Here is a 71503-nt window from a genome sequence, read left to right on the forward strand (position 1 = left end):
AAATCTCCATTGCTTTCCTGAAGGCCAACAGAGTTGGGGTCATCCATATCTCCGGGGAAGGCTGTCCCATGAGGGAAACACCATGACATGCTTCCAAGGCCCCACCCAGTGACACTGCTTCATCAGAGGGACCCCAAGCATGCCCACCTTGCCAGATGCAGTAGGGTGGGCAGAAACCATTGGGGATAGGTGGTCCCACAAGCAACTTGGCCGCATGCCATGTAGGACTTCAAGGTGTCAACCAGCACCTTGAATTGTACCCGGAAGCCTTCCAGGTCAATATAAATGGCAGCATAACGTTTTCAAAAGCCATGCCAAAATAAATAAGTACCTCTTGAAAGAAGGTAATCATTTTTGGAAGTTCCTGGATGTTTTTTTTAAATACTCCAGAGACTTTAAGAAGTTTCAGCTCATCATTTTACTGTTATTATTTTACCTGAACAGGAAAGTTGAAATATTTAATCTGTGTGAATTCCAGTGTCAACTGAACAAAGGCAGAGATCAGGATGCTTCCTCATCATACCAATTTGATGTGATGAAACATCAACAGTACAGTGTATTGAAGGGGACTGTTTGATCCAGGTTGATTTGGGCAAGTCAAAGATCTTCTGTGCATTTGAAGATCAATTTTATGAATCACATTGGAAGATCAAATGGGCCCAATTCATTAAATTGTTAGTCCAGGTCGAACTGGAGCATCAAAACACATTGCTAGCATCCTAGTGTGCCTCCAGAAGCACAAAGGAGATTTGACCAAGTTAGTGGCTGAGTTAAGCATGCTATGGGAAAAGAACAGCAAAAGAGTATACCATATTGTAAAAGCCCATTTGCACACCTATGAGGTCATTCACTCCTCCCCCATTCTTGCCATCCTCCTATTTCTCAGTAGATGGATCTTAATCAGGTGGATGTCACACTTATGACTGTGAGGTTATCTGGTTATTCTGTTTTCTGAACTGTACCCATCTGATGAACTAGATTGGCCCAATTCACACAGCCTTAAAACTTAAGATATATCAGATCGAATCAAATTATCCATTCAGTCGTACCCGACCCTCGGCGATTCCATAAGCCAGCTCTCTCCGTGATTTCCGATCTTGTACAGCTTCTTTCAGTTGCTTTATATTTTGGCCTGTGTCTGCTCTGATTACATCCAACCAGCGTGTTCTTTGGCGTCCTCATCGTCTTTTGCCACCGACCGTTGCAAGCATAACGTAAGATATATCAGCGTTCACTTAATGGAATGACACTGCCCATTTCAGACACACTTCAACATCTGTATAAAACACATTGAGAAATATGGATCTTGAGGGGGGACTATTCAGCAGATTAATTTAAATACCTTTTTCTGTAGTTGTTTAAAAATCATACGTTATTGGGGGGGATTCACATGGGGGGAACTAAAATAAGTCAAGATGGTGACCATGACTGTGTGATTCCTCTTCTGTTTTTAGTTTTCATCACTTCCAACAGATTTGGCTAGATTTCAGATGTTTCTTCTCTCAAATAGCAAACCTAGTTTCCCAGGAATTCCTTCCATTCCATGGAGGGTGTCATTCATTAAATTAAACCATGGCTTATTTAACAAGCCACAATTGGCTGGTTTTACAAGGCATGCTAAGCCAAATCAAACAAACCACATGAGGCCACATTTTAACGTCGCATGATAGCCTACCATTTCTAAAGCCTGGTTGACAACACATCAATGCAAAATCCTCTGCAATGCTGCACATCAACCACTAGGTGGCCTCATCGGCATAGACAAACGAGAGACCGGAGCTACTTACACAGCTTCACGTGGAGAGACGTCACACTCAGGTCCAGCTGGGCATAAACCAGAGGTCCTTGGATGCAACAGTAAAAGAAGCAGCTTCTTCCAGCCTGCATACCTCTGCAGAGACTAGGGGCAGAGGATGATTGAAGAAGACAATTCAAAGGTACCTCTGAACCTTGTTTCTCAACCTTGGCAACTTTAAGATGTATGGACTTCAACTCCCAGACTTCCCCAGCCAGCATGCTATCTCTGAATATTAACTAGGTACTTTTGAAATATGCAGGCATTTTCTTTAAAATATGCAAATACTATGAAAGGTTTAATGGAGGAGGTTAAACTGACTTCCTTCTCTCCCACTAACACTGCCCTTTGAGATACTTACCCTGAATGCAGTGCGAAATGTTTAAGCTAGCTTTATCCCTCACATGTGACTCTAGCCAAGTCTGGGTTCCTCAAGAAATTACGTTTAAAGAAACCATGGCTTAGCTTAAGCTGCAAATCATGTGCCCAGGCCTGAGGGCCTGAGTGTGTGCAGGCACCCGTTTCTTGGTTGCGCTAGTGATTATGGAGTAAGGTATTTTGTTGGCTGCTGTATTTTTTAATTTTTATATCGTTGTAATTGTTTTTATTTTATTTTAATTCTATTTACCACCCAGAGTCACTTGTTGAGATGGGTGCCTATACAAACTGAATAAATGAATAAATCGTGCTAGGCGTAGCAATGGCTCTCAAAGCTATTCCTTATCTAGGGAAACTTGCTTATCTAGGATTTGAGCAGATGGATTCACACAGCAGACTAAAAGATTGACCATAGCCTACAAACCACAATTTAAAAACAATAACAACAGCAGCCACATGAGGCTTAGTGCAATGTGTAAAGCCAGCCACTGGGTGCAGAGGTTCTAGATCAAGTACTGTAGATGTAAAATCATTCCCTTCTTCTTTAATGGTGGCGTACCGTGGTTTGTGAATAAACCAGAATCCATTGGATTCACCTCCTGTGCTATTCCATGGTCCATAATGGTTTGGTTAACACAGCAAGTTAAGCTAAACCTCCATCACATTTTAGTTTTGTGTGTTGTAGGAACCTGAACATTGGAGGCAGGCTTATAGTTGAGTAACAGCCCCTTGTTTCTTTCAGCAGGGCAGCAAAGCCATATTTTGAATTTCAGAAGGGGGCGTGCTAGTTCTGCCTTAATTTGTAATTTAAATTCTTTCTCATGTATTAATTGGAAATCTCCACAAGAGTCTCTTTGTGGACTGGAAGTTGGGTGGCACTAAATAAATAGGAATCCAGCTGCTGGGAACCTACTTGGGCAGAATGATCCTTCCATAAAAACGTGGTGGTTCCCTTCTTCTTGCATTTGGGATATATGCACAAAATGGCATACTCTAAAAAGGCCTCAGTAAGTTTTCCTTTTCACATGATCAGCAGCTCTGGAAATCTGCCCAACTTTTTGTTCTTTCCCTTCGCTCAGGACAACCTGTCTCTGCTGGAGCTCAAGATCATCTGGACCTATGATGGATTCCACAGACCAGCCTCTGGCTCTGTTAGATGACTTTGCTCTATGCAGCTAAGACTTTGGAATTGCCAGGGCCAGGTTGGCCTCCAGAAATCGCATTTGGTTTCATTGCTCTCTTCCAGCTTGGATCTCAGTATCATAACAGATGGACATAAATGGACAATCTAGGCAGAAATTTTAAACGAAATAAAGGAGTGCTTTTAAATTCAGTAGAAACGGCCAAGTGGTTATGCAGATGCAAAAAAATCTGGAACACGGGGATATTTTCTTCCACTTGTTGCAGGGGTGGGGGAGGGGCACAGGGAATTGTTTGGCCCCTTTAGGCACTATTAGCTTTCAACCCACAGCTATGCACCCTTCCCTTTCGCAGATAGAAAAGTTGCTGGGGACCCGTGTTAACAGCTCTCCCCGGGAACTGTAAATTGTCTTGCTGTAAAGCCTGTTGGCCAATCCCATTCAGACATTTTCAAAATGTGTTTGGTATGGCTTGGCTTGGCTTGGCTTTGCATGGTGTGTGAAGCCCTCGTGGATTGTAACTATGACCTATGGCTTGGTTCAACCCAGCCAGTGGTGGTCATTCAATAAACCCTGTTGAATCAAACTGTAATTTAGCATGCTTTAACCTGGCTAGAAGGTAGTATGAGTTCCTCCACTTTCTCCTGAGGATTTGAAACAGCATCTGCCGCTTGGAACCATTCTGGATTTACAGAAATGTGAAATGTGAATGTTTTGGATTTGAAATTGCCGTCAGTGGATGAGGAGGCTGCTGAACCAAGAGAATTGTTACTATTTGATGTATGTAATGAGGGATGGGGTAAGAGTGAATGTGTATTTAGCTTGTGTTAATTCTGATGACCTTCTTTCTTCTCAAGATCTCATACCAGAAACAACCAGAGCCACCATGAAGCTCCATGGATTACTGTGTCCAGGCAGAGATGAAAGGAACATCGATAGTAATCTTTGACTGCACATTAAGATGTCCTTGGCCACCCCACTTAATCCTCCTTCCCACGCAGCAATGCCCTGCAGGCAAACAGTCGCAGCTCCACCCCACGGGAACCAAATTCTCTCCTGTCCTATCTCTGTGTCTGGTTGCACTGATGTACCCTCTCCTGAAGGAACAGCCACGCCTGGCCTTTGGACACAGCCAGACCGAAGGAATATTTATCGTGGAGCCCAAAGAAAAGATACTCTGGCAGAAAGGAAGGGCAGCTCACCCCTCTCTCAGAACGTGCAAAACGGGAGTCTTGACTTCTTGGGTGATCCAGAGGATCCTTCTCCAGTTGACTCAGTGAAACACCTCCAGTGGGTTTAGCCAATTATTTATTTATTTATCTGGTTTGCACAGCCGTCCATCTCAGACCAGTGACTCTGGGCAGCTAACAATAATCAAAACTATCAGACAGTAAAAACAAGACAAAAAATTAAATATAAATAAATATATATACAGCCGAGAGATCTTAAAAACTATTAGGGTTAGCACAACCATGAAACGGGGCCCTTCAGACACTTGGGGCCCCAGGCCCGGGCACAAAGCCAGGTCTTCAAGACCTTCTGAAAAGCCAAAAGGGTCGGGGCCGTCCTAATTGCAGAGTGGCCCAAGCAGTGGGTCTACCAAAGCTGAGGGATTCCTGGGCAGTGCCACCTCTGGGCAGACCCCCCTCCCCATGTTCCATTATGGTGCACTTTTTCCAACCCTCCCCTCCTCCTACAAGAGTGAAGAACCATGGCTACAGGGCCCCAAATATTTGCCTAGCGATCTATTTGAGCGGTCCCATTGTCCTCATCAAAAACCCGGGAATCCTATTATGTGATTGATCTTACTATACAAAATTAAAGTACCTCCTGAACTGTGCTCAGCTCCTGATGACCACATGGACATGTTCGCAGAGAAATGGTTTGCTGTTCCCTTCATCCAAGATGTGGTTGGGAGTTTTTTCACTTCCAGTCTAACCTGTAGCCCTGGAGACTCTCATCCAACTGCTAACTAGACTGGACCCTGCTTAGCTTCCAAGCCTGGGGGGGAAAAAAAGGCTATGTGCTGCCACCTGCTGAGTAGAAGACACTATAGATCAAATCTGCCCATCTTCCGCCACTTAGCACTTTGGAGCCCTAGGCCAAAAGCATTGTTCAGAAATCGAATCTGGAGTCTTCAATATGCCCAGCAGACTCTCAAGAAGCTAGTCCTAGTATTCTGCCTTATCCTAGAGAGGATAATGTGCTGAATAAAAGACCTTTGACATTTCCACCCAGTGTGCTACCTAGCTTTGATCTCTCCATCTTTTGGGAATATTAAAAAATACTCTCCTTTATAGCTGTTGTAAATATCTCTCAAATTAAACAGTCAAGGATAGCTTTTGGGCTATTGTCAAGTAATAGCACAGTTTGCAACCGCGTTTTAAGGTGTTGCGAGAGATAACAGAAATAAAGCCATCCAAGAGCATCTCTTGAGTGCCATCTGCTGGTCTGTGGCCTATTGCAGGGGATGAGAATGAGTGTCTCCACAGTGCAAAATCCATCGACCTTCAGGGCAAACGTAAGGCCTGCTCAGAGAGCCTGGCCTGCTTGTAGCTGACACCAAAAAGAAGAAATAGCCTCTGATGGGTTTGTAACCAGAGTTCAAATGATGAAATCAGAAGTTGAAGCTGGCTTGTTTTCCAGACAAAAGGCTTGCAGATGATCATCAAATTCTGTCTCATCTGCTAGTCCGTAGTGGTTGATCAAGGCTGCTTTTCAGCTTACATTCTTGTCCAATCTTATTCCTCAGCAGCCTACATTTCAGAGGTCTGCTTCTGCACATGGAAGTTCCATTTAGCTATTGACACATAATCACTGGTAGTCCTTCCCCATGATTTCCCTTAATCTTCTTTTAAAACCATCTAATTCTATAGGAACAGTCATTATCCCATCCTCTAGTGCTTGAGGAAGGAAATCCAAGGGGTCTGTAGTTTTTCTTTGTTTTTTTAACTGGGATCCTATATGGGATCCATAGCTGAATTCCCCTTATCCAGAAAAGCCTATGGCACTTAAAGAATTAACATGTCAAAGCAAAGAGTTTTTTTCTGAACTTCTTCCTGAAATGTTAGATTTCTGTATGCAGGGAAGGTGCAGCTGTTCCCTTTTTGTGCAACCAACCAGTTGAGTCAAGGAAGAAAAAATAGCATGTGCTATTGTTGAATCCTAAGGATACCATGTTTGTGCTGGGTTTGATTAGAAAGTGGGGTAGCTCTGGGGTGGCCGAAGTTGCCAAATGGTCAGAAGGAATTCACTAGCTCTTCTCCTATACTGGTTGATGCCATTGCTGAATGCATGGATTGATGCAAGGGGTTGTGAGAAGAACCTTGGGAGACAGGAGGAAGAGCCGCAGCCAGGGCAGTGATATCTCAGCCCAGAATGGGGGTGGAGAAAGTGTCTCAGAAGGAACCCTCTCTCGTTCTCTGGAACGTAAGGCAGGGAGGAGAGGAATACTTTCAGACTTGCAAGATTCTGCTACTGTAACCTTACAATAAAGGTAATATTAGTACTCATGTTTTAAATTTCCTGTCTGGACTACCTTGAAGAGCCAACAATTGGATCCTAAGGATACCATGCTTAGGCTGGGCTTGGTTAGAAGGATGGGTTAGCTCTGGGGTGGCCGAAGTTGCCAAATGGTCAGAAGGAATTTACTAGCTCTTCTCTTATACCAGTTGATGCCACTTGAGCGGCAAAAGGAAAGTGGTTTTAAGCCTTTTTGGTAAATGTCTGCAGATTGGACACAGGAGCAGAAAGTAAGAAACAAAGTCAGCAGTCATACCAAGGAAGAATAATAGATCCAGTTCCCAAACGAGGGGAGGGCTTCTCTTCAATACAGCTATGGAATCCAAGGCCGAACAGTCATGTATCCCTTATGCTTTAATGCTGATTCCTGTCCTAAGGAAGGGGATGGACTGATGGCCTCACTGGCTTCTTCCAGCCCTAGGGTGGAGGTCACACATCACCTTTACCCAGGTCAGGTCAAGAACTAGCGGTTGCATTCACACAGCATACTGAGCTTAATTAGCGTCAAGCTGAGTTCGCCTGTTGTAGCTTAGCAGGGCATGCACACTCCTGGCTAGCTTAGAATCCTGGGTATTGTGAGAATCTAGAAAATGGGTTCATTCAGGAACCAGCTTAAGCAGGTCACGTGAACGCTGCCGATGATTCGCCCCAAGGGACTGAGAACAGTGCAGCCTATGGAAAGAGAAGACTCGCTTTCTCACATTTTTTTTTCATCATCTTTTTCCCTTTTTTCTTTACTGGATCTCTAGGATGTTTTGCTTTTTTCAAACTTCCAGACTGAATGTTCCTTCAAATATTCCTTCTTTTTTAAATTCCTTTCCCCTCCCTCCCCTACAAAGATTTGGTCCTCTTTATCCAAGGAAAACCCCATTTTTCTGCTCCTAGGCCAGGCTCCAATTTCAGCTTGTTAGCTTCAACTGGAACTGGATTTCTTTGAACTCGCCTTGAATTAATGTCTCCATGGCAATGGGTCAGCAGTTTTGTCTCTCCCCTGAGCTGCTCTTTGCCTTCCCCCACCCAAGAGATTTGGTATGGGTGGGTGGAGAGGAGAAGAGGGGGCAGGGGGAAGGGGGAAGGGCGCTGCACCTTGAACAAATTAAACTCTGGCCGAGAAAAACGTGCTTCTGATCATGGACAAAGGTTGGTGTTTCAGGCTGGTGAACCCTCAGAAGCAATTCGACTGCAGTCGGTCTAAATTGTTCTCTGATTGCAGAAGCTTCTTGGGAAACTAATTGTCAAGTGTACTATTCATGACTGCATCATGGTAGAACTTAGGGAGAAAGATGACGGGCCATCTGTAGCATCAACAAAGGTGACGTGCCAACTTAAACACTAACCAAGAGACTATGGCCTCCCAGCACAAAGTTAACATGTTTAGCTAAAGGGTGCTGGCATGAAATGGAACAGGCAAGACTCTGACCCACAAAATTCAACAAGCATGACATTCAGTGTGCATGATGGAAATCAACCCAACCATTTCAAACCCCATGTCCTCCTTTGTCCATAGGTTTGGTTTCTGGCTTTATACTCCTTGGAATGGGATGGAGACAACAGGAAAATTAGAATTTGCAGTTTGAGCCACAGGTTGATTCCTGATTTTTTAAAAACTACCAAGAGAATATAGAAATGGATTTCCTATCTCCTTACAATTGAGCTGTTCAGATTTATCTTATCCAAGGTCATAAAAGCCCATGGTATAACACTCCTTTCTAGCGGAAGAACATCAATATTTTTACCCCCAAATCTCTCTTGAACAGCGTCCTTAAAACTTTACTTCAGGTAACTCATAAAGATTCCACCAACATTTTATCTTCAGTTGCACCCTGCAATTAACCAGGTTTTATGAACTTAAAGCTTCTTCAAAGTGCAAGCAGGAAATGAGTGTCAGGCAAAGGTATCTAATTCAGCTACGCTTCTGGAACTCCAGCAGAACAAGCAGGAAGGTCGTAGCAGGATTGTGATTCCCCCTTTTTTGAAGTAATGCACATGACTATCAAAATTGCCCATGGAAGTTGGATTCTCAGGTAGCTGGCTCAGGTCGACTCAGCCTCCCACCCTTCCGAGGTCGGTAAAAGGAGCACCCAGCTTGCTGGGGAAGGCATTGGCAAACTACCCTGCTATAGTCTGCCAAGAAAATGTTGCAAAAGCGGCATCCCCCCCAAGGGTCAGACATGGCTCGGTGCTTGCACAGGGGACCTTTCACCTTTCACCTTTCACCTAAATTGCTCCCAGCTTTGAGGGGTTTCTAGATACAAAATAGCCATGTAATGCTGAGATGGGAACCTATGGGTCTCCAGAGGTTGTAGGACTCCCACTCTCTGCATCCCCAGCCAGGACACTCAGTGGCCACAAATGAGGGGCACTCTTGTCCAGCAAGAACTGGGGGGCTGGTGCTTTTCAGATGACTTCATACAGGGAACCCTGAATGTGTAGGCAAAGGACAAAGTCGTGGCTGACGCCTCCAAGGTTGATGAGATCTGTGAATAGCCTCTCTCCATGCAGGCTGCAACTTTTTGAGGATAAGGGTTTTCCATCCAGCACTTATGCAGAAGGGGGTTGCCTGCAACTGACACATCTTTGATACCCCGTGGTCCAGGCGAAACCACCATCATCTGGGTTCATACAACCTGCTCAGTTGCAAATGTTGGTTTACAGTTCGGAAAGGTTAGGCTCACATTGCTCACGAAACCCCAACCAACCGCAGAGTGGGCAAATGTGAATGAGGCCGCTGTGTTCATTTCAGCTGCATCTCCTTGGCCCTGGTTGGACGTGGAGATCACGTTTTCTCTCCATCCAATCCCAGTCCGCGACCACATTCATTACCCGGCATGTGCTCTTATAAGAGGTTGGATTCTTGCTCCTTCAGACAGTTTCTTCCCTGCTTTTGCTAATCACTGCAGCCTTTTTAAAAATGCCAGTGCTTCCCCCCACCTCCCCAGACTCTGAAGTAAATAATCTTCAAATAAAGGACTGGTTCATTCCCTTTCATGCATTTCTCCCACTCCTCTGACCATCCGCAACAATATGTGGCCTCTTTTTTTCCCAGCCTGATGTTCTCTGTAACCAGACCTGTAGATTCAGGGAGGAGGGGAGGGAAAGCCTGTACTTTGGCACGCCAGGCCCTGCCCTGGAACTCTGTCAGATCTTGTGATTTTCCTAGAAGTTGTAAACCTCCAGCCTTGAACGTTCTCCCGTCTTCTTTCAGCCTATTGTTTCTGCAAGAGTCCTGGATTCCCTCGTTGGGCTAACCCATGGTTAGTTTACTACATCACGGCTGGCTTAAAAATAATTGCTTATTGAATGAGCCCCATGATAGGAGCTCGAAGCCTGTAGGAGGAAGCTGTACTGTTCCTTCCAGTGGTAAGCTGCAGATCTCCTAAACTTGGGAAGGACCAGAATAAATTGGGCTCCATTTCAATGCAATAAATTCACTAAACATGACCATTCCCCACATTTAATAATTTTCTTCTTCTTGTGGTCTTTATGACAGTTTGATGGCAACTTTTGGAAGACATCCAGGTGGGAGGCAGGCCTCATGTGACTCTGTAGCCCCCTTCAGAAACTGTAATTTACAAACTACAGTGGAAGCTTCCCTGCATTGTATAAGCCAAAGCCAGTCATTCCCAGCTTGGCTCAGTGTAATGTAGGAACCCAGCCTTCTTCATCAAGATGGTGACCAGAGGGCTGTCCTTAAAGGACAAGCATGCTTTGGTTAGAAGGAGAGAGCCCTCAAGAGGCTACATTGCTGGGGTCCACCTAGACCAGTGTTTCTCAACCCTGGCCGCTTTAAGCTGGGTGGACTTCAAGGCTGATGGGGAATTCTGGTCTTCAAGGCTGGCTGGGGAATTCTGGGAGTTGAAGTCCACCCAACTTAAAGCGGCCAAGGTTGAGAAACACTGCCCTAGGCCAACTAAGCAGTCATCTCAAAGGGCACCAAGTAAGGCACCAAATTTCAAGAAAATCATCAAAGGAAAAAAACTTAGTTGGGTGCAGGCATCAAAAATGTGGGTGCCAGTGGCTGGCAGCTAGTCCAGCTAGCCACTGTTTCCAACACCTCTTGGATTAGAGTGAAGATCTCTCTCCCCGCTTCAGAACCCGTTTTTTAGTTTTGTGGGAAGGAGAAATATTGTGTCTGGAAGTGGCTGGATCACCAGGTTCTTTGGATCACCCACCTTTGGACAGAGAATTTCCTGCCCTGTGGAAAACATGCCTCCTGATGCAATTTCATGGTGAAAACTGCACAAGTCCAATGGAATGCAATCAGGGCCACTGAGCTGGCAAGGCCAGAAGACATCCCTTCCAATGGAAGCCACAACTGACTCTGTTTCACCTGCCCATTTGTCTTCCAGAACAGCTGTTTTATTCTGACACCATCTCCCTCCCCCCTTCCTGTTCCCCAGCATCTTTGCAGCTGGATCGAGCCAGCCACTTTCATTCCTGGTTAATGAGAAACTCCTGGACTTTGCCTCTTGAACTGCAGTCCCAACGCGACTGCGTAGCAAGGCCGCAGGAGAGAGAAATCGAGCTGAAACCGAAGCTACCCAAACAGAGCAGTGGCTCAGTCCCACAGCTTAATCTGAACATTCCTGGCCAGGGCTGAGTTGGGTCCTAGAGTATCACCACAGCTGATCCCCCAATGTACAGAAGCCTCTTTTGACGGCAGGGAACCTGTGGTTTTCCAGTTGTTGCAGAACTACAATTCTCAGCAACCCCTTCTCCCTTGTGGCTGGGGTAGATGGGAGTTGTAGTTCAGGTACATCTGGACAGCCACAGGATCTTTTGACTTTGCTCAACCAACATACCATCCTTTCTTTGTTCCTGTGCCATGGAGATATCCAGGTGACAGCATTGCCAATTTATGGAGATGTGTTTTCAGTAGTATCCTTCCATTGTTAATGATCTGTTTATTTTGCTGACTGTTGTGACTTTTTTTAAAATTCAGGTAAAAATAAAGCTTAGCTTTGATAAGATGGTATTCAGCCATTCAAGGGGCTCCTATACCTTTAATTAAGCCTTTCCCCAGCACAGATCCACCCCCTTTTATTGTTTCCTGTAAAGCTGGAGAATTGATGAACAATTATCTTAAACTGACCTTTACATATCCTTTTCCGGTCACCTTAATACCTGGCATTATTTGGTATTAAAATGGAAAAGGCAGAAATGCAGTATTAACGGACATGAAAACGTTGTTTCCTTATGTGAGAAATAGACAAGAAGAAACATTTAATCTAAACAAGTCCAGGATCAGTTGAGGGGGTATGTTTTACTGACATTCCCAGCTCAACAAACGAAAAGCAATAAAATGCATTGGGGCGGAGGGCTGGAAAGTAAAAAGGGGAGCTACTTTGGGCTCATCCATCAGCCAGGAAATAAGAGCCCTGAATGGCAATTCCCTTTTCCTTCCAGAAAGAGCCTTTCTTGTAATAGACACCATCCTGGTTCCATTCACCTTCCCTTCCAACTGCTTGATTTTTTCCCATTGTGTCTATTGGATTATATGCTAATATGAAAAGCATACGTGCTTCATTTCTGTTGAATAATAGCAATAGCAATAAAAGTCATTAATGAGCAGGAACACTTTAACTCATATTAGAAAGGATCTCTGCTAGTTGAAAAATAGAATACTATATTAAATAGGCTGACCATATTTCATTGAGACAAAAACGGGACATTGGGATGGCAAAACGGGGCAGGGCTGAGCAACAGGCAGGAACTTCTGTTTTCTCAGGCTGGAAATCGTCAGATTCCTTCGTTTGCGAGAGGCAAGGCTGCGCTGGAGAGTCTGGTGAACGGTTGTCCCCAACAAGCCGTTCCTCCTCTGGCCGTGCTTTTACATTCTTTTCTTCACACGATTTCAAGGCAGGAGCCAATCAGCTCGCCCTCTGATCACCACCTATCAGCTGATCCTGTTTTTTTCTTTTTAGGTTTCCCGCTGGATTGAGCTCTGCAGCTTTTTTCCTGCCATTTCTGCTGAGCTCCCCCACCTTCCACTCAAAGTCAGACTGCATTCTGACAGGTTCGCAGGAACTTTCACATTTTTAAGTAAGGTTTTTAAGAAAATGGGACAAAATGGACATTTATATTAAAACGACGGGACGGTCTGGAAATGTTAAAAAACGTGACTGTCCCATTCAAAACGGGACATATGGTCAGCCTAATATTAAATGTCTGTGTGGATCCGTCATTCTAATTCCAGGATTACTTAACTGTGGTTTGGATTTGGTCAGCAGCCCCATATACATCTTCGGAATGGCCCTTTTATTAAAGATGCCATCTTGCTTTCTCAGCAAATGCCCATTAATGAACCTTGTGTCAGGACCAGCCACCCACCCACCCCTCTGAATCTGAAGCAAAATGGGCCATGAGAGAAGAATGTGACACTTTTAATGGGAAAGGGTAACATTAACCCCAGATGAACAGTTGTGTGTTCTGCCAGCCAGGGCTTGAAGGTGGCTTCTGAGTTACCAAGTAGGAGCAATGTAAGTTTTTGCTATGGAGAACAGAAAAAGAAAAGATACTGATTTCAGGCAGGCAGGCAGCAACGTCTTGGGAAACTGGTGCAGAAAACTAGGAAGGTTCACTCCCCTTCTGTATTATGAACCCTGGGAAAAACAGAGAGAGAAAAATATTGTTGCAAATGTTGTTATTCCTGGCTTTCTGCTCAGCAGGGTGGGAGCAGGAGATGGGGAGAACCTGGCTGGTGGGGCTTCCCTGCCCTGGCTGATATTTTATCAGTCCCTGGATAGGCGACTTGGCACCAAGGCCAAGCAAATGGCAGTGAAGAGGCCTCCGGGCGCCAGCAATGAACTGCCACATCAGCAGCAGCAGCGAGGGCCACGAGCCATCAAGCTGTCCAGTGACTGTAATGGGGAGAGCGCGTGGTTTGCTGGCTGAATTCCAGCATCTGTCCTTGGGCTAGGATACAGGAATGAAGAGAAGGCTGCTGTTGTTGTGGGGAAAAGCATCTGCCATTAACTCAGAATGTGCCCCTGGCAAATTAGCCGGCTGTGGGAAGATGTCCAAAGCTAGCCAGGAAGAGCAGTCGCACACAACTTGCCTGCAGATGCTTGCCTTTGATTTGATCTGATTTGGTTTGTGTGATTGCTGCCCTGCTAGGGTCTTGGAAGCTCTCGGCACAGTTTATAACCTGGAGCGGGACGGGCTGGAGGGGAAGATGCGAACTTAGATCTGGGAAAGCAGACTCTGCAGCTGGAACTGAATCAGACAAGGCCCGCCCACTCACGGCAGCTTAACCCTGCCACCGCTCAGCTGAGAACACTCCACACAGCAATCTGGCTGGATTGGCTCGGCAGGGAAGACCACAATGGCCACCAGGTCTCGGTGGAGAGGGAGGGAGGGAGGAAGGGGGAGGGAGGAAAACGAAGGAAGGAAGGGGGAGGGAGGAAAAGGAAGGCAGGAAGGCAGGAAGGAAGGAAGGGGGAGGGAAGAAAAGGAAGGAAGGAAGGAAGGAAGGAAGGAAGGAAGGAAGGAAGGAAGGAAGGAAGGAAGGAAGGAAGGAAGGAAGGAAGATGCTCAACCATCTCTCTGTTAGGACCCTAGCAACTGCTGCTTTCTAACAACATGCTAACTTTTGTTATCTTTTTGTGGCTTAGCATGTTGAGGGTTTAGTTCTGTGCTTCTCTATTGGCTCGTAAGGCACCGAAAGACCTTCCAGAATTCTTCCACCCTAAACTGTTTAGAAACATTTAAGCTGCTGTTTCTAACCAGATGTCTACAAGCTGACCCAACAGCCCGCAAATGTCCAACTGGTTGCAAAGGCCTTTTCCAGACAGCAGAGCAGTGAGATGCTTGAGCCAGGATCAAGAACAGAAATGCATCCCATTGCCCTCATTAAGAAGCCATAACCTCTCCTGAGCAAGCAGAAAAAGTTATAACAGATGTCGACAGTTGGTGTTAGTCTTGGCTACCGGCTCTTGATTTGCGGATTGCCTGATTCGGCACCGGCATCTAATCTACCCCACAGTGCGTTTGGGAAGAGCAAACTCCCAAGTTCGCTACTGAATCTTCATAAATCCCACAGAAAGGGGAGGGTGGAAGTTTGCCCTCCATGATTAAAAATAAAAAGGAGTGTGACTAAACCAATTTGCACTCCACTGAAAGAACTGGGGCTCTACCACCTCAATTCAGACATGTCACTAGCTATGTCCTCCTGTTTTAGCTGGTTTTTCCCCCAGCAGGTTTTCTACAATCTCTGGGGAGCTGTGCCTGGCTTTCTAGGGCTGGCCTGCAGGCCCCATTTGCTCTTCTGAACACTGTTCACTGAATCCTTCCATTGTTTCCAGTGCATCACTCCAGCTCAAAGACTAGTGTACATTGTAAACGTCATTTCATTTTTAATAGGCACCAATTTTCCCAGCTGAGCTGGTAAGCTGGAAAGTAGGATCCCACGAAAAGTTAGATCCTTATCACCCACAACGGTAGCCATTAGAAAGTTTCTACTTGTCCTAGATGTGGCTATAAAAGAGGGGGAGTGTCTGTGATTGCCTAAAATGCAATTCTTTCCCTAGACCTGTCTGCCTCGGCTAATGCAATACTTGGCAAATGATTTACAACTCAAGTTTTTACAGCTTGCTTAACCAGGTCAGTGAAAGACTTCGCAGAAGCAGGCTTAAATCGATTTTTCTCTGTGTGTTTGTGTGTGTGTGTGTGTGTGCATGCACACATGTGACTAAATATGAACTGAGCCCCATTTGGTTGGCTGAGGGCCGACTGTCTTGTTCAAACTCCGAAGCTGGGTTAGTTCAGCAGCAGTTTGTGTGGATGCAGAATGCAGCTGAAGTCATGGGTGGTGATGTTCAACGTGGCCATTCTGTGATCCAAGGCACCCCCCTTACAGCCCCACCAACCAGTCATAAACATGTAGTGTTTAACCTCCAGAGAGTCTCCGATTGGCTGGAATTTAGCCGTATCTCCCAGGAGTAAAATGCACTATTTCTCTATTGTATGTAGTCTGTGTCTTCTGAAGATTTTTTTTCTCTCGCTTTCCCCTACTTTATCTTTATTTTGCCCTTCAGGGCAGCTACAGAAGGATGAAAGCATCTGCCGCAGAATCAATGAACCCAACTGTGTCTCCTCAAAGGCTGGGGAGGGTTTTACCTTGTTGGATGCAGGAGCAGAGGAAGGAGACGCCCTCAGCTCCAGTGACAGCCAACCGCGTTGGCTGCTGCTAGTTAGATCCAGATGCTGAGACAGGGAGTCCCCAAGCACAATACAGCAGAGATCATCAGCCACATGTTCTTCAGCACAGCAGCTATTGGATGTCATGTGCTGTCTGTAGGTGGCCTGTTGGAGAGAGCATGTGAAAGGCACAGAAGGAGAAATTCTCCAGGCTGCTTTTAATCATCTCGACCAGGGGTTCTCAACCTTGGCAACTTTAAAACGTGGGGACTTCAACTCCCAGAATTCCCCAGCCAGCCATGCTGGCTGGGGAATTCTGGGAGTTGAAGTCCATACCTCTTCCAGTGGCCAAGGCTGAGAAACACCGCTCGCATAATATGTGAACTCAGTCCCTGACCCAGGTCTTAATTCTTTCTACTCTTACACTCTGCGTGCAGTTTGTTACGAGGAGAGGCCCTGAGACCTGAACTTTTCCTGAAATTACCTGTTTTCCAAGTAACTTTTTTTATTTTATTTTATCAGAAAAAGTCTATCAAGGAGAGAAAGGTCGCAAGAAATCTTGTGATCTACACCATTACCCTCCTGTTTTGGCAAATACCTGGGAGGGGGGAGGGCAGCACGTGTTGTCCACAGTAGGTGCTCAGCCACTGATCCACAGCCCTCCTGCATTCAGACCCCTACCCTTCCTCCCACCCCCATGAAACTTCCTTCTTGGACAAGAAACGCATTCCGCAGAAAAAAAGGCTTGGCTTCTCCTGTCCCCTGCTGGGTTTTGTTCTTTTTCCTCCGTCTTCTTGGAACAACATCAAGGATGAGCCAGACCAGGAGCACAACCCCAGGGCTTCATTTGGGGAAGGAAAACCACAACCCAGCACAAAAGTGAGATGGGGGCTGTCCAGATGGTCTGTACAACACCTCCCATCATCCATCCAGTGCCCTGATGATACCTTCTATTAGTGGTAACCAAGTTTGGAAAGGTTGTCAAGAAAGAAGAGCTTTTTGTCCCCAGGAGCATCCATTTTTCTGTTCTGAAGCTCCCCAGATTCACAAGCCCTGATTGGAAGCAGCCAGTCCAGATCCGAGGCTGGAAGAGTCTTCCCACCGGTGGCCCGGCACCATCCAGATTGCACCCAATTCCACCAGGCTTTTCCCATTGGAATATAGCAGATTGCCCTCTTTTTTGAGCAAAACCGGCCTGGTTGATGTTTGCAAACTTGTTCTGCTTCTTATTATCTTCGTCCTGTGGGGAAACAAATCGACCATTTCTTGTTTGTTTCCCATAAATAAGTGGGAATCTCATTTCTCCCTAAAGACGGGAGTGGACCGAGGATGGTTTTCATTAAGGAGGAAGGGGTCCTTTCTTCCTGGAAACGGAGGGCGTTCTTGCTCGGCTCGCTTCGAAGTTTGCCGGAGTTCACGCAACCCTCGAGCCTTCCCCAGCAGGGGCTGCCTTCGCACGACAGACCAGCACCCAGAGCGAGCAGCCACCGGCGTGTCGTCCGAAGGCAGCCGGGAAGCGCATTTCTGGGGAAGGCGCCCAGCACACGAACTCCACGGAGGCTGGGCGCCACGTGGGAAGCCGTCCTCCCCTCCCCGCTCCCCTCCCCTCGCCCCCCTCCCTCCCTCCCTCCTCCCCGGCGGCGAGGGCGGGTATTCTGCAGCCGGGCCCCCCTGCCGCCCCGCGCCGGCCCTGCGGAGGGCGGCGGAGCGGGGGCGCCGCCGCTTGAAGCAGCTCCCTGCGGGCTGCGAGAGAGAAGGAAGTGGCGGGGCGGAGGAGCCAAAGGCGAGCGCGGCGAGCGGCGCCCCGAGAGGCGACCGGGCTGGCGCGCGGATCCCCGGAGCCTCGAGCGGGAGGCGGGTCCCCGCCGCGGCCCGGGCGGGTCCGAAGAGCCGGCGCGGGCGGGCGGGCGGCTGGCTGGGACCGCCCTCCCGACCAGTCCCGCCGGCAGCCGCTGTCCCGCCGGCCGCGGAGCGCGGCAAGCAACTTCGGGAAAGTTTGTGCCCGGGGCTGAGCCCCCTCCCAGCCTGCCGAGCCGCCTCCTGCGCCGGCCGGGGATGCCCGCTCGGGGGGGCCGGGACGGCCGCCCGCCCGCCGCGCTCCTCTGCGCGCTGCTCTTCCTGAGCGGGGCGGCGGGGGCGCCCTCGGAGCTGCGGGTGCGCGTCCGGCTCCCGGACGGGCAGGTGACGGAGGAGAGCCTGCAGGCGGACAGCGACGCGGACTGCGTCAGCCTGGAGCTCCGCAAGAGCGACGGGACGCTCGTCACCCTCACCGCCGACTTCAAGCAGGTGCGGGGGCGCTGGCGGGGTGAGGGGGGGGACCGAGGGGGAGATGATTGGATGGGTCCCAGTTCAAGAAACGGGGAGCGAAGAAGGGCCGAGTGGGGAGGAGGGGGTTAACTTCCCTCCCACTGAGCCCCCCCAATCGCCAGTAAGAGTTTTACTCCCCGGTAAGGAAAAAGCAGCGTTTATCAGCTCAACTTTCATCCAGGAAGAGGGATCTGGGCAGTGTCTTCTTCTCCTGCGTGTGATGCTCCCAACATCCCTGTGAGGTAGGCTAGGTGGACAGAGAATAGCTGGGTGCACACCTGGGGCTACAGAGGCACCTGCTGTCTTCCATTTGGGCTTGAGGTGCTCTGAACTTTTGTTTTAGGAACTTGTCTTTCCGGAAGCAAAGTCCCTGGCTTTGCCCGCTGCAGGAATACCACCCACTCTGGTTCATTTGGTCCCATAACGCAGCTTGTGGACAGTCAGTGACTTGCAAGGAGGACTTCGAAGTCTGGGGTCTGGGATATGTCAGTTACAGGCTCTGTCTGCTTGACTCTTCCAATGGGAACTTCCAGGCATTGGAGGGAGGGGGAGAAGGGGGGGTCACTTTCCTTCAGAAGGCAAGGTTTCTCTGATGCTGTTTGCACATCTTGGCAGCGAGGCCCAGTGGAAATTCGCAGTTGTGTGTATCTTTCCATGCTCTGCTGTTTTTATCGCCCCACGCTTGCCAGCTAGCCCTTCCATCCTTTTTTCCTTCTTTCCACACAATACCCACTGAGGATGCGACTAGCTGATGGGTAGGTCCCACCTCCATGCCCGCTGCCCTCCTCCCCAAAGTAAGAATGACAGCCTCAGGGGGTTCTTCCAGTATTGCATTGGTGCATCTTCAACTTCCAGATCTGCTCAGATCACAGTGTTTGTCTGTGCAGTCGGTTTCATGCGCATGTCTCCCAGACTTAAAAAGTTTCATGTTTTTTCAGGCAAAAAAAACCCCCCACATTTCTCCCATGTCTGCCCTAATCCTGCTGAAAGTTGGGACATCAGGCAGTTACAAGTTGGGAGTAGCCTGAAGGGATATGCCTAATTAACTTGAGTCACATATTGCATTACTGCAACCAGAAGCAAAGGTAGCTGGGCTGGACCATGAGAATAACAAAAACCCAAACCATAATTGGGCAAGAGGCTTATTCAGCCCAACCGCAAATCTGCAAGCTTCTGCTGGTTCCTTAATGAAGCAGTGTCATCTCTCAGGACCACAGCGGCGTCCTTTGTCTATCACAGTGCCAGTCCCCTGGAACGAGGTCCCACCAAGGTCTAGGGGGCTCCTGCCCTGATGGCATTCTGGAAGGCCTTAAAGACCTGGCTGTTCTTCCCACTTTGCAAGGGTGTACAGAGACCCTGGTTGGATGTATTTGTATATGGTTTCCGCCCCCCCCCCCTCCCTTTCTGTTCTTGGCTGGATTTGCCATCTTCTTATCTATTTTATGTTCTAGTTTTATCTTGTTTTGCTATTTCGTGAGCCACCCAGAGTCAGTGTGGATCTGGGCAGCCCCCGAATTAAATAAATGAAAGGGGGGAATGAAAGCATGAGGCCTGAGGTTGGGGGCCATGTGATTCATTTGGGAAATGCCCATCGGTTCCCAGATAGCTACAGTACCTCTTGCTGCAAGGGTGTCCGGACGTTGTGGTCCAAGATGATTGCTGCAGCAGTGCAATGGAAGCTTTGTCTGTCTTTTTGTATGCATCCTGTGGGTGATCTTTGAAACTCATTGCCACATGATGTGAGGATCGTCTCTGGCTTCATTTCCTTTAAAAAGGAGGTCAGGCCCATTTGATTGGGATGCAGCAGCTAGAGACAGCTGTGATCTTGATTTCTTGCTGATGGACTTTCTGGAGAAGCCAGGCGGGGAGTATTCTGGGGTTATAAAGAGGATACACATCTCAAAAGCCCCTTGTGTGGCTTACAGATGATCTCTGCTTAATGAAGAGAACAGGACAATGTTATGGCTGCCATGAACAACTGCCACCTCACCCAGGCTGCTTCTGCCACCTTGAAGCCACTGAAAAACTCCCCAAAGCCTTGGGCTTCCTGTACAGGATACCATTAGCATCTTCTTAAGTGGCCACTGTCCATATCAGTGTTTCTGAACCTGGGTGCCTTTAAGATGTGTGGACTTCAACTCCCAGAATTCCCCAGCTAGCCTTGCTGGCTGGGGACTTCTGGGAGTTGAAGTCCACACATCTTAAAGCCACCCAGGTTCAGAAACACTGGTCTATATCCATATGGGCATCAATGTATTTTTGTGCAATGTGATAGAATATTCCAAAAGGGACCATTGGCCCTTGATCTCTTCCCAGGGAGAGACAGAAGCCTGCAGGGACTGTGGGAAGAACAGCAGAGTCTGTGTTTATAGAAGCTTCTGAACTGTGTTTTCTGGAATGAGACATATTTATTTATTTATCAAATTTGTCACCGCCCATCTCCTCTGACCGGAGGGACTCTGGGCGGTTTACAGCACAGAATAAATATACAATAAAAACTCAAATAAAAACACAGTAAAATTCCAATAAAATTCCATTAAAAACTAAAACAATTTCTTAACTACCCCAGCTCATAAAATCCAGATGGCTATGATCTCTTCAATGTAGGAGGGGCACTTCAGGGCACCAGCCAACTCCAAGTATGTCAATTCTCCTTCCTGCCCCAAGCCTGGTGGCAGAGCCAGGTCTTCAACTTCCTCCGGAAGGCTAAAAACGATGGGGCTAATCTTACCTCCGGGGGCAAGATGTTCCAAAGGGCGGGTGCTACTGCCGAGAAGGCCCGCCTCCTGGACCCCGCCAGATGGAATTCTCTTGCAGACGGGGTCCGCAGCATGCCCTCTCTGCATGAGCGGGTGGGACGGGCTGATGATACGGGGAAGAGGCTGTCCCTCAGGTAACCCGGTCCCATGCCATGTAGGGCTTTGAAGGTGATAACCAACACCTTGAATTGGACCCGGAAGCAAACTGGTATCCAGTGCAGCTCGCGGAGCAAAGTGTGCCCTTCTAGGGGTGCCAAAAATAGCCCGCGCAGCCGCATTCTGGACCAGCTGAAGCTTCCGGATACTCTTCAAGGGTAGCCCCGTGTAGAGCGCATTGCAGTAGTCTATATGGGAGATAACAAGGGCATGAGTGACCGTCCGAAGGGCTTCCCGATCCAGGAAAGGGCGCAACTGATGCACAACATGAAACTGTGCAAAGGCCCTTCCGGCCACAGCTGCCACCTGCTCTTCAAGCAGGAGCCGTGAGTCCATGAGGACCCCCCGGTCTGTCTGGGGCAGTGCAACCCCATCCAGAACTAAAGATGACAAAGTCCCGGATACGGAAGAACCCTTAACCCACAGCCACTCCATCTTACCGGGGTTCAGCCAAAGCCTGTTGTTCCCCATCCAGACCCCTACAGCCCCCAGGCACCGAGAGAGGGCAGTCACAGCATCACTTACTTCAGCCGGGATGGAGATATACAATTGAGTATCATCGGCATACTGATGATACCTCATCCTGTGTTGACAGATGATCTCACCCAGCGGTTTCATGTAGATGTTAAATAGGAGAGGAGAGAGGACCAAGCCCTGCAGCACCCCACAAAGGAGAGGTCGAGGGTCGGATCTCTCCCCCCCTATCACCACCGACTGGGACCGGCCCTGGAGGACGGAGGTGAACCAGCGCAAAACTATGCCGCCCACCCCCAACTCCCTGAGCCGACCCAAAAGGATACTATGGTCAATGGTACCGAAAGCCGCTGAGAGGTCAAGAAGAGCCAGGATGGATGCACTACCCCCATCCCGCTCCCACCAGAGATCATCCATAAGTGCAACCAATGCCGTTTCTGTCCCATATCCTGACCTGAAACCTGACTGAAAGGGGTCTAGATAATCCGTTTCCTCCAGAATCCTCTGGAGTTGTAATGCCACCACTTTCTCAACCACTTTCCCCAAAAAGGGGAGGTGGGAGACTGGACAAAAATTATCCAGTACAGTAGGGTCCAATGATGGTTTCTTGAGGAGAGGTTGTACCAGTGCTTCCTTAAAGGCAGCTGGAAACACCCCCTCCCTCAAGGATGTATTAACCATCGCCTGGACCCAACCACATGTCACCTCCCGAGCTGCTTTCACCAGCCAGGAGGGACATGGATCTAATTGGCATTTACTGTCTGGAGGATCCTGTCCACTTCCTCGGGTCCAACAGGATCAAACCGTTCCCAGATAATATGGTAAGTACGATCCCTTGGTATCTCCACAGACCCTGCCTCACGCTTGGAGTCTAGCGTAGAGTGGATCCGAGCGATTTTTTCTTGCAGATGCTCCGACAACTCCTCTGCACGGCCCTGCAGGTGGGTCACTGCACCCACCTTCCCCAAAAGGGATTGAGTGATTTTAAATAGGGCCATTGGGCAGCATTCTGCAGACGCAATAAGAGCGGAGAAGTATTGACGCTTCGCCGCTTTTATCACCACCAGGTAGGCCTTAATAGCAGCTCTAACCAGTGTTCGGTTGGATTCGGTCTTTGTCTTCCTCCAGCGGCGCTCTAGATGCCTCTTAGTCCTCTTCAAAACCCTCAGCTCCTCCGTAAACCACAGGGAGCATCGAGTGTAATGAGGCAAGAGAGGCCGCACAGGCGCAATCCTGTCCAAGGCCCCGGCCGCCTCCCTATTCCAGGCTGCAGCCAGGGCCTCCGCTGGACCATGCAGCAGATCCCCGGGTATAACCCCCAGCTCCCTCTGAAACCCAGCCGGGTCCATCAGTCGCCGGGGGCGGACCAATCGAATGGGTCCAGCCTCCCTGCGGAGAGGGGCAGCACGAGAGAATCTCAAGGCTACCAGAGCGTGATCTGACCATGACAACGGGGATAGCTGTAACTCTCCCCTCAGGTCCCATTGCTACTGCTCCGACAAGAAAACTAAATCCGGGGTGAGGCCACTGCTTTGAGTCGGGTCCCGAATAATCTGAGTCAGGCCCATGGCTGCCACGGTAGCCATGAATTCCCGGGCTGCCTCAGAGGCCCACCCCAGGGAAGGCAGGTTGAAGTCCCCCAGAACCATAAGCCCGGGGAACTCCACTGCCAACCCTGAGACGGCCTCCAGCAGCTCAGGCAGGGAGGTTGCCACGCAGCAGGGAGGCTGGTACAGCAGCAACACTCCCAACTGCTCTTGTGCACCCAACTTGAAAAACAGGGTCCCACAACCGGCCACGTGTGGGGCAGGACCCCTGAAGGCCACCAGAGACTCCCGGATGACAACTGCCACCCCTCCCCCCCTGCCCTGGAGTCTCGGCTGGTGCCATGCCGTAAACCCGGCCAGGCACATTTCCGAAAGGGGCACCCCCCTTCGGGGCCCAGCCAGGTTTCAGTAATACATGCCAGGTCTGCCCCCTCCTCAGTGGTCAAGTCACTTACGAGGGGGGCTTTGTTGTTAACTGACCTGGCATTAAAAAGCAACAGCTGGGAACCAGGGCCCCTGTGTGTCTGCTGACCAGGGCCTGGGTCTGAGCGCAGAGGGCCGGAACACACCACCGGCAACAAACACCGGGGGCGTCTTCCCCGAAGATGGCCTGCTCTCTGGCTCCCGCTATAACGTCCTACCCGTCACCACCTCAATAGTATGGCCCGCCCTGCAGCCCCCAGAGCCTCCAAATCCACCTAGCCCCACTCCAGCACTTCCGGAGTCTCCCGCTTGGAGTAGGGGTCCCTCCATCCACTCACACACCCTCACACCTACACAGTTACCCACAGGGCAATGGCAAGCCCTCTGGAGCACCAGCTTGCGCTCTCGGCGCCATCTGGGCCCAGCCATCACCCACCCACGCATTCTTCAGTCCCAATGCTCCCTTGGGCTCCCTCTCTCACCGGTCGGCCAGGGGCATCTCATTCGTTCCCCCTCCCTCCTGCCTCCCACTCAGGGGGTGAGTGCTCTCCCACACCGTCAGACGCCTCCTGACTCCCCCCCCCCTCGTCTCTCACCCCAGGAGGGAGTCCTCATTCACACTGGAGGGGCCCCAACAGCTCTCCACCGCTTCCGGCAGGTAGGGAGGGGATGGCCCAGATCTCCTTGCCCAGCTCCCTCCACGTCCCCGGGCCTGCAACGCCAAGGCCTATAGCCCTAGGCCTATCTCGGGCTCTCCCTGGTCAGCCAGTCAGTTCGCCGTCTAGCTGGTAGTCGACCTGCTCCACCAAACCGGGCCTCCAGGCTCGTTCCGCCGGTTCGCTGTGCTGCTGGGCTGCTGCACCGCTCACCCGCTCTGCCAGGCTGGGCCTCCAAGGTGGGTCTGCAGGTCTGCCTCGCCACTGGTCTGCTGCGCCGCCGAACTGCTCTGCTGGGCTGGCCCTCCAAAGTCAGGCCGTCGCACCACTGAGCCGTCGGTCTGCCGTGACACCAAACCGCCCCACCAGGCTGGTCCACCGAGGCCGGTGAGCTGGCCCGCAATGCCGTCGATTCACTGCGCCATCAGGCCACTCCCCTGTGCCTCCAGGCCACCGCAGGCCACCATCCAGCGTCCCCAGGGGTTGCCCCGCTGACACCCCTCACGCCATTTGAGCCTCTCCCGAGTCCCATGCGCCGCCAATCTGCTGTGCCGCCAAACCTCCGGGACTCGCCTCGTCACTTCACGCCTCCGGGGCTCACCCAGGTCCGCTGTCCCTCACCGCTCCATCCAGGAGGCTCCGTCCAACCCCAACCCATCAGGTATGAGGGCCAGGGAGTCTAGAAATCCCCCTCCAAAACCCCCCCGATCAGGTGAAAGCCGGGGGTGAGGGACCCAGGAGTCTTCCCCTTAGAGCAGCATACAAGACGGAGAAGCAGTTGCGTGCAAGTCTCTGCAAAGCCATTCCTCAGCAACCCGATGGGAGGGAGATGCGCGGCTGGACACCAGAAAGGCCTTTTTCATGTTCTGGAGAAGAAGAGAAGAAACAGTTGGCCATCTTTCTGAACTTGGACTTGCCCCGAATCTGATACAAAAGATTTAACTGTTCTCCGGCGTGCAGCAGAGTTGGGGAGGGCTGGGGAAAAGAGACATGCAAGCTGGACAAGAAACAAAGACCAAACGTGTGGATTCCTTCCCTGGTTGCCTGTATGGCTCCTGTCTAACTTGGTATAAGGAAAAGCAGGAGAAGAGAATAAGGGAGTAGATGCAGGAAGAAAAGGAATTTCAAGCTGGACACGCTAACAGGATCCTACCACCCTGGCCCGCAAGTCCCACCACTCCTTGTATGAGCAGAAGGTCCAGGCTTTATCACTGAGTTAAGAAAAGTCCTTAAAGAGGGAGGGCCTTGCACCCACCCCGTTGCAAGCCCTTTCCAGGGTCAGAGGTCCCCCTGGGGACGATATCCGTGCAAACCAGCACATTCTCCAGGCTTTCATCTGTCTGAGAACAGCACATTTGGGAGAGACTGCAGGCCTCTGCTTATCAACACGGACCATTTTTCCCAACCTTTATGCTGAGGAGTTATCTTTGGTGATTCTGTCTGATGAGCTGGCCAAGATCGTTGGAAGCAACAACCCTGCAACTTTCCCATTCCCCACTGAGCATGAGGCAGTCTCTGGCTTGGAGTCACCCCACCTTCCAAAACATATGGATGGAAAGGCCAGAGATAGTTACAGGGGAGGAGAAAAGTTATCCTGGGCTCAGCTAAGTCCTGTTCCATGAGTTATTGCTGGTTAGGAACACCCAGCCACTGACAGTGATAGATATGAAATAATACTTCCTGCCACGAAGAAAAACATGGAGTAAATTACAGGCAGATAGAGCAAAGGTCACCCAGGAAAGTTCTGTAATCTTGTCTAGAAACATTGGGTGCATCGACCTCTGCTCTTGGAAAGGGTCATCTGGAGGTGTTACTCTGTTGTGGAGATGTGACATCTGCCTAGTTTTCAGTATCCAGCTTGGGAAGTGGACTTCTGCAACCTACGGTGTTGCTGGCTAGGAATTCTTGGAGCTGTCGTTTCTCCATCTTGGTACCTTCTGGAGAGGGTGAAAGATGCCTTAATGCAAGCCCTCCAAAACTTCTCCCCACACCCTGCCCAGCTGTGTGATATGACCCCATCCTCAATCTTCTCCCCCCACCCCCAACTGAGTGTGATCTTTCGCCACCTAAAGTTTGCCCACCCGCTCTTGGTACAGAAGTCTCTCCTAGGCTAAATGGTTTGACACTTGGACCCCAAGACCCAAGTCTTTGGTCTAATCCAGGGTTTCTCAATCAGGGTTCTGTGCCACCCTCGGGTTCCATGAGAGGTCACTAGGAGTTCCCTGGGAGACCACGATTTATTTTAAAAAATTATTTCAAATTCAGGCAAATTCACATTAAAGAGGTCAGTTTCATTCTTTATTTTTAGTGTAAGAACACTGTTCGTGCATACATACAGGCCTACCCATGAAACGAATGTAATAATTTTACAATAATAATAAATATAATAAAATATAATATTAATAATAATAATAATAATAATATAACTTCTGACCTATAATTGAGCCTGAATGTGCAGGGGTTCCCGAGGCCTGAAACGTATTTCAAGGGTCAAAAGGCTGAGAAAGGCTGGTCTAATCCAAAAAGTTTTTCTCATGATCTTTTCCCAACTACTTTCTTTGCACTCGTTGAATGAATATAGAAGAGAGCATTGGTGGAAAAAGTATATTGTTATTAACTGCTTTCACCATTGCCCTGTGGTTCCCACATTAAATCAGAGATGAAACATCTTCCAGTTTGCAGGCATTTGGAGAGTATTGAGTTATGGGGTGGAAAAGGTGAAGTCTCCTTCGAGCTGAACTCTGCCTAAGGAAGCACATGGCTGGCCTTTTCCTTCTTCTCCTTGTTCTTCAGTCTCGCATGGACATGTTCTATAATAACTCTTTGGCACTGAATTTTTCCCTTTACTTGTTTATGGCCAGAAGTGGATTACAACTAAGTACAAACTGCCTGGGAACATGCACATTAAGGTGAGGGTGAGCTCAGATCTGACATTTGGATTCCCTTTTTTGGACTTAACCAAGAGGCCACTTCTCTCTTTTGGAACCAAGGACAAAAGACCTTAGGTGATGTTTCTCCTCCAGAAGTGGAGGAGGATCTTGCTAAGATCTTGCTAAGTAGCAAAATGTGGAGAGAGTTCTATTAGGGAGAATCTATATCAGGGTAGCCTGTAATGTCCCCCGGCTTTTCCCCTCTCCCCCCACTTTCTTTCTCTCTCTCCCTCCCTTTTTTTTACAGACAGGGGAGGGGTCTTGAATGTCAACCCAAAGGTTTTCTCATTTTCTTTTCTGTTACCTGCAAAGCATCTTCTAAAGTAGGAGTGGGCAAACTTTTGGAAGGAAGGACGGACGGACGGACCCAATTCTTGATGAGGCGATCTTTAGAAAAATGCACATTCCATTTGTGCCTCCTGTGATGCACTGGTGAACACTGCAGGAGAATTTAGGTGACTATTCATTCATCCCTCCACATGCCCAGTGATTAATTTCTAAGAGGAAAGGTACAAAGGGGATGGTGAAATTTGCCCCAGAGCAGATGGTCCCCATGACTGCAGTGCCAATTAAGGTAAAGACTACATCAAAAAGATGAGGCCCACCAGAAATTGGCCATTGTAAAAGGAGGGCCTTGTTAATCTATGGTAGACAAAAATCAGAAGGAATCTGGTAGCACCTTTCCTGACTAACCCATTTTATTAAAGGACATAAGCTGCACCTGCTACCCTCCTAAAGTGTTGGATTCCAATTCATAGTATCTCTAGCACGTCCATACTAGCTAGGAATTCTGGGAATTGAAGTCCAACACATCATCATTCTTGAGACAGGTTGTTGTGGATAGAAGTTATGGCGTTCCCAACTGCCCCAGACAGCATTCCCAATAGTGAGAGATGGTATGGATGTCCAGAAGATCTGGTGGGCCACAGGTTTCCCTACCACTTCTGTAAGGTATTTATTCAAGCAGGAACAAACCCCCCAAAATCTTGACTTTCAGCAGAGACCAAAAAGGGAAGGGTCCTTGTGGAAGGACTGGGGAAGGTCTAGCATTTCCAGATGTTTCATATTTCCATTTCTGACCCCGCCCCACTTCGCGCACACAACCACTCTGCTGAATTCCACAGCACTGATGCTACAGCGTCAAAGCTCCTTTGATTTTGGCCTGACACATTCTCAGAACAGGCGGGGAAAGCAGCTCAGGGCTGAGAGAGATCTGCAGAGGCCCTGCAAGATGATGAGAAGGGTATGTGCTGGAGAGAAGGAAGATGTTCAGAGCATAGAAAATACTCTTTCTAACATTGTTCAACCACGTTAAGGACCGCGTGCTCTTACAGCGACTGCACTGTTGGGAACCTGCGGCCCCATTAAAATCATTAGTGCTTTTGGCATTATCACTTTTCTTTTCTCTTTTTTCCTGGAAGAATTGATATGAATATAAAAGAAAGGGGCTTTTCAGGAGAGCCATACAGACAGAGGAAGTTTCCCAGTTAAACTGCTGTTCGAAACAGGCGTCCAGCCAGTTGGAAAATGCAGCAGTCAGTTAGCAATTCTTATCTCTATCACTAAAGCCATGTTTATTTGCTCGCTGCCCATGCGTGGGGCCCCTCCTTGGACTGGGGCAGTTGACGCCAGGTCCTCTTACCAAATAATGGAAAGCGGTAGTGGAGGGACTGGGTCTGGATGGAAGAGAGCAAACACTCGGCTTTTAGAAAACTCTGCATCCAAGCTCCAGGTAAAAACACAGGAAGCAGGTTCCCTCTGGTCAGGACTGAGATGAATCCCTTGACATTGTGCTAGGCAGATGTGTTGAGACTACAACTCCTTTCGCTTCCAGCTAGCAATGCAGGCTAGGGGAACCAGTCCGTCCCTTGATTGGCATGTATGCATACACACACACATGCACACACCCCTCCTTGAAAATACAAGCAGGCAAAGGGTATCGCGTTGGCATTTCCCAGCCCCATAAAACAAGGGAGGCCAGTGGATGTTAAATGGGACTTTGCTCTTTTTACGTGGGTGGGTGCGCTGTGTCTGAGCTGAAGAATGGAAAGTGAAAGAATGTTTGAAACGTCCGCGGCATCCTGGGATTTTTGATCTCTGTTTACATTGCATTGGCTCGTAACTCTCCATTCATCTGGAGGAGAGTGACATCCCCCACCCCACTCCAGTACACCCCAGCTCAAGTGCCAGGAAATGCAGAAACTGTCTCTTGAGTGGTAGTTAAAATTCCAAAGTGCGGGGTCACACTTTGCTGCATTTTTTAGGCTAAGGCCTCTGCTGGGATTAATACTTGGCCGTCATGGAACAGTTTGGATTGTTCCATACACGCTGTAGATGTTATCCAAGGTCCCTTGTGATGATCCCCTGAAGCACATACTGTAAGTGGAGGGATGGAGGTTTGTTACAGGGAAGCCCAAGATAATAGCCCTTCTCCAAGTTTTGACTTCAGCTCTAGGAATTCCCAGTTGGCTTGGGTTTTTCACCATGCTAGCTGGAAATACCAAGGGCTGACATCAGGACACCAGAGGACACAGCTGGACAAGGATGGTGAGAATAAAGTGCTTTGAACACTCTGGAAGGTTGCAGAAATGATGCATTCCTTTCAACAAATCATGGTTAAAACAAGCCTGGGTGAGTGTATGAATTGACACCATGCTCAGATATTGTGTTTATTATTAGAGGAATTTTCTACAGTAGCTGATGAGGACACCATTGGAAGAGCTGAAGCACTAGGTTAGGGACAGATCATCATGGACAAAACCTGTCTGTGTGATCGCTAAGAGTCGACAATGACTTGCTGGCACATCATCGCCATCATGATCATCTTTAGTTCTTGGACAGATTAAAGGTGATGATGTAGCATTCATATTTGGTAAAGAGCTTATTAAGGGTCTGCAGCTTGGTGCTTTCCAGATATTTTGAATGACAGCTCCCGGATCACTGACCATGGGCCATGCCCACTGGGAATTACCAGAGCAGTCTTCCATCACAACTGTGGTTGTTTATTGCCGACTTCAATACTGTAGTGTGCTTAATACTTAAGAAGATGCTGAGTGTAGAAACTTTTTACATGCAGAGTTGTCCACCTCCGAGTATCTCGCACTGAGAACAGACAGTGGATGCAGAGCTTGTGAGTTTCCTGGAGATCTGGGGCTGGCAGTTGTTGGAAACAGTGTATTGTTCTTTGTTCTGGCACTTCCACTGGGTGGCTGTCAATAGAACATCAGTTTTTCACAGCTCAGCTTCAAGGGCAGGTCCCTGTAGGGTTGATCAGGTTTGGGCAACAGTACAGAAAAGTTGTAACAATGAATAAATCCAGGAATAGCAGCATGGTGATGGATGTGGCGATGCCAAGTGACAGCAACATCAGGAGGAAGGAGGATGAGAAGCTGGAGAAGGCCCAGGGCCTGAAGGAGGAACTAGAGAGGATGTGGAAAGGGAAGGCCAAAGAGGTCCCAGTGGTGGTGGGAGCCCTCGGGGCTGTGACCCCCAAGCTGGGCGAGTGGCTCCAACAGATCCCAGGAGCAACCTCAGAGCTCTCTCTGTCCAGAAGAGTACAATGCTAGGAACAGCTAAGATCCCACGCAGGACCCTCAAATTCCCAGGCCTCTGGTAGAGGACCTGAGGTTAAGGAAGACACACACCACCCATAGGGGTGAGAAGGGATTTTTCTGAATTTTTAATATATGTCCATGCAAGTATTAATCAGATCACTCCCTGCTTACCTGTTCTGATATCAACCAAGTTTGTTGCATGCTTTTTGTTTCCCCTTGCACAACGGCATTCCCCTCGTCCCAAAAGAAAGATGACAGTACCAAGCCAATTGGGTGCTTTCAAAGACTTATTTTAAAAACTATTCTGGAGTTGATGTTACCAGGTTCCTGCCATTTTCTAAAGAGAGGGAGGACTTCTAAACATTCGCCTAGGAGAGAAATTAGTCTGAAGTTGTAAAGCCAGCTCTCTGCAGGGATATCTCAGCAACGTTAAACATTAGCGAATTTATCACATGGCTATTAAGGTCTAGGTTTCCATATGCCCTCTGTGAACACAGGCAGAGCCGCACTTCAGAAAACGTGGCTTTTGTTACTCTGGAGTGCTCCCCCCCAGCTCTATAGAGGGGTTGCATTTTAATTAAGCACATCTCTTTAAGGAGGTGGGAAAACGGTTGCCCGTTTGGAAGATGGGATGTTCTGGTGAACCTGAAAGCCGAAGAGATGTCGCTGATTGGGATAATGGCCATATGGGGGCTTTCATGCAAAACAACACCTACATATAAACGAGAATTTAATCTGGAATTTCTAGGCATCATTCTGTAAGTAGCCCGTAGCATGGAGTTTGTACTGCTATATTGCCCACATTCAATACACTTTGTTCTTTCTCCCTGAAACCTTGAATGGAAGTTTTCTCTAAGTTTTCTTAATCTTGCTGACCTCCCTGGGGGTAAACCTGGGGTCACACCTGGGGTGGGAATGTCCTCTGCATCTCTGTTTTTGCCCACCCTTTTCTACTGAAACAGCATCTCTTTCTCTCCTTTTCTGCCCTCCCTTCTTCTTCCTCCTGGTTGCTCTTCAGGGGGACCTGATAGGAGCTCACCCTGAGAGGAGTAGAAGGCATTTCCTGCGCTTGTTAGTGCAGGGTTCCTCAACCGGGGTTCCGTGGCACCCTTGGGTTCTGCGAGAGGTCCCTAGGGGTTCCCTGGGAGATCATGATTTATTTAAAAAACTATTTCAAATTCGGGGAACTTCACATTAAAGAGGTACGGTTCATTCTTTATTTTTAGTTTAAGAACACTGTTAGTGCATCTATACAGGGCTACCCATGAAACAAATGTAATCATTTTGGAACTTCTGGCCTGTATCTGAACCTGAAGGTGCAGGGGTTCCCCAAGGCCTGAGAAATATTTCAAGGGTTCCTCCAGGGTCAAAAAGCGGAGAAAGGCTGACCCACATGCGTGCATGCACATAGTGCTAAGCTGCAAGACCTGGGTGTCAAAAAATAGATACCGAGTTGTGCAATCTTCAATTTGCTCTCCTCCCTCACTTGCCTAGAGTGCGCTCTGAGGCAGAACCTGGATTCCTGCAAGGTGTGAAACTGAGCTGCTTGGTGCTGTGGTGGTGACGGTTGTTTTTCCCTTTGCAAACTTGTAAATGGCAAGGTGATGACTTTAAATAAATTCCAGAACTGACCTTGTGTTCAAGGCAACATCACCCACTGCTAAGTTTGGAAACATTAGACACTAATTCCATTCCCCGCCTACATCGTTTGTGTCCCAGAACTACTCATCAGAGCAAGATTTCCCAATAGATGATAATGCTGAACGTCCCTGAACAAGCAGTTGCCATCAGCTGGAACATCTGCGGAGGTGCTGGTGTCACGCTGAGGCTTGTTGCTCTGTTGGAAAATTTCACGGAAATCCCTGGGTCCTTCCCTTGGCCAAGACCTTACGCTGTGCTAAATCTTCTGTCCCGCTTCTGTTTTGCTTTTGTCCTGGCAGCAGGAATTGCAGGAAGAGATTTCAGGGGAAAGGCCCTTTCTTGGAAACGCTAAAAAAAAAAACATCCACACAAATCAACCTAGTAAACTGCCATAAGAAATCATGCCAGAATTGCTTCCATTGGAGGCCCAAAGGGAATATGGAAGGTATGGGTCAACCTGATCCATTTCCAGGGTAGAATTGTGCTAGAATTGATTTCATTCTTTTTGTTCGTTTGTTTTAGAAAAAGACAGGTTTCTTAGTTTAACTTGCTGAAGCTGGAGAAAGCTAGCTGGAAAGGTAAAAGTAAGGAAACTCACAAGAAAACCTAGTTCCTTATTTTAGCAAATATTCCAAGCAGAAGGTTGTGTGTTTGTGTGTGTGTGTGTGCGTGTGTGTGTGTGAAGTTAGTAAGCTTTAAAGCCCCACTGAAAAACTAGGAGGCAGGTTCAGCCCTTGTGCAAATTTAATTTTAAAGGGCTGAGAAGAAGAGACAATGGCCTTCTTTTTTTTGTGCATTTGCATAAAACTCCTGACTTTCTCAGTAAGCCAGAAAGCCTGTAAACAATAATGGAAAGGCTTACTGAAATTAAAAACAACAGGAAATAGGATTCCTGGTGTCACAAAAATGTGTATGACGTGAATGGTTTCAGGCAGAGAAATCAGCCCTTTTTTTTCCCCTGCTAGTTCTCCTTCAATATGATGATATTTTAAAAAATTTCTATCAAAGGAAAGAAAAGAATTTTGGAGATCTCTTGAAATGATGACATAGGCAAGGGATTTGTGAAAGTGGCCTGTTTTTCATTGGACAGATCAATTTTTTACAAGCCTGTAGCCTCCCTGGTTTCTGCTTCCATTCAGTCCCAAAGGAAAAGCACAAAGGCAACTCCCTCAGGGTGTGTGTGTGTGTGTTGGTGGGGTAGGGTACGTGAGATATTCTTCAGGGATAATGCCACCATCAGCAATTAAGAGAAGTTCTGCCTTTGAGAAGTTATAAAAAAAATGTATAACCTCCTTCCCCTGGAGAAATTTGGAGGAATCACCCACTCACTTCCTTTGCCTGTAAATTTGGTAAAATGTTTTGAAAAGCTGTTTCTGCCCAGTTCTAGGGGCAGTGCACTCCCAGCAGCCCGGTGCATCAAACCAGGGCCACTGAACACCCCAAGGGGTTTGAAGCAAAATCTCGGGGAGCCAGAAACCAGCACCCCGTTCCCAGGATTTTGGTACCTCTTCTATCACAGAGAATGCGGATGCAACTTCATTGAATGTGGGAATAATCTAGTGGAAGATCCCTCTGCATGGAAAGTGAGCCCACAGTTGGTGGCATTAAGAAGATGGGGGTGGCTGTGCTGAACCCAGTTGGGGGGCAGGATTCTTCTCCAAGGGGGGCAGATCTTGCACAGAGAGTGCTATTCTGCCTGCATCGAAATCCCCTGAGCCAGCAGAGTCCTCTTGGTTTACGTAAACATCTGCCTTTAAAATAACCACCCAGAGTCCCCTGAAGGGAGGAGATGGGCGGGGACAAATTGGATAAATAAATAAAATAAAATGTCAGATTTTTAAAATCTTTAAAACTTTAAAATCAGCTTAAAAGAGGCCCAAGTTTTCGCAGCAGCACCGAAGCCTCATCCAAGCTTGGGGTTCACAGTGAAAAAGGGGCAGGGGCTAAAAGCAGGGGCTGGGCAGCATCCGGATCTTTGCAAACAAGGTCCCCAAATGGCCAATATGTGTTGCAGGAATGACTGCACTGCTGGTTCCCCGTGTCATTTTTCCTCTAGGGAAATGCTTAAGGCACCAGAAATTGTTTTTGAGTTGTTTGAGAAACACAACCTGTGCCAAGATGATGGTTCTACCATTCCCCTCTTGTTCTTTCTGAATGCTCTGGGGTGGCAGACTGAGGGGTCACCAGACACACAGACCCCTCTGCCTTCCCTCTCCCCTCCCAAGGGAAGAACTAGAAGGAGACCGTGCTGCAGGAGAACAACCCCAAATGTTCACGCGGAAAGCATTCGGGATGCAGCTAGAAATTGGGAGAAGGCCGAACCCTGAGCCCACAAAACCGCCCAGGCAGCTATTTCAGTGAAAAACAAAATGCAATCCAGAATAAGCTACAGGTAGAGCATCAGAGGTAGAAAAGATGGGCACCTTGAAAGGATTTTAGTTCATTTAAGAACAGGGAGAGCTGGATCAACTTCTAGCAGGCCTGGTGCTCAGTCCGCCCTCTCCCTCCATGGTGTGCTTTCCAAATGGGAATGCTGGAGGTTGGAGTCCAGTGCTACCTAGAGCACCAGAGCCTTTCTCTGTCCAAGTAGGAGTCCAAGCCCTGAGCCCATCCAGGTGGCAGATCTGGTCCGAGATGACGATGCCGTGTGGCAAATGGAGGAAATGGATCTTTACAGAACCAGGGATTTCTCCACTGTCTATGCTGGGCCATGTACAGTATTTCAGAAAATGCAGCCCTACCCAGGGACACCTGCATGCAAAGCAGGAGCTTGGTTATGGCATGCATTTGCCACGGAACATGTCGCTGTCTCTGCACCTTCGCAGTCTGTCACACCGGGCAACCACTGTTTCTCTCTGTTCCTGGGTATAAAAGCTACATTTTGAGTGGTCTTCTCCATCACTGTTCAGACTCCTTCCATCCTTCCTTCTTGATCATTGTGATACTCCTTGCCTCTCGCTCACCTCCTTTCGACAAGATGCTGGCAGCCGCCCACATGCCAAGGGCTTCTCCGCACCCTTCCTGTCCACTCCAGGCACAGCAGAAATGCCTGCAGTCTATAAATCTCTCCACGCGCAGAGAAATCTGTAAATATTTCAAATTGGGTTGGCAAGGCTACAGGTCCCCCCACTTTTGTCAGTGCAAAGAAAGCAGACTCACAGGGGTGGGGAAGGAGGAGTGTCCTGGGGGGAGAGGAAATCGCCCATTGGCCAAAAAGGAGAGCTTCACTTCCTTGTATGTTAGGGATCCAAAGAGACACGGCTTATGGATCCCTGTCCTTTTAAGGCAAGAATTGTTTCGGCAATCATTAGGGACACTCAAGCTGGGTGGAAGAGAGACAATGTCTTCCCTCCTCATTCTTCGGCTTCTTGGAAGGCTCAGACTGCACTGGTTCAGCTACAAGAGATTAGCAAGGGCTTTCCATGCACACTCTGGATCCCACTTTGGGTGCAATCTTCCCAAGCTTTCTTCAAAGAGATCTTTCAGATGAGAGAGACATGAGAAATGCCAGAAACATGTTTGTTTGTTTGTTTTCCCCTTGAGTCCTCTTTGAAGAATTAGTTAGGTGCCATTGGGTCAGATGTGACCCTTGGCAACTGTATGGACAATGTTAATTGTTTCCACCGGTCCCCACCAGTAGTCCATAACTCTTCCAAGGACATTCCCGTGATTTCCTTGATCTCAACAATTTACCTTGTCCTAAATTTCCCCTTCTTCTATTTTCCTCAGCCTTGCCAGAATGGTTGGCTTTTCTAGCTGTTTTTCTAGTCCATCATCTGTCCCATCCCATGTCCAAAGTATCTGAGTTCACACCCATTCCCATCTATGAATACAAGATTCTGGAAAGAGGCTGACCCCCGCAAAACTATATTACACTAAAAAGAGGTCTCTCTCTCTCTCTCTCCTCCATCACCCCCTACAAACATCTTTGAGCTACTCATTTTTATCCCCCACTAATGGACAAAATGGGATATGAGTGTACAACAGATGCAGACTCTCTTGAGTTGAGCAACTCCTGGTGACTCCGTGGACAGGTCCATGTATTTTTCTTAGTGACAACACAGAGGTGGTCTACTCCCTTCTTCCAAGATATTTTTTCACGTTCCCAAACTAACTTGCAGCTGTAGGATTTCCTGGTGATCTCCTCTCCAAGTGCTAAATACCCACTTAGCTTAGCTTTTTAACACGAGCCAAGATCAAACAGATGTTTCCACTTGGTCTTTTTGGTTGACTTCCCTATTTTTTTAAGTATGGCTGCTCTTCATGTCTCATTTTTATACTGTTTGATTAGGAAACAGCATTTCTTGAGTGTATGTCTGTGTGTTAAAAAAAAGGACCACTTGCCTATCAGAAATACCCACTCAGAGCAGGCGGGGGGACATTGGCTATGATGTGGTTGCATTCTCAGTTTGAGCAACCATGAGCCTGAACATCTGCTGGGGGTAAGGAGAAGCAGAGAAAGTTGGTCTGTATTGCACATTCACTGCACTTCATCCCTCCTGACACATGTCAGATGAAATTAGGTTGCTGTGAATTCGTTCCAGTCGACTGGAGGGTCCGTTGTGAAAACAGGACCTTTTTTTCCCCCAGGTTTGGGGTTAGCTCATCCCAGCAAAAAATGTTTTAGCAGGCTTTGATTCCAAAATGTGCAGTTTGATTGAGATCACAAATCTGTGCAAAAAGAGGTGGATGTGGATGTGTGTCTGTGTGTGCACCAAAATTTACAGCATATTGCAGAATACAACTTTCTCGGTGCAGTCTGGATTTTCACAGTTCCCCTGGCCCATTTTTTCTAGGCTGGGGACTATCTCAAGAAAGCTGTCATTCTAGTGCTATTGTTCTTTAGTGATATACTGCTATCTCTACGGATTGTGTTTTACTGAGGCTACAGGGGGGTGGTGTGCGGGAGAAAATATAAGAAAGAAAGGTTGAGAAGAAAATGCAGTTATTTTGATTTATTCCACATACAAATGTGGGGAGTGAGAGTCGGTATCTCTCTTTGATGTCTTCATTCTTTAATCCTCATTCACACATCTCAAAACCAAGCTTGAATTTATGCAGCTGAACTTGCTAAACTTCTCCTTTCTTGTCCTGGTCTTTTCTCTGTCCTCATACCTGGACCTGCCTTTTCTCTTTTGTTTCTTTTGCTTGCATGAAACGAATAGAATAATTTTGGAACTCCTGGCCTACATTTGAGACTGAATGTGCAGGGGTTCCCCGAGGCCTGAGAAATATTTCAAGGGTTCCTCCAGGGACAAAAGGTGGAGAAAGGCTGGTGCCTTGTGAATAGGAACAAAAGCAGCGAGGTATCCTGAGACCACATTACAGATGTTTCCTTGGAGGGTGGGGTGGAAAAGGCAGAGCTAGCACTGTCTGTTGAACTTTGCTTGATGGCATCCATGCCTGCAGTAGCCCAGGAGATCGGTTCGCAGACAAGGTTGGCAGTGACTGGACATGGTTTCTCGCCTTCGCTGGAGATACAAGAATTGAACTGGGGCCAAGCTCCAAATTTCCACGGCAGCATGTAAGGCAACCTTTCCCACCTGAAGCCTTTTACACAACTTGGATTTCAGGTGCCACAGGCTCTAGCAGCAAAGTGTAGAAACGTGACAAGGATAAGTTGTCCTAGGTACTAGGGACAGTGCAAGAGCTTGCAAGTGTAGGACTTGATGGTCACCCATGTTGCCTTTCAGCTTAGCTTGCAAGAGAAGCCGTGTGTGTATCTGTTGGAAAGTGTGCTTGGAAGCTCTTGGCCCCCTGCGTCTTCATAAATGCAGCCAGCCGGATCCCAGTTATTAGCTGTCCAGATGTTTCCTCTTTTGTGTGGCTCATCGGTCCAATTCATGGGAACGGAGGCAGTGACTCAGCCATGGGACATGTATGCCTGGAATGGAACGTTCATCCCCAGGAAGGATCTAGTCAAAGTTTAGAAGGGTTGCTAGACTCTGAATTGATGGCTTTCTCGCTTGTGCTCTTTAAGTCAAGTGCCTGGAATTCGGCAGAATTCTTGAGGGACAACAGCTGGGAAAGGCCATGTCATAACACAAAACAAGGGCACTGATTCAAGATGGTGTCTCATGTACATTACCAACAGCAGCTGTCCCACTCGTCCAATCACTTTGCCCCCACTTTCAGTCCAATCCTGACCAAGTTGACACATGCTTTAGAGTTGTAGCTTTATTGTAGTTCTAAAATTAATCCATCCAGCTCCATCAGCTATATCTCCCCTTGTTCTTCAGTATCTGGGTAAATTCACTGCAGGTGGGTGTCTCTTGGACTAACCTATTTTGCAGGGTTGTTGTGCAATTCTTCACAAGATATAGTTAATTTGGGGAGGGGGGGAAATGCCCATGGTGTGCATGAGGATCCCATTATATTTGTCCTCAGCATACAAAGAGTGTATGTGTTTGAAAGCCATTTGGAGCAGAGGCTTCCTGTCTATCTGCCCTGCATGACTTTATTTCTTTAAGCATGAATGCATTTATTTGCAAAGAAATTCAAGCAAAAAGAGAGAGATCCCTGACCCCAAGAATTTCCAGATTATGTACCCTATTGGAATAAATAAAAAAGTCAGCGTGGGGAAGGAGGGAAGAGTTTTATAGCCGTGATGAACAGAAGTATCTCCCTGTCCTCCCTCCATCCTCCTGTCCTCCCCTCCATGTCCTCCTGTCCTCCCCTCGTCCTCCCCTCCATGTCCTCCCATCCTCCCCTGCCTGTCCTCCCGTCCTCCGCTCCATGTCCTCCTGCCCTCTCTCCGTCCTCCCATCCTCCCCTCCATGTCCTCCTATCCTCCCTCTGTCCTCCCCTGCCTGTCCTCCCATCCTCCTCCCGTCCCCCTGTCCTCCCCTGCCTGTCCTCCCGTCCTCCTCCCGCCCTCCCATCCTCCCCTGCCTGTCCTCCCATCCTCCCTCCATCCTCCCTGTCCTCCCTCCCTGTCCTCCCTTCCCTCCCTTCCATTTAACAGTAACTTGTCCTGCTGCTGTATCAGCTACTTCCTGTCACAGCTGGATGTACACTTCTCTTGGACAGGAAGTCCAAGAAAAAAAAATCAGTTGCTAAGTTCATATTAGGCTCTAGTTAGATGCCAGGAAAATAGATTAATAAACGGGCTTCTTGGAGAGGACTGCCACCTGGTACTCTTAAATGCTACATAATGGCCCAGATTTCAGCTGTAGCTCCACCACCATGATGGGAAGACGTGGGGGCAGGTAGACGTTTGATGCATTCAGGTTTCCTTGTCTGCTGAATCACGAGACCCACCCTTTTTTTCTCATAGGAAGTGAAGATATTCCGAGCCCTGATCCTTGGGGAACTGGAAAGGGGCCAGAGCCAATTCCAAGCCCTTTGCTTTGTCACCAGGCTGCATCGCAATGAAATCATCCCCAGCGAGTCCATGGCCAAGCTAAGACAGGTAAGGTGGAAGCAGGTTCACCAGTGTTGCAACTTCACTCACAAGTCTGTTTTCCTTGTTGCTATTTAGATTTATTAGTCAGCGTTCTACAGAAGCAAAGACATGCCAAGATGTCTCCCAGGCCTGGCTGTTGTGTCGGTTTCCTATTTAATTATGGATGACAAATTTGTCTGGTTATTAACATCTGTGGTGAGAATATATAAGAATGGGGCACTTCAGCAGATCCCAGAGCAAATGTCCAACTAACGCTCACCTTTTCTTTTTAGAAAAAAGTTTAAGTTGACTGTGGATGTTCCTTTTACTATTCTTTTACTATTTAAAATACATCTTGTGCTTCCAGCAGTGGAGAATCCTTGGGCAGGCAATGGCCTTGTTTGCCAAACTTCCTGGAATGACTGTGTGTTCTTGCAAAGTTGCATCATCCCATAGTCTTTCCAGGAAATGCTGCAATGGAGAAACAGCCTCTGTAAAGAACCCCACCCTATGAAGAGGGTATCCTAGGGGACATTTGTCCTATGGGACATTTGAAAGAATCTTAGCTATCTCATGCTTTTTAAAAGGAATGTTCATCCCCATTCCTCCGTAAATGGTTTGGCCATTTTTTTCCTCCTGATTTTTTTATTTAAAAGTCCTGCAAAATTGATGGTGAAATGAATTGCGCTTGAACTGATCCAAAATTCTGTAGTCAAGATAGGACCCCAATCGCTAGTCATCTGGCGACAGAAAAAATATAAAGAGAGAACATGCATAAGTGAATCTCTGTTAATTATCTAGATCAGAGTTATGGACAACTCAAAGCAGCCGTTGAGTTTAAAATCGACATCAGGAATGGAAATGCTGACTTTCCTCCATTTTTCTCCTGGCCAGAAAAACCCACAGACTGTGCGGCAGGCTGAGGAGGTGCGTGCCCTCGAGCACCTCAGTATGGATGTGGCCGTCAACTTCAGCAAAGGGGCCCAGCTTAGCTCCCACATCTACAACATCTGTTCGGAGGCCAAGGAGACCATTTACACTCGGGAAGAGGATGTGAAGTTCTGGATGGAAAAAGGTAGGAAGTACTGAAGCCATCAGAAGAAGGAATTGTGGTCTCTGCAGACTTCCATCTCATAATGCCCCCAATGCTGGGATAGTGCTAGCTGATAATCAAATACCGATGTCCTCACTTTACCTTTTGAGGCACATACTGCTTTGTAGGTATGGAAAAATGGGATAGTCCCCATCCAAAGTCTGAAAAGCAACAGATACTTCAAACCTTCAATTACTAACTCAGATTTTTGCTCCTACCTAGTTTAGCTTGCTCCTGTCCAGCAACTTAATTCCTGGGCAATCCATGTTATCTCACTTCTACATTATTCTTTCAGAAGTCCCAATGAGGTTCATAGCACTTTTTGAAGATCCCCAGTGGGGAGATTCCAGCCCTGAGAAACTTAGAGTTGAGAAGAGAGAAATGTTCCATCCTTTCAGAGCATTCTGACTCTGAAAGGAAATATTTTGACCTCAAAGTGGCTTTTCTGGAATTGGCCAAGAATTTTTTCAAGGCCAAGAGTGCTTGAAACAACTCACATCAGAATGTTTTGTGGATTTAAGTAATTTTCATTTATTTAAATTGAAGTAAAATCTAACTAATCTAAATTTAAGTCATATCTTACAGCCCCCTTCCTGAGATTTCAGCGCCTTCCACCCATCCTTTCAGGGTTCCAGAAGGCTGTGAAGACCTGGCTCTTCCCCCAAGCATTGGGTTAGGAGGGGGTTGAGTCAGGAGGACCATAGTATGGGTGGTCTGGCATCTGGTGGGAAGTGTCTATTTTTATCTTCTGGTTTTCTTGGTTGTTTTGAGCTGCCTAAGATCACTATGTGAGATAGGCAGCCATATCAGTTCAAAACCAAACACACTTTTATCCAAAACATACCCATTTCTTTGTCCTTGACAAAGAGCACCTCTCAGCCGCCAAAAAGGTTGTGTGTTTGTGATCTACGTTTCCATGGTGTGGGAAAAGAAGACAATGGAAGGTTTGACAGATAGGGGTGAATGTCAGCTGAGGGGTTGGAATGGAAGGGCTAATCCAAAGCTTTCATGGAAATAGGTACGGTAAGCTTTCACTAAGGATTAGCTGTGCAAACTATTCCATTACGGAACAGTCTGACTGCAAAACAGGCCTTACTGAATGTTTTGCTAGCAGTCCAACCTTGAAGCAGATCTTGAGTCCATTTTGAGGCTGAACCACTCCAGAATACTATCGCTGGCCCATTTCAAGGCTGGAACAGCCTAATTTTGGAGTCAGATGCTCTGCAATTAGATGTTTTCTTTTGCCCACAATTAGTAAGGATTTGGAGTAGGAGAAGAGAGGTACTCCACTGAAGGTACTGTGCCAGCTTCTGCAGAGAAGGTCAGAGTTGTTAAAGAGAAAAGGAGGGCATCTGGTAGAAGATGGCAAAGGAGGAAGAACTTAACTAGGGAAGTGACCTTTTTCCTCCTATGTCTGTCTCTCCTGCAGGGGTGGATGGCTCCATGTTTGAGGTCTTGCCTCAGTCTGCAGACCTGCCTGATCTGCAACGTTGCCGGCTCTGCCCAGATCGCTGGAAGCCTTGCATCTGCAGCTATGCCTTGAGCATCGAGTGGTACCCCTGCATGCTCAAGTACTGCAAGAGCCGAGATGCAGCTGGAAAGGCCACCTCCTACAAGTGTGGCATCCGCAGCTGCCAGAAGGCCTATAGTTTTGATTACTATGTGCCACAGAAGCAGCTCTGCCTGTGGGATGAAGAGACTTAGCAGGACACCTGGGTAGCCATCTTTTTCTGGACTGTGAGCCCTTGACTTCTACCTTCCTTCCTGGAGCTCTGGGCAGTGCTAACAAGATGGCCACCTGGAACTGCAAAGAGGAAGGGGCAGGGCACGAAGGGAGACCCCTGTGGGATGCCTCCTGAACATCGTTTGGAGTGAGTCTCTCCATGTGCTCCTGTAGCCAGCACCTTCAGATTTATGGGCAGAGACTACATTCAGCTTGCGATGTTGTCCAAAGAAAGATGAGGAACATCAGAATGAGGTCTTGACTTTTGAGGCTTCTTGACAGCCATGAGATTTGTGCCTACTTCTTATAATAAAGACATGGAGACGAGAGGATAGATGTCCTTCTTTGACAACCTCCCAGAAGGGATTAGACACCAGGTAGCTAGCAGGATGCCTTTGTGGATAGAGGATCTTCTGGACAAAGCTCATGAGCTTCCAATATGTTCTACCATTGCTACCTGGAGCAACCAGCAGGAGGAGACAAAAAACCATGATGGTGTTGGACTCTAGAAGGACATCACACCAACAGCCTGGATATTCTCCACATCATTTTATGCAAGAATAAGAGATTATTTGAGAATGGGGTGGGGTTGCTGTTTTCCTACAAACAATTATCAATTACAACAATGCCCTGTGCCCCCAGTGACCAATATGAATAGTGCCATCCCTGGCCAGCTTTGACGATGGCAGTTTGCCAAGATGCATCTGACATATATGCTGCATAATCAGCTGGGTGGGTCCTAAAGGAATGATGCCCAGTCCAGCCGCTTGGTCTTGCTTGGCTCCCTAATGCTGGAGGTGGTAGAGAACTCTGGTTCCTCAAGGGTGCAGATCACCTTTTTCCTTATCACTCTGCCTTAATAAGAGATTGTGCCAACCTTGCTTCTGTTCTTCCAGGGACTGAAGATTGCAGACAATCAGACACATTACGGAGGATTCCTAAGGCCTGAGTACTTTCTGAGCTGTACGCCCCAGTGCCTTCCTTTGCTCCTTCTTAGAAATTAAATGTCTAGCCGTTTCTGATTCTGAACCTCCTCTCCCACAAAATTGTGACTGGACAAAACAATGCAGTGTGTGTGTGTATGTGTGTGTGAGAATTAAAGCAAGGGGAGCAATGATATGTCAAAATACGGGTGTCCTGATGCTGGAGAAGAGGTAGCAGAAGAAGTTTGGGCTACAGAAATGGATGAGATGCCCAGATATGAAGTGGAAAAGCAGCAGAAGAGTGATGTTGCCTACAGTCAGTTCATGCGTGGCTATTTGTCCCTGCCCTGCTCAGTTAAGACTAGAAACAGCATCCTTTGAAGACCCATAGAAAAAGCAGTTGTGCAAATGCACACAAACACACTGTAGGACCTGTGCTAAAAGCCTTGTGTGTGTGTGTGTGTTTTTCCCATCCCAACCAGCAACATGCTTCCATTTCTGCCATCAACAAACTGCAGAAAGATGATGGCAATCTGGGACATCAGGGTCATGTTCCTACAACATTAGGCTGACCATACGTCCCATTTTGAACGGGACAGTCCTGTTCTGTTAACATTTCCAGACTGTCCTGTCGTTTTAATATAAATGTCTATTTTGTCCCATTTGCTTAAAAACCTTACTTAAAAATGTGAAAGTTCCTGCGAACCTGTCAGAAGGCAGTCTGACTTTGAGTGGAAGGAGGGGGAGCTCAGCAGAAACAGCGGGAAAAAAGCCGCAGAGCTCAACCCAGCAGGAAACCTAAAAAGAAAAAAACAGGATCAGCTGATAGGCGGTGATCAGAGGGTGAGCCAATTGGCTCCTGCCTTGAAAGGGCGGGAAGAAAAGAACGTAAAAGCACGGCCAGAGGAGGAACGGCTTGTCGGGGACAACCGTTCACTAGACTCTCCAGCCCAGCCTTGCCTCTCGCAAACAAAGGAATCCGAAGATTCCCAGCCCGAGAAAACCAGAGACGTTCCTGCCCGCCGATCCAGCCCATCGCCCAGCCTGCCCCATTTTGCCATCCCAATGTCCCATTTTTGTCTCAAGGAAATATGGTCAGCCTATCCAACATAGTAAACTAAGCTTGGGTCTTTTGTGAGTCAGTGTATTGTGGGAACGCAGCCAAGCATGTTGCATTAAGCAAACACTGAGGTTAAGCCATCGCATTGGCTTCATTGTTCCTTGAGGGGGACATAGGCAGTGCTAGATAGATAGCTCCTTATTCAGTCGATGACCAGCAAATTTAAAAGAGCAATAACAGAGTGAAACAAATTGATTCAGCAGTGTACTAAAAGATAAATCACATAACGATGTTACATTCACTCCTCTATTACCGTATTGATAACATTAATTACCCAAGTAATAACAAATTTTAAAATTAAAACTTTAATATAAATACCCCCTAGCAGCTTATTCATTAAGAAATATCAATCCAAAAGTGATACTAGGGGTAAAAGCAAGGAATTCTTAAAGCAATTACTTCTTTACCTGTTCTCCAGGATTTAAAACCCACTATTACCAGTGCAGTAGCCAAATTGTGTGTTGCCGCAATGAAAATAAGACACAGCCGGTGTGTTTTGCTGACCTGGGGTTTGTGCATTGTGGAACCCACCAGTTGTGACAGTAAGTTCTGCAATTGTGGTGCAAAGACAGTGAAATGTGACTGAAAGTTGCTACTTCACGAACAGTCAAGGGCTCCCACATCTTTGGACATGCAGTAATTCAAGACAGCCCATACTTGTCACAGTAGGTTTGCAGTGTTGCAGACAGTGTTCCCTGTTGGATTTCTGCCTGCCTTGCAGCTGCTTCTTAAAAAAGAGATTTGTTGCCGATAAGCTGCAGATCTTATGCTCTGACTCAGCTGCTTTCTTAACTTCCTCCCATTTCTGCATGCTCCCTTCCTTCTGTAATTTGGGCATTTCAGACCATTGATATTCAAGCCTTAAAAATTCTATTTTAAATGATGGGATTTATCTACTTCCTAGAATTGCGTGCGTGAGGGTGAGCAAATGTGCAGTTGTGACTGTGTTTTTGATGGGGGGCAAGTATTCCTTTTGTGCTCTTAAAAAAATGACCACATGAAATGAAATACATGTAAACTTGAATAAAAGCCTTTTTCAAACAAATTATTTATGATATGTAAGCTGAATAAACTGATTTTGAAGGAAAAAAAATCTCCAAGGAGTCTATGGGTTTGCTGTAGGACTGCACCTAATACTGCACAGAGCTGAAGTGTGTGCATCTCTTGACTATAGCTGAAAAGTGATTTGTTCACTGTTTTTATAGCTGTTATTTCAGTATGCATATGAAATCAATCATCAATATAAGAATGGATCACATTTACCTTATTTCTTACAAATACTCTGGAGAACGTCAGTCTACACCAGGGTATCTCCACCAGGGTTCCACAAGAGGTCACTAGGAGTTCCCTGGGAGACTGCAATTTATTTTAAAAAATTATTTCGTATCTGGGCAACTTCACATTAAAGAGGTTAGTTTCATTCTTTATTTTTAGTTTAAGAACACTGTTCATGCATCTATGTAGGCCTACCCATGAAACAAATATAATAATTTTGGAACTTCTGGCCTATATTTGAGCCTGACTGTGCAGGGGTTCCCTGAGGCCTGAAAAACATTTCAAGGGTTCCTCCAAGGTCAAATGGTCGAGAAAGGCTGGTCTATACATTTCACTGCAAGCTGACTTCATCCGTATCTCTTGGATCAGCGTACAGCTGGGAACTTAGCTTGCTGCTGTTAATGTTCCATCAGGTCGTAGCCAACTCCTGGGGACTATATGGAGAAAGGTCTCCAAGCTCGTGTGTCTCTCACCGTATTATGGTATTATGGGGTTCTTGCTGGTGCATCTCTGTAGGCTCCAGTGGTCAGTCTATCCACCTCATGTGCTGTTGGCTTCTCCTTCCATCCACCTTCCCCCAAATTATATCCTTTTCCATAGCTGCATCAGCCTTCATGATGTGGCCAATGTTTTTGTTTCATGATCCTTGGTTCCAGTGAACATTCTTCCTTGATTTAGTATCCAACAGTTGGTTCTCTCAGCTGAGGAATGTGAAGCAATCTTCTCCAGCACCAGAGCAAAAAGGGGGCACTTTTCTTCTTTTCACCCTTGTGTTGAGTCCATCATTCACATCTGAACATCATAACGGGGAATGCCACTGAGTTAGCCATAGGTCTTTTCCATGGGTCCAGGTGATGAAATTGCCAGCAATGAATCTCAAGCAAACAAGGGGTTTCAAGGAATGAGAGTGGCTCATTCCCCCCCCCCCATTTCTTGGTCATAAAATTCGCACTCCTTTGGGATAACAGAGGCATTAGTTTTTCTAAGAATCTCCAGAAAGAGGTGCCTATGGGCTGCTTACCTACTGTAAAGGCATTGCAAAATCTCTGTGCCTCCTTCTAGTTGTCACCAGTACTTGATGCATTGAATAATGGTGGTGTGCCAAGCCAACTTAACTTGAAAATTAGATCACACTATTTTGGTTTTCGAAAAAATGGTTTTAGGTATGTTAATGTCTTGGACACTTCAAAAAGGTCAAACTAAACTGGTTCAGAAGGAACTACAAAGTGGGAAGTTTAATATACCAAAACTCCTTTGCCAATGCAGACATCAGAATGCAAGGAAAGCACTTGAAAACAGAGCTGGCTTTATAGCTCACTAATCTTCCATTATTTCTGTTAGATAAAATTAAGTAGACTTCTTTTATTATGCAACATACTAGATACAGCTTTAATTCTGACTTGGTCCATGGGTTTCTTTGATTAAATAGTTGCTGTTTAGAACCAGAAGTAGGTGTATTTCCTAAACAGCATCACTGTTTTCTGGTGGAGTTTATCGATGTTGTAGTCCAACTTATTTTGACAGCATTGGACTGGGGAAGGCTAAAGTTGGTCCTGCTTGCTTGAAAATATGTGATGGAGTTGTTTCCTCCAGAGCTTTGTGGTGCAATCTTTTCCACCACAAAGGAAAATCAGAACAAAGAGAGATTAGTTCCTTGGCAAAAATGTCTTCTTTTCTCCTTACTAGTTTGTATTCAAATTGGGGAAATGGTATTTGCTTCCAAATTTTCTTTTCAAAGAGAAAAGAGATTGGTAGGAATTCTGTTGGAAAGAGTTCTTGCACTGATTTATTGACAAAGTGCCTAAAGGGTGTGTGTAAAGCCCTGCCTTCCATTGCACCATCCACTCGCCACCGCTCTGGAGCCTCTCGGGCTTCACATACATATCAAGGGAAAACGCTACGGCTAAGCTCCACCTATGCCTCTTATTCAGACTGGGGAATCAGGGAAGCCCTGGAATGACGAAATGCCACTCGCATCCTCCATCACTTCCATCAATAAATCACTGCCAGGGGACATTCTCAAGAACCCTGCGAGTAAGGTAGAGACACAGGAGCCCCTTGCCCAAGGAGAAAGACACACAATTTCTTTCAAGGCCCATGCCAATGCATCATTTGATCTTGCTGGTGTCAGTTTTATGCCCCAGGTGATACCACACTGTAGTAATTAATTGCTCCTTTGGAAGAAGCGGAGAAATTTATCTCACCATTTTCCCCAAGGGTTTGTTTACACTGGAGACCAGAACACAATCCCACTGAAGCACAGCGCTGCAGAGGCTAACCTAAAAAGGAACCAACATGCAGCCCCTCTATATAGATAATGATCTATAATCTACCCCATACCTGGCCTTACTTCTCAGCATCATGTAGGATGCTGCTGTAGCCAATCAATTCCTCTGCTATGTCCAATCAGATGTATATCCTAATTTGCATGACTCTACATAATGCAAATCAGAATATACTTCTGATAGGACACAGCAGAGGAATTGATTGGCTACAGCAGCATCCTACATGATGCTGAGAAGTAAGGCCAGGTATGGGGTGGATTATTTGGGGTCATGAGGTGGGACTACAAAAACAACAGTCCACTGAGAGAAGAAAGAGGGTATTCTATGAACATAGTTGCTTCTTAATTATGAGGTTTATCTTATCTTATCTAAACTGGCCGTGGTTCCCAGAAGCTCTCATCACCTTCTAATGTTTTCTCCTGGTTTTACCAAGTTTTTTCTTGGCCTTTTCAGTGTTTTATGGCTGACTGGGTTTATTGTTCCTTTGGTCCCTGGGAAGGTAATTAGAGGAAGGAGGTGTTTTGCTTTATAATAATAATTATTTTTATTTTTATTATTAATCAAATCGTATACGTCCTGACTCTCAAGGACTCTGGGTGACTCACAACAATCAAAGAAATTACAATAAAATCAGACTGTATTTCACTTACCCTAACTAGCACCGTGTTTGATCCTGTAACAGAACACCAGAAATTCATCTTAAAGTAGGATGAATATGGAAGCAGCAGAGTCTTTATCTCTCACTGCCTAAAGAGTCTCAAAGGAGCTACGTAAAATCTAACGAAGGTAGCCATGGGACAAAAGATCTTCCACTCGAAAGAAAACCTTCTGGGGCCTTCAAGATATGGTGAACTATTATTTCCAGCAGTCACTTTGGTGGGCTGGCTGGGAACGATGGGAATAGTAGCCAATGAATCTGAAGAGCACCAATGGGGAATGGTGCCCTTGAAAGAAATAATAAAAAATCATCAAGAACAAATTCCAGAAGTCCTATTTGAAAATTCTTCGAATGATTAAAGCTGATAATCATTCCTGAGTCTGGAGAGGTTGACCAGGAGTGATTCCTCAGAGGAACGCAAGGGGTCACTCTAGATCCATCCTCTAGTAAGGAAGTCAAAGCTGAAGGGAAGCAGAGGAGGCTGCGTGACAAACTTAAATTCAGTTTTCCAATTTTTTTCTCACTAAGAGGGGATGAAAGGGGATGTTTACACAGCGGACCACAATGCCACAAAAATGCATCCAGTTTTCAAGCATTCACTCCTGGAGTCAGGAGGACCACAGGACTTTTTTTCCTTTTAAAAAAGAGGCAACATTTGCTTGTTTGCATAAGCCACTAAATTAAAAATAGGCCGCACTAATTTGCAGCTCTGTGTGACTCGACTTTGACCAGTGGGTCTCCTTATAGCTCAGTGCATGGTGTGCATCCGAGCAGTTGGGTTAAATTAGGAAAGCAAAGTTAAGAAGAAAGTTGGCTTGTTGTGTCTGACCTTCTTTGACCCTTTCTCTGGCTCAAAGAACTGGCTTGCATGTTGCTTAGGACTCCTTTCCAGAATGGTGTCCCCCAACTCTTCAGCTCATCAACCCCTTCATGAAATTTCAGACTGTTCATCAACCCCCGAACATTTATTATATGAAAATAATTTAATAAATAGGACTTGAATAGTACTATGAATAGCAACAGATAACAGATAACAGAATAATGGCTTCATTAAAAATAGGTAATTATTTAAAATATGAAAAATACAAGATTTAACATACCTTTTTACTGCAACTGTTGATATCATTAAAGGGAAGGACGCATCTGATGAGTGTCAACAAGAGCGCTGATATTTGGTTGGAGATTGGCGAGGTGGGGGAGCATGCTGAGTACAGGAGGGGAACAGGAATACGGCAGGTACGCATATCCTTCCTGGGCAGGGGAGATGAAAGAGACAAGGGAGGAATGGCGGAAGGCCAGAGACACACAATGCAAGGCTCCGTGGTAAACGAGACCACTAACAACATACAACCGACAGAGACAAGTCAAGGCTGCTTTTGCTGGCAGCTGACCATCCAATCCTGGGTAACACTGTCTCCTTGCTAGTCACCTTACCCTCAGGACTGGCATGGAGCTCTACAGAGACCCCAAAAGACTGACTCCAACCAACCTTCCATCATTTGTCTACCCTCAGACATTTACTGACCCCTTTTTGACCCCCAGCCATTTATCAATCCCTTGGATAGTCCTATCGACCTGTGGGGGTTGATATTGACCACTTTGGGGAACCCTGGTCTAGAAGAACACGTACCAAGTCCTTTATGGAGAAACTGAACTGAATCAGGACTTTTCACCTGCTTTTACCATGATTGGCGAACCACAACCAGCTACCCATCACCATTTCTGGTTCTGCAAGGTAGGCTAGAAAGCAGACATTCAAGCTTTTGTTTTACCCATTCTTTTTTAATTCAGAAAAAGCTCAGGAAGCTGTTGCCATTTAGGGTTTTAGCCTCTGAACTTTGCATGCTCCTACAATGGGCTTTCAGGTGGCATCTCTTGAGCGCATAAGGCGGAATTTATCTCCACTCCCAAATATTCTGAACTCCTATTACTTTAGAGTCCAGTGAGGAAACAAATTTGCCACCTCTCTAATTTCAGAAACGAATGCCCCTGGCAATTTGCATAAAGCTCACACAAATAGACAGCTTTGCATAATTTGAATACAGTTTAGGCTGCTCCCTCTGTGCCTGTCTTCTATAATCCTTTGATCCACTGCAAGTTTTAAGTGTATGCCAGTGTGAACGGTCCCTAAGAGAAGCACATGAAGATGCAGTGCCTCAGTAGTCCCAGTGGGCAAGGACAGATGATCAGCTTTAACCAGAGACTGCATTTTTCAGAAATCTATTTAAACATTCAGAGCAGAAAGGCGGCTGATGCTTTTCAGCTTAGGAGCAATGAGTAGGCGATACATAAAGGGTTTCTGCCAAAAAAAAAAAAATGAAAGCAAATTATACACTAGTGAATCTCTGGAGGGACAAACAAAATAATGTTAAATGCATCAAGTCAATATTTGGGGGTGAAGATATCCAAGTAGTAATGCAGGGTTATTTGCTTTACAGAAGGTACGTTCAAAATGGGAGGAGGGCTGCTAACTTGGGTGGCTGGCAAGCAGACCGAGACGAAGGCATGCTGTCCCAAGTAAAAGTTCGTCACAAGAGCGAAATAGATCCCCCATGAACAAAGGCAGTCAATCTGGGAAACCAGCTGCTATTAAGAAATGCGACTAGCTGTCCTAGCATAGCCCTGGATTAGACCAGCCTTCTTGTGCCTTCCAGATGTGTTGGATCAACTCCCACATGTCCCAACTAGCAAGGCCAACAGCTGTATGAGCTAGGAATGCTGGGAGTTGAAATCAAACACCTCTGGAGAACACTAGCGTAGAAATAGATGGTTAAGAGCAGTATTTCTCGGCCACTTTAAGATGGGTGGACTTCTAGAATTCCTCAGCCAGCATGCTGGCCGGGGAATTCTGGGAGTTGAAGTCCACCCATCTTAAAGTGGGCAAGGTTGAGAAACACTGGTTTAGAGGGTTTAACGTGATCCAGTATCAGCATTTCTGGATTATACCACGCACCAGCAGCACCAACGACCGCTTTCTAATTCTTCCCCTCCCCGTGAGTCTCCCTGGATCCCGTGGCAAGTCAATCTCCTCCCATCCTCTCTTCCCGGCCCTTTTTCCATTTGTACAGATCACTATCGCAAAGACTTAGTCAGTCAGCCCCATGGCGCAATCCGAAGCATTCTTCGCCCCACCGCACGGTTCGGTGCCCACGCAGACCCGCTCCAGCGCAGGTGGGCATCGACCGACTCTCGCCATCGCCCAGGACTGCGTGGGCTTTGGGGTCTTTGAGATCCAAAGCCTTCCCTGGGGACTTTGCAGCCGTCGGTAAAAACTTCTTACACTGCAGTGCCTCGACGGCGCCTTCTAACTCGCCCGTGCCAGGAGGAGGGGGAAGCGAACCCCTGTTCTGGAAAGGGCAGGGTTAAGATGCAGAGCGCCCTGCCCGGTGAGCTAAGCGGAGCTTCGGTGGTGGGCCTGGCGGCTTCCCCCTCCCCCTCCCCCTCCCCTCCACACACAGCATACACGCCGCCCTCCCTGCTGCTCTGCCCCACCCTCTTTCTCCAGGGCTGTTGGGACGCTGCTCAAATGAAGCTAATATGCAAATCGCCCACTTTGCATGGGACACCGGCCAGGTTCCTAGGATGTATAATAAAAAAAAGAAGGAAAAAAAAAAGATTGCCCGGGATGAGAAGTGTCACGGGGGTGCGGCTCCCGCGCAGGTACTGTTCTCACCTGCCTCAGTGCAGCGAGGAGCACTGCCGAGCCAGAGGTGCGAGCCACAGCTGGCTGGCAAGGAAGGTGGCGGAGAGAGGCGCTCGGTGGAGGGGGGAAGCTGGCAGCCCCGCGGGCCACCACGGTGGGTGGGGGCTGGCCGGGTTGCAGCAGCAGCTACTTTTCCACTGGCAGGATGGTGAATCTGGACTTAACGCACCCAGGTAAGGCCTCGCAAGCGCAGGGCGAAAGAGATGGTGGGCACCTGGAGCGGGGGGAGAGAGAGGGGCGGCCTGACTCCTAGCTGTGCCCAGGGAAGAGCCCCTCGGGTCAGCCTAAGCTGGCACTTCCATCCCGAACCGCTGCTAGGTAGCTTCTTCTCCCTGGCACTTTGGAGGCGCACAGGCGCGTCGCATTTAAAGCCGCCGCCGTGCCTCGGAAAGCCGACTCAAGCCAAGGAGGGGGGTGGCGTGGCGTGTGGGGTGGGGTTGAAAGGTAGCTCTCAGAGCCATCAGGGCAGGGGGAGAAAGGGGGGGGCTTGAAAGGGGAAGGTGAATCCCTCCCTTCCAGGCGAATCCTGGGGCTTCACTGCAAGGCGCTTGACAGGTGTGGAAGGTGCATCTCCCCTGGGAAAGGTGCCCATCGCCTTTCTGTGTTGGATTGCCAAGGGCCAGTTCTGGGCTAACTCTGCCCTGAAGGAAAGCGGTTGCCCTTGGTACATGCTCAGGAAACCTCTCCTCTCCCAAGTCGAAGCTTTGGCATTGAATACCAATACCACCAATACAATCACTACTGCTAATAATAATAGGCTAGTCAGGTTAAGCGATGAAGGGTCTGGCTGTTCAGACTTGTGGATTTAAGTAGTTAGTAAAAGAGATGGAGTGTGTCTTGTACGTCCACACTGCTGGGGTGTTTTCTTTGGCACTGAGGTTACCAGTGGGTGAGTGCAGGTACCCAAAGGAGCGGGGGGGGGGGGTGTTCTCTTTTTAGACCTAAGGCCGCACCAGTCTTCTACGATGCTAGCAATGGCTCCCACCCCATAAAGACAATGGCAAATCTGAGTTCCTGACACACACACCCGCCATCTATTCCATAAGAAACTTCAGGACTAATAGACCCAAATAACAATACAAAGTGCTTTTTCTACCTCCTCCTTCCCCTTCCCCTTCCCCTTCTCCATCTCTTCCTGAATATGATAAAGACCTAAGAAGCTTAAAGCTTTGGACAACAGGACACCAGGAAGACTTTTAAGCATGCAGGGAACCGTTTCTCTGCTACTGCCAGGAAACCCTTAAGAACAGCCCTTGTCCCATGGCAATGCCTGTGTGCAGTCTGGAGCAAGGGCGATTGATGTCTCGCAAAGTCATCACATTGTGGAAATGTAGCATTAAAGAAAGTTTAATGTTGCAGAAAAAAGCAAAAGAAGTTGGGGACACAGTTTTTGATTACTTCCTTATTAAACATAGACCCTATTTTCTGTCTGTATGAACATTCAATTATACTTCTAATGTATAGGTGATGGGTCGCTCAAAAACCACTAGGCAGTCAGACCCACTGATCTTCAATTGTTAGTTATTCTAAACTGCTGAGGGACTTTTGGTAGTTGGCAATGTATTAAGATAGGTCCATAGATGATAGATAGAAGATGGATGACATGATAGATAGATAGATAGATAGATAGATAGATAGATAGATAGATAGATAGATAGATAGATAGATAGATAGATAGATATAGAGATAGAGATAGAGATAGAGATAGAGATAGAGATAGAGATAGAGATAGAGATAGATAGATAGATAGATAGATAGATAGATATAGATATAGATGATAGATAGATAGATAGATAGATGATAGATAGATAGATAGATAGATAGATAGATAGATAGATAGATAGATAGATAGATAGATAGAGATAGATGATAGATAGATAGATAGATAGAGATAGAGATAGAGATAGAGATAGATAGATAGATAGATAGATAGATAGATAGATAGATAGATAGATGTAGAATAACCACACCTTGAAATGCTTATAGAAGCAGAAAAGGAAAACTAGCAGTTAGAAGACCAGAGACCCATGAGAGAATTCTATTTCATTTTTAAATTTAAATGGAAACCTAATCCAATCTTTTTTTCATTTTTGCCTTGGCCCTACACTCCCCTTTCTTAGATGCAACACCCAGAATCTCAGACAGGGTGAAGCATGTCCCTAAGCATAGGAGAAATACTGCACGTCTTGTTTGTATCCAAAGCATTCCAGCCTCTGATTTGCAGAAAGAATTGAGTGCCAGTTCAGAGATTTGCAACCTCTGGTGTTACTAGATATTGTCTTCTTTGCATAGAGTTTCTCCTTGAAAAGCACAGCTGTCTCCCCCAAAAGAGAAAATACTTATCTAGTGGCATCAACAGCAATTGGATTTTGTGTGTGTGCGGTTCCAAAAATAATATTCTCAACCTTCTTACCTGTTTGGGATACTAATCTGTGACAGGCATTCATACAGTTTCCTGTTGGAAGTTTGGAATCACAGATTCCAAGTAAAATTCCCAGGAAAAGAGACAGGACAGGCATAGGGCAAAGTGTCCTCCAGACACAGTAGTTCATATTCTACTACCATCTAGCTTAGATTGCTCAGTGCATTTTCAGTGAAGGCTGTCCTTGAGAACTTCCCCAAAACTATGTCTTTTTCTGGATACACCTGTTGACTGACCCAGAGAGAAAGGAAATAATTTTGTCAGGACTTAAAGATTTGCAATTGCTCCTAGCACAGATTCAGGGTTATCGTTTTGACCTATATAATCCTAGCCAGTCCAAAGCTGGGCTGTCTGAAGGATCCCTGCTTTTCTAGGAACTTGCATAGTTGTTGAGAACTTCACAGTAGATCAATTTTGAATGCCCCCTTACTTGCGGGAGAGATGAGGATGAGTACAAAGTCAGGATTTCTCCATGGTAGGGCCACCTCCCTGTGCCCTTCTCTGCATCTGTTCACTCAGCACCTACTCTAGTGAATTGTAGGCGCCACCTTGATGTTTACTTGGACTTCAGTCTAAGGTGACAGCTGAACTGAGTTCCATATGAATGTGATGCTTGTTATAATCTTGTTTTTAATTAAAGAATTGTAAACATTGTAAACATGACAGAGAGCCACACATAGTTTGAGGAATAATGATGATGATGATGATAATAATAATAATAATGACATAAGTCTCTGCTTGAGTTTGTTCAGACTTTGTTTAACAAATGTGTCCATAACAATGACATGATTAGCAGAACAGTAGTCCCAACTCTATCTTTGGATCAACCAATCATTCAGAGTAGACCTCACTTTTGCAGATAAGTCTTTCATGAATAAATGTTTCTGTTTAGGCAAATGTAAGCACAACCTTCCATGTATTTTTCGGTGCTCAATTTTTCTCTCCCAGAGAGACTACCGTAGTGTGTGATAGACAAGGGTCCAAGCTGCAGCTTACATACTGATTAAATTTATAGGCCACCCAACTTCAACACGATTCTGGGCAAGCTGCAGAATAAAACAATTAAAACAATTTTGTCACATTCCAAAAAGAAATGGATAGGCAGTTTATGGGCAGCAACGTGTAGAGGACATATAGAATGGCCTTTAAGAACAGAAGGAAGAGCCGCTACCAAGGTCAGATAAGCAGGGCTTGAGCCCAGGCCAAGAAAGTAAGTTGAGAAAACATCTCAGACAAACCCCTCCCTAGTTCACACGGAAAAAAAGTGAGGGAGGGGAAAGCTCATTCATACTTGCAAGATTCTGTTGCTATAGCTGTTACAATAAAGTAGCCCTACTTATAGGCATTGGTTTCTTAGTCTGGTTTAGCTTGTTGGGCTGACACAACGAGACCAAGTTCAAGGTCTGACCTGGGCATTTCTACCCAAAATGTGGCATTAGGAGAAAAAGAAAACTTCAGAATCATGGAAGTTAGTATTCATAACAAATTTGGATGGATGGAATGATGCTGCCCAATAAAGTCTAAAACTGACTGATCCTCTTTCCCTCCTGTTCCTCTAGAAACTTTGTATTGAAGTTTTGGAAATCCAGAAAAAAGAGTGAGAAAATTAAAAACCTATTTACTGTTTAGCCAAGCAAAGGGATCCACAAGATAGAAGGCTACAGGGTAGACTCTGAGGAATTGTTTGCTTGTTTATTTGCACATTTGTTAACCTGTAGATTCATTATTCAAAACAATCCCAAAGCTGTTATAGTGATGTCTTCATTTGATAGCTTGGACGCCACAACGCCACTGTTAGAAATGGTATATTTTAGTAGGTGAGCTATACAGTGGAGAATTCTCCCCTGCACTGTCACCTTGGCCATAAAATTGGCTACTTGAAATCTTCTAATTTCTCTGTACCCTCATATCACCTTTTTATCTGGAATTTCTGAACAAATGGAATTTGTTTTCAAAATAACATCCATACAGTGGTAATCCTCAAGTGTTCTCTTTTGGTTCAAAACCAAATTGTCTAATGGTGTGTGAGGTGTGTCATCATCTCCAATAGCTTTCGTTTCGTTGGGTCTTCTCTTTCACACAACCATTCTTCACATGTGGGTGTTTATTGAATGAATGCTGCAGAATGGTGAAAGGTCCTCCATGCGATGTCTATGAGATTGCATTTTTGTAATGATGGTGTGGAAGTATGGGAGTGTTGATAGGCATGTCAGTCAAATGCTACCCAGAATGAGAACCACAATTGCATCAGGATGTATACTGGGGTTTTTTATTTGTTTCTGTTTTCATAATGCTTAAACAACGTGCATGAACATTAACAATTTCATTATTTATTTCAAATTTAATAATAAGCTCCCTTTAAGCTCCCTTTCCCTCTCATGATTAACAAAATGCTAAATAATCAACAAAAGAAAACTAATCTGAGTCTTAGAAAGCAGCAATAGCTCTGGTGCCTCCAAAGATTTTGAATTAAACCCCCCCTCTGATTACAAACTAATGGTTATAATAGCTGAGGCTGATGGGATCTGAGATTCAAAACATTTGCCATAGAACAAATGAAGATACTTCCAGTTGTAGCAGCCTATGCTTCCATTCTACTTAAGCTAGAATTTAAGTTGAATATGAGGCCAGGGTACAAAAAATACCATATTATTCCAGGGTTCTCTACCCTAGATATGCTTCAGTGCACCTGGCTGTGGGCCCATTAATGAGATAAGATAGTTGGATTGGTAATCATGAGGTCATTCTTGGTAGTGGCTCCCCCACTGCAGACCGTCCATCCAGAGGACCTATACTTAGTCCTGTTCAGGACTAAGGCCTTGAAAATGTGAAGGGCCTGCTGTGAATCACAAGGTTTCCCTTCCTGCAAGCAATATTCTTCCCTGATTACCTGCTTCCTGAAGACTCAGTTCTAAAAAGTAGCATGCAACACACAAATCCATGCAGGGGTGAACAACTAGGACTTCCCACGAAGTATTACTATGTAACATGCAAATCGAGATTTCCAATCATACAACAATGAATATCTCCAGGATACTCCATTCCATGTCATCCCTTTATAATAAATTAGCATTTGGTGGCTACTTAGTGGCTTTGGGGGATCCTTCTTCTAAGGACTTTGCAAATGATTTGATTTTTGGCCTCAGGTCTCAGTAGAGGCATCCTAACACAGACTCACCTTCTTGTCATTGTTACTGCCATTTGGCCACAAATACCATGAGTTTGTGCTTTCAAGGATTCAGTGCTGGATGACAGCACAGCGATTCTGGGGGAGAAGGAGAAGGAGGTGATTCCACAATTCAAAAGAGGCAGGAACATTTTCCATTCCACAACAGTGCCCTCTATTTAATAAAGGGACAGACAAAATTGTTGCACTGGATGGTTATAAAATTCCCTGCATGGCAGTTAAATGTTTGACAAGATACCTGTTCAGATATCTGATGTTCTAGGAACTATCCTTGGTGCACATCCAACAGACCTACAGAAACCACAGCCAAAAACTAGGAAGGGAAAACGCTGAACAGAACATTGACTGTTTTTTCCTTTGTGCTGAAGAAGCGACTTGCTTTGGGGTTTCGAAATGCCACTTGCCTCTTTGGCAGGGCTGACTCCTGCAGTGGAAACTTCAAAGAACACCACCTCTTCTGCGATTCCTTGGCCTGTTCGCAAGGTTTCCTTCCGCAGCCCAACTGAAGCAGCGGAGCTCTGTGGGAAAGCTGATGGGTGAAACTTGCTCCGCGGGTTAATGAAATCAACAAGTCCGACTATGTTGCACAAGTTTCTGAAGGCCAGCGCTTGCTCTTTATTAGTGCTAATTAACCAAAGTTCCCTTTGCAGATATTGGTGGATCACTGCTGCTTAACACTGGCACGCAGGGATGATTATGATGATGCAGGGAAGTGGCAAAGCAGCCTAACCTTTCCCCTGTGCAAAAAATATTCTAAACGTGAAGAAGCCTCCCCTGTAGAGTGTCAGCCTAACACACTGTGCCAAACACATTTCCTAAATGACATTGCCAATCATGTGCTTAGTTGCAAGCCTGAAGGTGTGCTCACCCGAGGAATTCTCAAGGCGGTTGGCTGCTGATGCTACCTGTGACGAGATCTTCTTCCCGTAACCAGCCCGTTTGATGTTAAATCCAATTTAATTATAACTGGCAGGCTGGCAACCGCTCCAAGCATCCTCATCTGGGATCTCCATTCTGTTTCTTTGTACCAGAGCCAAGACTGAAAGAAAACTGGGAACAGGTGTTCTTAGAGCGTGTGTGTTCCAACCCAGGATTCTATCAGGACTGGCGTTCAATCAGGATGGGGCATTTGAAAAGAAGCGCTGCCCCTTAATGCTGCACCAGATGTCAAGGAATGGAAGCCTGCATGTGCCAACATGGCGATGGGCTGAGCCGCGTTCAGTTCAGTTCAGCTTCACATTTCTCTTTATCCACAAGCTCTGAGCATGCGTGGAGTTTATTCCTTTTATGCAGGGCACTCCTGTTCAGTTGCTGTGCAATTCCACTTTGGTCTTTGTGCTTTACATGCCGAAGAGACCAGGTTTCAATCTTGCCCATCTCCAGATAAAAGAATCAGAGAACAGATGACAGAGAAGAGCCTTTTCTACCTATGGCCCTAAAAAGCCACCTTCCAAGGAGAATAAACCGTGCAGAGAAATAGGCAGATAATATGGCCTGACTACACAACTTTGTGGGTAGCCCCCATGCGCTGGGGCAATCTGGTTCTGCAAACCAGGCTCTTGCACTGTAAGTATCCCAGCTGTGTCTTGTTCTGGATCAAGAATGGCAGCTTTTTGGAACTTTGGGGTTGATCCCAGCCCTAGCATAATTTTTTAACACTGAAAAGTATCCCTCAACCCTTGGAAGTAAGACCCACTATCTTCAAGCAGAGTTTCTCCCATGCAAGTATGTTTAAGATTGCTGCCTATGTTTGTGATAAAGCAATTCAGCCATGAAATCATGAACTTTGTTGGCTGTTCCCACTTCTCCAGGGCAGAACCAAGTGGGTAGATAAAATGAGAGAGTTTTGAAGGGAAGCAAGGTTCATATAAGCAAACTGAGAACCTGCTGTTAAATGTGTCCTCTTGAACTGAAGGAAAGAAATATGTCATGCAGAGACCAACCTTTTGTCTTTCAGGCTTTGGAAACATTTTCATAGAATCATAAGGAGTTAAATTTTTGAACAAGTCTATTTAGGGGGAAGATGTTTACCTTTAAAGCAGTGTTTCCCAACCTTGGCAACTTTAAGATGTGTGGACTTCAACTCTGGCTAGGGAATTCTGGGAGTTAAAATCCACACATCTTAAAATTGCCAAGGTTGGGAAACACTGATCTACATTTTGTATTTCAGTTGGCTTTTCAGCTGCCGTACCTGTGTCTTACCTCAGATAATGTAGAACCAATCTGCCGTTTAGGTCAAGAGTCAGCAGCCTGTAGCCCATTTGCCACATTAAGCCCACCTAACTTCTTTGTGTCACTCCCAGCAGCCAAGCTATTAAAAAAAAGAATGGGCTAGAAAATATTTACGCCCCTCTGCGTTAATAGAATGAAGTGTCTGACTCTGGAAGCCAAAATTGAGAGGTTGGGAGCCTGGATGTGGTTTTGGAGAGCTCAGCTGTGTGAGTTGGAAGGCTGCACACAGACATCATTTGGGTTAGCTGAGAGATCATCATTGGGCTGGCCACCTTCTGTGGCTGGAATGGAGAGGAAGCAAATCTTGCCCATCATTTCAAGTAGCCTAAGATTTCAAGCCAGGCACCAAACCTTCCACAATGCAAATAAAAACAAGGACTGAAGGAGGTTCTCCTGAGACCATCCGGCCTGAAACCATTACATTGCCCTGTGCAACAACTGAAGATGTATCAGTTCATGGGCTATGGAGAGAAAACTCAGCCACTTCTTTTGAACATCTTTGAGCATCTTCTCTCCTAAACCCTTGGATTACTTTTCGTTATCGCTGGATACTCTGTGGTCTCACGCCTGCAAGATGGAGAAGCTCTATCACTTCCTTCTTCAGCTTGGAAAGAACAATTACACCTTGTGGAGCTTGGCTTAACTGCAAACCTTGTCATTTTCAAGGGAAAGCTCACCTGGCAAAACCACAAATAACAAGAACAGAGTGTTCTGCTATAAGATGTGTCATTTGGTGATGCAAATTGCCCTTCTGTGTTTACTCTCTCTCTAAAAAAAAGGAGGGGAATCAACTAGTAGAAGTTTATGCAAATTATTATCACTATTATTGTTAGATGTCTCTATCCAGCCAGGTAGGAAAGAGCTGAAACTTTTCTTGTAAAGGTATCCACTTTCGTTTTTTATTTCAATATACCAGGGATGTCCACAAGGTAGTCAAAAAGTCAAGATGGTGAGCACCACCATGTGATTAAACACATAAAAGAGGACAAGGGTTCAGCTGCATGATTGTGACCACCACCTTGATTTTTTGACACACACACCTCATGGACATCACTGAATATATTTAGTTCTCTACTTGGTCTTTTTTCCCCTTTTCTTGTACAGGTAGTCCTCACTTAACAACCATTCATATAGTGACAGTTCGGATTTAAAAGGGTGTTGAAAAAAAAAGACAACCGGTTCTCACACCTTTGTCCATCACAGCATCCCCGCAGTCAGGTGATCATGATTTGTGCACTTGGCAACTGGTTCACATTTATTTATTTATTTGTCTAATTTATCCCCGCCCATCTCCTCCCGTCGGAGGCCTCTGGGCGGTTTACAACAAGTGATTAAAACCATCAGAATAATACAAAAAATAAAATACTATAAAAATACTATAAATAGAAATAAAAAATAAAGAATAAAAATCCAAGCGATGAAACATCTAAAACAGTCCAAGTGTGGGAGGAGTGGTCTATAGCAACCATCCCCATGTAGATCTACTCCCCTCTCCACCCCAAGCGAGGCGGCAGAACCAGGTCTTCAGACTCCGCCAAAAGGCCAGGAGCGATGGGGCCAATCTCATCTCCGGGGGCAGCATGTTCCACAGGGCGGGAGCTACTGCAGAGAAGGCCCGCCTCCTGGACCCCGCCAGATGAAATTCTCTTACAGACGGGGTCCGCAGCATGCCCTCTCTGCACGATCGGGTGGGACGGGCTGATGATACGGGGAAGAGGCGGTCCCTCAGGTAACCCGGTCCCATGCCATGTAGGGCTTTGAAGGTGATAACCAACACCTTGAATTGGACCCGGAAGCAAACTGGTATCCAATGCAGCTCGCGGAGCAAAGGTGTTATGTGTGCCTTTCTAGGGGTGCCAAAAATAGCCTGCGCGGCTGCATTCTGGACCAGCTGAAGCTTCCGGATACGTTTCAAGGGTAGCCCCATGTAGAGTGTATTGCAATAGCCTATCTGAGAGATAACAAGGGCATGAGTGACTGTTCGAAGGGCCTCCTGGTCCAGGAAGGGGTGTAACTGGTGCATACACGTAGCTGCACAAAGGCTCTCCTGACCACGGCTGCCACCTGCTCTTCGAACAGGAGCCATGAGTCCATGAGGACCCCCAAGTTACGCACTGGGTCTGTCTGGGGCAGTGCAACCCCATCCAGAACCAGAGATGTTAATGTCCCGGATACAGAAGAACCATTAACCCACAGCCACTCGGTCTTACCAGGGTTCAGTTGAAGCCTGTTGTTCCCCATCCAGGCCCCCACAGCCCCCAGACACTCAGAGAGGGTAGTCACGGCATCACTTATTTCACCCGGGATGGAGATATACAATTGAGTATCATCAGCATACTGATGATACCTCATCCCATGGTGACGGATGATCTCACCCAGCGGTTTCATGTAGATGTTAAAAAGGAGAGGGGAGAGCACTGATCCCTGTGGCACCCCACAAAGAAGGGGCCGCGGGGCCGATCTCTCCCCCCCTATCACCACCGACTGGGACCGGCCCTGGAGGAAGGAGGTGAACCAGCGTAAGACGACGACGCCCACCCCCAACTCCCTGAGCCGCCCCCAAAGGATACCATGGTCGATGGTACCGAAAGCCGCTGATAGGTCAAGGAGAGCGAGGATCGATGCACTGCCTCCATCCCGCTCCCGCCAGAGATCATCCATAAGTGCGACCAATGCCGTTTCTGTCCCATATCCTGACCTGAAACCTGACTGAAAGGGGTCTAGATAATCCGTTTCCTCCAGGACCCTCTGGAGCTGCAAAGCCACCACTTTCTCAACCACCTTCCCCAGAAATGGGAGGTGGGAGACTGGACGAAAATTGTCCAGAACAGTAGGGTCCAGCGATGGCTTCTTGAGGAGGGGATGTACCAATGCCTCTTTAAAGGCCGCCGGAGACACCCCCTCTCCCAAGGATGTATTAACCATTGCATGGACCCAACCACATGTGACCTCCCGGCCTGCTTTTACTAGCCAGGAGGGACACGGGTCTAGATGGCATGTGGTGGCATTTACTGTCCATAGGATCCTGTCCACTTCCTCGGGTCCAACAGGATCAAACTGTTCCCAGATAACTGGGTAAGCCTGCTCCCCTGGTATCTCTCCAGACCACGCCTCATGCCTGGAGTCCAACTTGGAGCGGATCTGAGCAATTTTGTCCTGCAGATGCTCAGCAAATTCCTCTGCACGGCCCTGTAGGTGGGTCGCTGAACCCACCTTCCCCAAAAGGGATCGAGTGATCTTAAACAGGGCCGTCAGGCGGCATTCTGCAGATGCAATAAGAGCGGAGAAATATTGACATTTTGCCGCTTTTATCACCACAAGGTAGGCCTTAATGGCGGCTTTTACCTGTGTTCGGTCGAATTCAGTCTTTGTCTTCCTCCAGTGGCGCCCTAGGCGTCTCTTTACCCTCTTCAAAACTCTCAGCTCCTCCGTAAACCACGGGGAGTGCCGGGTTCAATGAGACAAGAGAGGCCGCACAGGCGCAATCCTGTCCAAGGCCCCGGCCACCTCCCTATTCCAGGTGGCAGCCAGGGCCTCCACTGGACCGTGCAGCAGATCCCCGGGTATAACCCCCAGCTCCCTCTGAAACCCAGCTGGGTCCATCAGTCGCCAGGGGCGGACCAATTGAAGGGGTCCTACCTCCCTGCGGAGGGGGGTGGCACGAGAGAATCTCAGGGCCACCAGGGCGTGGTCTTACCATGACAATGGGGACAGATCTATCTCTCCCCACAGATCACGTTGCCACTGCTCTGACAAGAAAACCAAGTCTGGGGTGTGACCACTATTTATGATTGTTGCAGTGTCACATGGGCAGATGATTGCCATTTTCGACCTTCTCAGCCAGCTTCTGGCAAGCAAAATCAATGGGAAACCACGTGATTCACTTAATGACCATGTGGTTCACTTAATGCCCACAGTGATTCACTTAACAACTGCCTCAAAAAAGGCCATAAAATCAGGCTGGATTTGCTTAATGACCGCTTTGCTTAGCAACCAAATTATAGTCCCAATTGTAGTCATTAAGTGAGGACTACCTGTAATGTTAGGGACGCGGTGGCGCTGCGGGTTAAACCGCTGAGCTGTCGATCGGAAGGTCGGCGGTTCGAAACCGCGCGGCGGGGTGAGCTCCCGTTGCTCGTCCCAGCTTCTGCACACCAAGCAGTTCGAAAACATGCAAATGTGAGTAGATTAATTGGTACCGCTTCGGCGGGAAGGTAACGGCGTTCCGTGAGTCATGCTGGCCACATGACCCGGAAGTGTCCTATGGACAACGCCGGCTCCAAGGCTTTGAAACGGAGATGAGCACCGCCCCCTAGAGTCGGACACGACTGGACTTTACGTCAAGGGAAACCTTTACCTTTACTACCTGTAATGTTATAAAACTTCATACGTTGTATTATTTCAATGCAGATGTTAATATAATAATGTTTATATAATATGATTAAAATTATTAATATTATATTATTTAGAAAGCTTAAAGCATTGAAAATAAAAAAGAGAAAAGTAAAAATTTTATTGATATTAATTGCCATAGAGGATGTCAGTGTTACAAGCATAAGATTGTTTAACTTTTTATCCCAAGCTGAGTAGAGCATAAAGAAAAAAGGACCACTGCCTTTCACATCGAAGTATTAGAAGTTCTCAACTTGGTCCTGTCACAAGAAAGAATAGTGGGATTTGTTTGTGAATGGCTGAAGACACAAATCTTCAATTAGTCAAGCTGAAGGCTCTGTGGGCAGCCACCAAATCCCTTTCCTGGGAAATGAACAGAACCTGGTTTAATAAGTTACCCTGTTTCATATAATTTTACACATTTTAATTTATTATTCACACAAACACCCTGCAGTTATCCCCAAAAAACAGAGTACACTTGGATAATGGGTTGTGCAACCCAATGTTATCACATTCGCTTTTATCAGGCAAAGCCAGGTAAAGGTAAAGGTAAAGGTTTCCCTTGACGTAAAGTCCAGTCGTGTCCGACTCTAGGGGGCGGTGCTCATCTCCGTTTCTAAGCCGTTAGAGCCGGCGTTGTCCGTAGACCCGTCCGTGGTCATGTGGCCGGCATGACGACACGGAATGCCGTTACCTTCCCGCCGAAGCGGTACCTATTGATCTACTCACATTTGCATGTTTTCGAACTGCTAGGTGAGCAGGAGCTGGGACTAGCAACGGGAGCTCACCCCGCCGCGCACCAGGGAGGAAAGGGCAAGATGAAAAGGACATTTATGGCGGTAACTCAACTTGTGAAGCAATACCAGTTAAGCTCTGAATGGTGGACTAGTCAGTCCTAGTCCTGAACTGCATCTCAACTTGGAATTAATTAAACTCCAGACAAAGTTCTCAGCTCTTAATCAATAATACTGAGATAATAATTACTTGCCAACCCTAGTTCAGTATGAATTTAAAGTAAATAAAGAAATGCACTTTAGATGGGCCCTGGATATAGTCCTTGGAGAATGTTAAAATACAACCAGCCTCAGTAAGACTTATTGTAATTTGTGGGGAGTTATTCTAATCTCAGTTGCCAGGGTTGATTATTTTCTGCTACCTGATACATCCCTTCACTGTTGAAGTAGCTCATTCTCTGGTTTTTAGAAGACTGGGCATAGGTTGGTTACTTTTCTGCATGAGAGTCTATCCGTCTGGTTAGGAAATCAGAGGCAATTCTGGGGCTGCTTTAATCCTCAACAAATTAGGAGGTGTCTCCTCATTTTCTTGCTTTTGTCAGCTCCCTGCCCTGAGCTGGTGGTCTGGGAAATTAAGAATGGAGGGAAACTCAAAGGTCAGTGGGAATAGGAGAAGGGAAGATCAACTTAAAGCAAGGAGGTTTTATGGGTTTATGAATATTCTAGAGGTTGGTTATGTAGGAATTAGAAATGTGAAAGTCTGGTGACAGATTATTCTAATGATATTCATGTGCTCACTCCGTTGACTGGAAGACTCAAGATTGGATTGTGCCATGTTATTAACGTCAGCTTGTGTTCCGTTTTCAGAGATGAAAATGAGCGGTGATGTGGCAGATTCCACGGAAATGCGGAATGAAGGCAGCCACCGAGGACCTGGTAAGAGAACATTTCCCCCCACCTTCTCTAGTATCTTCTAACACTTTCCAACGGCGGCCCACGTTCCAAGAGTGAGCTGGCTGGCTGGAAGTTGTAGCCAATCCTTAGATTGTTATGGTTTGTGTCCAGGTTGGGAAACCAGGAAGACGTTTGCATTCTGGGAAACCAAAAGTCTCTGATTCTTTTTCAGAGTTTCTTCTTTCTCTTGAATTTACCTTGATGACTGTGACTTTGGTGGAAAAGGGAGAGTTTACAGGGAAAGAGTTGGTGGACATTTGTCTCTTGTTCTTGACACCGGCGTCTGGTCCTTTAAAGCTTTGCTGAGTGTTTTTAAGATGGTGCTGCAGCCATCCGGCTACCTCCGGTTCGCTAGGAATTGATCTGACTCTCTCATTGCATCATACTTCTGTGTGTGAAGTAATCATAGCCCTTAAATATTAGGTGTCACGTCTATTCTACTCAAGTTGTCATTTCTCATAAAGGTAGAATTTATCTTAAAGGCAGAATGGCTTGAGACAAAAGTAAAAAAACAACAACAACTGGCTCTCTTTCCCAAGCTGATTTTGGAGTTTGCACTGTTGCCGTCTTAATTATCAGCAATCTCAGAAAGGTGAGATAATCCTGACACATTAAAAATGTGTTAATAAGGCTCAAATTAGTCCATCTTATGCTCATGATAACAGGAACCAGCGAAAGTGCTTGTGGTTACGAAGTTCAAAGGAAAAATTGTTTCCTCTAGAATGAATAAATGATACCTCCAAAACGGCTTAAAGGCCAAATCCTTTAACATCCAGAATCCAAACATTGTTTTCAACCCCACACCTAATTAATTTAATATATTTTTTTGCAAAATAAGCAACCATCTGCCCAGCTCCATTCACTTTACTGCCCTTCCAAGCATTAATGTGTACTTCTGCAGCTCCTGTTTGGGATTTGACTTTAAGTTTGAGCATAGAGCACCCTTTCAAGTATCAAGGAAATGTTGTGCCCAGGTTCTGAAAGCTGTTCTCCTTGAGGAGCACACTTTTATACACCCAAATCTGCATTAAAAATCAAATAAATGTTTGTGTTTAGTTAGTTGTGGTGCAGAAAAAAAAAGAAGCAGCAGCATCAGTAGTTTATGTTGAATGCCAGGTTTGACTACAACTCCCATCATGCCTAGCCAGCTTGGTCAATGGGAAAACTATCTTTGATGACTGTGGAGAATCTTCCTTGGGCTAAGAGATTGACTGCTGGCTTGGAAGAGCTTAGACAAAGACCTTTCCTGGGGCAATCAACATAGTACTTTTTTAAATAAAGAAGTCTCAAAGGGCATCCCACAAATTATAATTTAATATCCTACAACAGCCCAGTTTGCCACTAATTAAAAGGACTGAGGGAACGTAAAACCACACCTTCCACACCAGTTACCTAGTGCTGATTGGAGGACTTGAATGTGGCTTAATGTGAGAAGAATGGTTTCTCCTGAGACATGAGAGCTTCAACAATGATATGAGAATGTGGTGTCATAATGCTGAGCAGGAATGTGTTTGAGCAACAGTGGTTACAAGGATTGGCACACAGTCATTGCAACTTCTAGATTCGCCAAGTCTATGAGACAGAGCAGGATTCTGGGTCTTCTGCTAAGCTTCAAACCACGGATTTGCAAAGTAAAGTTTAGGCATGTTCACTGAGGTTGAATAATTGAATTGTCCACGTTTACTCACAATACAATCAGCAAGAAACAAGGTGATTAAACAAATACTACAGAACTTAGGCACAAAGAATTTATTAGAAGAATGGAACAACAAAGCTTGGTCTAGTTCAGGGACAGGCAACATTTGACAGATCCAGGCTTCAATTAAACTTTGAGACCACTTCAGGAGGCCATCAATGAATGGTTCAGCCTGTTTTTTCAGTGTGTTCCATGGGGTAAGATTGGGAATAGCAATGGAAGTCAACAGTTGCTTTTCCCATCTTTTTACTCCCCCCATTAACCCCCCAAAAAGTTTTAGGGTAGAGATTAGAGTAGGATGCTTCCAGGATTGCCCCCCCCTCCCCATTCTCGCCCTTAAATTTATTTATTTATTTATTTTGTGGCAGAATTTCAGCAGCAGAATCTTGTGCTGCCCACTTGTGACGAGATGGCAACAGTCAACTAGAAAATCAGTTGCAAGGTTCGTGGTGCAGGGAACACAAGGCAAGGTTGTGGCTGATGCTGGGGCAAGGTTTTTACACCTGGGAAGCTTCTTCATCCCCAGCTGGTGCTAATGATCCTGGAGTAGGATGCAGAACTACTCAGAAGGAGCTCCTGATAAAGTCATTATTCCTGCAATGCCCTTCCTTGAAATTTGACACTCCTCCATGTCTTTGTTTTTTGACTCTCAGCCTGCTGCCCCCATTACCTTCTCATGGGCTTGGAGGCTGTGAGATGTCATCAGAGTTGTAGTCCAGAGCCACAGGATCAGAACTGGTTCTGTTACAAGTTTGGGTGTCTGGAGCTTTAGGACTGAGCTCAGCAAGTGCCTTATCCTTCTCTTTCAATGAAACTTCATCTGGAGAGGTGATTTCCCTCTGCCTGCCGATAAGCTGGATAACATATGTCACTTTGGGATCCAGATACTGAGTCCAAATTCAGTCACCCATTGGCTCAGCCTAGCTTGAGTGTTTGCCTTATTTTACTGTACTGCAGGCAGAGGGCATTTTCATCACTTGGAAATATGAAGTCTCACCTTTTCCCCCTGGAAGGGGTCTTCCCCTCTCCCAAATTATTAGCTTCCTAGGAAGTCTGAAAACATGAGTTCTAGCATCGTCCTGAAATGGCGGGAGGTGGAGGAAAGAAATGCCAAGGGCTTTATGTGAACTCTTATCCCCTCTAAAAGGCATCTCCACCCTTTTTGGTGTTTGGAAAAGCTTAAAACAAGGCAGAGCAGCATGTGTTAAGAGACATGGCAGGGCGGTGAAGAAAGCAATAAGGATCTCACTTCTTGGCAACTTGGTAGCAAGTCTAAAGTATGTTCTCCGGTTTCTCCAATGTGTGTGCAAGCCATTTGCAATTTCCCTGGTCCATGTCACATTCTTGGTTTTGTATATGGTTTCCTGAGGTCTGAAAAGAAGACCTTGTGTGGCACAGAGTGGCAGCATTGCAACCGAAACTCTCCCCACGGCCCAAGTTCGATCCCAGCGGAAGCTGGATTCTCGGGTAGCCGGCTCAGGTCGACTCAGCCTCCCATCCTTCCGAGGTCGGTAAAATGAGCACCCAGATGGCTGGGGAAGGTGATGATTGCAGAAGGCAATGGCAAACCACCCCGCTCTATAGTCTGCCAAGAAAACATCGCGAAAGCAGCATCCCCCCAAAGGGTCAGACGTGACTCGGTGCTTGCACAGGGGACCTTTCACCTTTCCCCCTTTTTCCCCCTGAGGTCTAGCTTCTCACTGGACCCATTCTAGTTCTCGGCTGCTGTGACTGGGGATGGGGAGGAAGATTAAAACAGCTGGATTCCCTCGCATGGCTGTCTTTTACAACAATGCCAGAAAACATTCTTGAAGGTCCAGTTTACTTATATCTCACATCCTGGACACTCTCTTGAATCGGCTCCAGAGCTGGCCATTTCCAGATTTTTTAGAATCCAAATTTCCTGTACTTCATGCCTGAGGTGCTAGGTGGTGGTTCAAGACCGGCACGAATTATTCCCCATCTGCCCTGCAAGACTGATGTAATTGGAACACTGAGATGTTCATAGGAGAGAACGTGGAACGTATGAAGACGGTGGCTCCTTTTAAAATGGCTCTATCTGCTGCCTCCACTTGCAGAGCCTAAAATTCAGAGCCAGGGTTATGATCGCTGCCAAGAACAGGCCTATCCTTCCTGCAGTAGGAGGGGCCTTGGTACTTTCCAGCACTAGCCATAGGCCTAGATTAGAAAATGGGAAATGAATGCTCTCCTTTCAAATATGAACCCAAATCCTTTGTTGTGGTGTTGATTTAAATCAAGGATGGGCAACCTGGGGTCTGACAGTCACCCAGGACCTTCTCCTATATTTTTTGCAGAGCCCCTTCTGATGTAAATTACTGGCAATTAGTGGCAGAGTTTCTCCCCACTTTGAGGAAGGAGATGCCCAAAAGCACAAGGCCAACCCTAAAGGAGGCTTCGCAATATGTTAGTGAATTCCAAAGGTTGGGGGGGTGGGAGAGAACCTTGCCCCCTCCACTGATTCTGCCTTATCATTCCACCCACTGGTGCCTTGGCATATGTGTCCTTTGGCCACCCAAAGGTTGCCCATCTTGTTCTCCTCTGCTTAGACAATGTCCTGGGCAAGATCTGGGATGCAATACAATTCCATGAAGGGTATGCAGTTCTCCTGCAATCTTCCAAAGACCTTTGGGGTGGAGGAGAGTGTCAGGAGAGAATTGCCTGTACTCCCCTCTCAGGATAGCAAGAGGGAGTGAAGGCAGCTGACACCCTCAGGGATTTTTCAGCCTGCTGTTTCTTTATCTTCCTGAAAGATGGTTCAGCCCTAATCCCACAGGCCTGGGAAAATGGAGAAACAACTCCCACTATTCCACCGAAGGCTGATACAGATTTGGGAGAAGTTCCCTGGACTCCTTACAAAATGAAGGCTTGCATCAAAGCAGGCTAGCCTTTGACCTGCCCATTCCCCTCCTTTCGATTAGTTTTTTTTTTTAATTCCCTGGGGAGACCTGGTAGATGAAACTCCTCTCTATCTTCCTGTGATGCCAGAATGAGTAGGTAGGGAACCGTATCTTTGTTTATTTGTGGTGAGCTCTAAGTCTCTGTCTCCCTTGATTGCAACAGCCCAGATACAGAGACTTCCCTTTGAAATGGGGCGTGGTAGAGGGGAGGGGAGGGTGGGGGTAAGGCAAGGAAAGAACAACACCATGGAACAGGGAATGGAGAAAGCAGTTCAAACACACCTGTCCGTAACTGAATGGCCGCAGGCGCTGGGAGCCATCCTTTTGAATCCCCACCCTCTTCCACCGGACAAGTGGGGAACTGTCCTAGTATCCTCTGGAGTAA

At 46.8% G+C, this 71503-nt stretch overlaps 1 protein-coding gene and 1 long non-coding RNA gene across 2 annotated transcripts; one reads left to right on the forward strand and one right to left on the reverse strand.

Annotated features, from left to right (window-relative positions):
• Positions 1–12997: 12997 nt before the first annotated feature.
• Positions 12998–17529, reverse strand: LOC134502783 (uncharacterized). The gene is made up of 3 exons (XR_010068479.1): positions 16920–17529; positions 15952–16137; positions 12998–13436 (listed from the first exon to the last, which is right to left on the reverse strand). It is a non-coding gene; the product is annotated as an uncharacterized LOC134502783 (long non-coding RNA).
• A 59-nt stretch (positions 17530–17588) lies between these two features.
• OAF (out at first homolog) lies at positions 17589–45755 on the forward strand. The gene is made up of 5 exons (XM_063311265.1): positions 17589–18258; positions 39696–39830; positions 40698–40878; positions 42326–45107; positions 45143–45755. Exons 1-4 carry the CDS (start codon positions 18028–18030, stop codon positions 42598–42600), a joined length of 822 nt encoding a protein of 273 aa, XP_063167335.1. The 5' UTR covers positions 17589–18027; the 3' UTR covers positions 42601–45107; positions 45143–45755.
• The last annotated feature ends 25748 nt before the right edge of the window (positions 45756–71503 follow it).

Source organism: Candoia aspera, chromosome 9 (genome assembly GCF_035149785.1).
Source record: "Candoia aspera isolate rCanAsp1 chromosome 9, rCanAsp1.hap2, whole genome shotgun sequence".
Lineage (NCBI taxonomy): Eukaryota > Metazoa > Chordata > Lepidosauria > Squamata > Boidae > Candoia > Candoia aspera.

Bases quoted from the DNA above. Each gene is read 5' to 3' on its own strand.
- OAF (XM_063311265.1), top strand. From the start codon at position 18,028: ATGCCCGCTCGGGGGGGCCGGGACGGCCGCCCGCCCGCCGCGCTCCTC. The intron at 18,259-39,695 runs GTGCGGGGGCGC...TTTTTCTCATAG, and splicing joins TCACCGCCGACTTCAAGCAG to GAAGTGAAGATATTCCGAGC. The intron at 40,879-42,325 runs GTAGGAAGTACT...TCTCTCCTGCAG, and splicing joins GAAGTTCTGGATGGAAAAAG to GGGTGGATGGCTCCATGTTT.